This window comes from Microchirus variegatus (assembly GCF_963457635.1).
Source record: "Microchirus variegatus genome assembly, chromosome: 2".
Classification (NCBI taxonomy): Eukaryota; Metazoa; Chordata; class Actinopteri; order Pleuronectiformes; family Soleidae; genus Microchirus; species Microchirus variegatus.
Window position 1 is genome coordinate 36826467 of NC_139803.1, and position 72089 is coordinate 36898555.

The window sequence follows — 72089 nt, forward strand, 5'->3', positions numbered from 1 at the left end:
AATAATAGTAAAAAAGGATTTCAATTACTTATTGTTAAAATGATGGGCCCTCACTATAGTTCCGATCAAACCAGATATCATACAAGCAGATTTCATGCAACCAGTTCACTGTCCTGTGGCGCCACCCAGTGGACACTCGTCCACAGTGCTGCAGGAACAGGCAGCAGAGGGGTGGAGACAGAAAATAAATCCAAGCAAAGAAAATTCAAACGCTCTTCCTGGAAATAGTAGAGAGAACCCGCCACAACTTCACCACATGACATTTCTGAAAATGCGACACTCCTTTCTCCACCAACGGCGAGTCCACCTTTCATTCACCGTGGCCTCTCTTCACCCTCACGGTGGCACGATATCACGGTGGCACGCTGCGCGCACTGTTATCGCACCCACGGACGCGCTCCGTCGCCTTTTTTTTTTTGAGCAGTTATAAACGCGTAACCGAGATCATGAGAGGGCGATTGCGACATCGCCAACTCCAGAGCTACCTTCCCGTAAACTACTCCTTCCTGACCGTAAAAAAAAACATGACATCACCAAGTGAATCCGTGGTGAAAACATGTGCCAGCGATAAGACGCTGCTGCAGAATACAAACTTATATCAGCCATTTTCATGCGAAGTTACACATATATTACACTGCATCGGCCCCCATGTACAGTCAAACAAACAAAAATAATACAATACATCCATAATTATGGCTGTGATGTGCATAATAATGTGTTGCGTTACAGTTGTAATGATGCTCCTAATAATAATTACAGCATGAAGACATTTTAGTTGAGCTTGTTTTCAATGGAGTCCCAGTGGATACACTGTAACAGTTATTAGGTAACAGAGGCGGTACAGCCTCACATGTCAGCGTGTTTGCATGATAAGACTCTGATACCGTGTCAACACCATGCTTACCTTTCCCTACACATTGCCAAGCATGTTGGGGAGGCGCCGTGATCCCTGTCGCTGTTTAAACAGTGTGGTGAATTTGCAGGAGAGTCCATCTCCTCTCGCAGCCACGGATGACGCAGCCCCCTAAAATCTCTCTCCCAAAAAAAGGAAGAAGACACCATTCAACATCCATGAGCGCTGTACACGCACATACATCCACGGCAGGCTGTTCCCCCGCTGGCCACAACATGAGTGATAGACTCATCAGATGATCTTTGCATCTCTGCACAGTCATTGTAAACGATTGCACAGCTCTTTTAGCTGCTCTTCCTCCCCCCTGAAGACCACCTGGTAAAAAAAAAAAAAAAAAAAAAAAAAAAGCAGCAGCTTCTCCTCAGAAGCCTGAAAGGCAGCACTGGTTGCAGTGGACACCTTAATCATCCAAAAACACAACTGAGATCCATTTCACGCAGAGAGGAATGGTCCACCGCTGATCCAAGCGGGCAGTCCTTCAACAAACTGCGCAGTTTTTATTCCATTGAAACGGAGACTCTTTCCCTCCTGTCCCCGTAGAAAGGCTCTTTCCCTTCCTCCTCCTCCCTCCCTCCTCTCGCTTTCTCTCTCCTTCCCTCTCTCTTCCCTCATGCAGGTTTATTTTCGGTGGAAGAGTCTTGGACATTAGCTGCCCCGCCTCCATAGTCACTGGCAAGCACACTGAGCAACTCGCCCAAATTCCATTATTAAGTACTTTTCAGTGGAGAACAACTGGACCCCTGGTTTTTTCTCTGATAACTATTTGGCTCCACAGTCAAGTTCTCAGTCGGAAGTGGTCACTGGGGTGAAGGGGCCACTTGAGGAATCAAGTTATTCTTGTAAACCCCCCCCCCCCCCAAAAAAAAAACAACAACAACAACGTCAACAAAGCTTTTGATGGAATATCAAATCGAAACAAAAAAACTCTCCAAACCAGTTTAATTTCAGTGTTGATTTCAGGTGATCCCCACCTGCACACTGACAGGAATGACAGGGGCGTAGCAACAGTGTAAGTAAACCAGACAAATGCTCGGGGCTCCAAGCTGAGAAAGTGCCGCTGAATGCAGCTCAGTATCGGCTCTGAAGTGTGGATATTTCCCTGTGATTGTGGCCAGGGGCTGTAAATGACAAGGCAAATGTCTGCAAAAAAGACGGTCTCAACATTTATAAACATCCCTTTAACCCAATATGAAGTCCAGAAAATGACCAGATTATAATTTTTCATTCATTTTCCACTTTCAAATCTGAAAACCACTTAATGATCATTTTTGGGGGAAACTTATTTCCAAAACAAACTCCCTCTGTGAAGCCTCTAGATTTACATGTGAGTGGCACCATGAAGGTTTCTCAAACCAGAAACTCATAAACATCACAACAACACCAGTTGTCAATCATCCCCCATTTGCCTCTAAATGGGAGCATCATTTTCTAAATTGACATGTTCTAATGAGGAAGATCTGAGCCTAGAGCTTGAGGCAGTAACTTCTGAGGAAAAGGTTTTCTGATGTTATAAATCTAGTAACAAGTAGGCTCATTTTCCCATAAACCTCTACTCAGCTCTTTCGGCAGCCAGCAGAATTGCCCCCTGGTGGCTCACTGCTTCTTCTGTCCTACTTCCTAGGATTCACAAACCGGAAGGCTGTGTCTATTTATATAGCCTAAAATCAGTGGACACAATAACTTCCCTCTCAACTATTAATGCATGAACAAAGTAACAGGCTCTTGCTTTCAATTTTGAGGTGGCATGGGGGGTTTGTTCTAGTTTGATGTAGGGCCCCCCAGTACCCTTTTGTCTGGGGCCCCTAGACCCCCTGAAAAGCCTTTGCATTCTGGTGAAATGTAAGCAATACTATCCACTGAGACACCAGTGTCAAATCACTTGTAGACTTACGTGGCAGATAACATTTTAAAATCCAGATCCTTCCCACAACAAAGTCCTCTCATCACTGACATCCTATACATGTCTACAACATTCCTTTAAAGAACGTAGGGATTGTCTAAGAGCCTGTTTCTGAGTGGATAAGCAGATGCAAGACGTTGGCTTCAACTAACCTCGTGATATGAAAAGTTTTCTGTGCACCATGAGCTGAAAGATGTCCACTGTTTGAATGCAGGCACTGGCTGGCATTTACAAATTCAGCACTGCAATTTTGTGTGATGGCAGCACCGTTTTCAAGAAGCCACAGAACTCTGGATAGTTTATTCAGATTATGGAAAAGACTAATTTAACTTATCAGACAGGGACACATTATATATTCATCTATAATGTTTTTAATCCATAAAATACAGACTCCATTGTCCAATATCCTTTGTTACAACCAGGCCTGAGAATAAGCCAATTTGAATTTGAATTGGACATGCAGCTCACCCATCCAGAGACCACCAGAGACACTCACACACAGACCTGGGTCTGATAAAGCTCTTAAACCCTGAGGAAGTCTGTGTTTGGTCTTTCAGGGGGACAATCCTTAAGACTGAATACAACCTTGAACTCAGGCACCCCCTCTCTTTGCTTCCCCTCTCTCATTACTGCACCATTCTTCCTCCCGGCTCATTTTCTCTGGGCTCCTTGTCTTGTTTTTCTCTCCCTCTCTTTCAGGAGTTTGGGCTGAGTCCTTTCCAGTGGGGAAAGTCCAGACTGTGTCTCTCACATAACTGACCGACTTCAAAACATCTCGTCTGTGAAGCTTCATTAGAATTCATTTGTTTGAAAAGCTTTACTTCTCCTTCAGTCGCTCCCTGCCTCTGTCCTCTTTCAGCTTGGGGAAATGCACATTAGCATAAAAATATCATTCGCCTCACCTTGATTGACTGCAGTGTTTTCAAGCACATGTGCCTGAATGTCAATTTAAACTGATTTTGTTTTTCACTGCTGTCTGAACAATAGGAAGGGCACAAACCTAAGAGGTGCTATATATCACAGGTGTTATTTAAATTCATCTGGAAATAGAATGCAATCAAAAACTGAAGTGCTAATTCACGATGATGTTATTTGGTCTACGTGTAAGTTGCTATGTCACTCCTATTAGACTGGATGATGGTGCATTACAGTTCATTAGATTACCAAGGAATTCAATGAGCACTTACATAACCAGACCGCCACTTGAGCCAGATGTTACAGAGAAGCAAGTTTCCAGTAAAACCAAACACTTCACTGTAGGAAACTATTCCCAGTGTACAGTATGTTTGAGCAGGATAAAAGGGGGTCAGCATGGAAACACTGATGCAGCGCTGTGGAGAGGAGTGAATAACCGGTCAGCTGACACCACAGAATGGAGACAGACAGGAAAGAGAAGAGAAAAAAAGAACTTACCCGAATCATGTCTGGCCAGCTTCAAAGTGACTCAGAACATTTGCTGCTAGAGCCCAGGTGAAGAAGTAACAGGACATCTTTTTTCTGTTTATTTGTAGCCTCAAGGCCTTCACAAATCATTTAAAAAAGAAATATATATACTGTATATAAAAAACAAAACAAAATAAATAATAAACAGTGTGTGAGAATGCATGTATTAAAGGTCCAGTGTATAAAATTAAATGTAATAAACTACCCAAACATGTTTGTCGACGCTTATAATCACTTAATTCTTACACACTGGACCTTTAAGGTATTTAGTTGTCCAGGCTCATGAGAAGTGCCGTCCCTCTCTTGATCCAGTGGTCCGGCGTCACCACTCCAGATTTTAGCTCGACACCAATCACAAAAGACGCTCGTCCGGCTCTGCCAGAGCGCACTGGGAAGTAGTAACACGGACACGGGTACATGACTGCAAACACACACAAACACCCACATAAGACAGAAGAACAGGGTTTAGAAAAAGGAAATGCAGGGTACTGTTAAAGAGAAAAAGACAGTACGTGGGATGCAGCCAGGAAATTCCCTAAAAAGGCCCAAAACAACTCACCCTTTCCCATCTTCCTGCGGTTCTCTGCAGGTTTAAAGTGGATGGTGGGAATGGGACAGAACATCTGCATGGGCTCAGCTTCCACCAGACTGGAGTTCTTCTTGTCCCAACCAGCACCCTCTAGATACAAACCTCGGACAAATACTCCGTCCTGTGGGGGGTGGAAGGATATTATAATGTGGAATGATAGACAGACAAACAGGTAAGAAGGTGGGGACACTTGTCTGGAGGTAACATTTTGCATTCAAGCCTTGTAAGAAAATGTTTATGACAAACAGCCATGCCAATTAAGTAATGCAACTGAGAGCGGAGAAGAGAGGGAGGGGTGGAAACAAGGGAAAAGGGAAGGCTGCGGGAGTAGAGAGGGTTGAGCGAAAGAGAAAGACAGAGCAAAAGGGCAAAGGGAGGGACACAGGAGTGGCTCAGAGAGGAGAAAAGAGTAGGAAGCAGTAGTTAAGAGAGAAACCAAGACAAGAGAAGTGACACAAAGTGCCAAAAGGAAAGATGGTGGAGAGAAGAGGGGATGGAGAATAGAAAGAGGGAAGCTGAGGTTTGTTTAGACAGAGGAAATGACACAATGAGGTTAAGAATCAAAAGTCACAGACAGAAATTCTGCAGTGGCAGCAACAAGACTGATGAAAACAAGCCCGCTGTCAACATTTCAATTGTAAAATTTCTCGTCAAGAAATTAAAATGTGAGAGCAGATTCGTAGAAATGTTGGAGACATAGGGGCACAAAGTAGTGTCCTGCTTTGAATGAAAAATAACACTGTCACTGTTTAAGTAGAAATGATAAATGCTTTGGAAAGTGGCGATGACAGCTGGAAAGTGAAAGGCTCTGAGAAAGTGGTCCTTCGGCTAGCTTATGGAAACCTTTATGGAAATGTGTGTGTACAGGGAGTCAGTCACCTTGGGCGGGTAAAGGAGGTTGCTGTCATCTACAGTGGATACTATAAACTCCCAGGACAGCGTGTCCACTGATGTCTGCAGAAACAGTTTCACACAGTGTCAAGTGCACAATTGATAAAATATTTTTACAGTAACTAGACCAAATGTGAAATAAAAGAAATCTTTGTTCATTGAAATATATACATATTTAAGTTTGAATAGACTGTATTTGTATAAAAACACAGGGAATAGAAAGTTCAGCAGGTTGTATTTGTAAAACTGGTACAGAGAGACTTGAGTGTTTGTCTGAAGATGACAGAGTCTGCATTAGCAAGTGTTTATTCCACCATAGGTGCTGGAAAGATCACACACTAACACACTAAAATCAAATATGCTCGCGGTTAATTTGAAGTTGTCTGAATGTGGTGAAATGTCTCACGTTATGCTGTCGAGCGTAAGACTGCAGCACCGCCGTCAGGAAACCGTTGGGAAAGGTGAAGCCAGAGAGCCAGAACAAGTTCGGGGGCTGAGCCGTCTCTGCCCAGCGTGCAAACTGATCGACTCGCTGGCAAAGATCCCTGGTCCACGCTGCCAGGGGCTTCAGTGACGGGTATGTCTAGTGGAGAGAGAGAGAGTGTTGGCAAATCTACAGTCATTTCATGCTTCCAGCTGTTGGCAGCTTCACATAATGGGGAAAAGTTCAGTACAGGAAGAACTGGGGTAAATTTAAAACGCGACTAACAAACAATAAATTAAGATACACAATTTAAATACGACTGCTTTTGCTTCCTGAGTTTGAGTTCATGTTGCTTTAAGCACATACATGGTTAAAAGGAATCCACAGAATAATCTACTTTATCATTCAAAGTAAAGAGGAGCAAAATATTTTATTTCCTAATGCAAAAGACATAACTGATTACAATTTTGAGGGCTTCAAGTAATTATTTGCATTATATTTATGAAATACTTTATGAAGAGTGACATTCGGAAGCTGCATGGGACCATGGGAATTGTTGATAACGGCAACAAGTTATTGTGAGCCATTAGTGACAAATGCACACAATGAAATAAAATGAAAGACGACACAGTGTCTAACCCATAGAACTGAATATGTCTTTCTTCACTGATGTTTGATGGGGAGATTGCCTTGGAAGTTATAGTAGAAACGGTAAAGCGAATGACGTCATTGAAAGGTGACCAAAATTTAACAGTCCATGACATTGAATAGAAATATGGCATACCACAGATTTAAAGCACATTGAATTTCATACCGTAACAAAATACTGTCTATAATCCCAGTCTTGGTGGTTTTATTGCAGAAATGTTACATATTATATCTTGAAGTGAGTGCATCTTTGCTCTCTGGGCCTCAGGTCTTTAGTATCCTCACCTGTGCAGCTCTGGCAGGGGTTGATTTATTTCTTCTGTTCAAGTCAAATCTGTCATAGGCATTTCTGTTTCATCTGTGCATTGTTTGATTCCACAATCTGCCTAACTCTCATATGCAGGCACAAGCCTGGAGTGATTTTACTGACAAACACTTGCCACCCAGGAGGGAGATAGTATCACTGGTTACTGAGATATGTACATGCCTTGTAAACATTCACATAATATGCACATCTCTCTACAACCCCTCAACACTCACACAGTCAGCTGAACCACGTGAAGTAACAAGATACAAAATGGCCGGAGACAGAGAGGCAGGCAGGCCAAAATTAAAGCCATGAGTCTGTGAGCTCAGAACTAATGACAGGCTGCCATGCCAAGGAGGGGCGGGGAAGAGAGGGATGCAGGGATGGATGGATAAATAAGGAGGGCAGGGAGCCTGTGAGGGGCTGTTATTGCTGCCTGGACCAGATGTGAAATGAAGAGATAGAAAGGAAGAAGAGAGCAGAATAGAGAGAGCAGCAGATGGGAGGAGATGCACAGGGAGTGAAACTGATGAGACTGAGAAACCAAAGTAGACAAAGGGGAAATGGAACACAGTGAATGAGAAAAAGACAGCGATGGATGAGAGCCACAAATAGAAAAAGAAGGAAGAAAATAGAAGAGTTGTCTTAATCTTAATCTTTACAAGTGGTCAGGAAAAAAAGAGAAGTTCAGCTGGAGGCAGCAGCTCTAATGGCTGTCTAATACTCCTAAAAAGGAAACACCACACACACACAGTAATAAGCTTCTGGCCAGAGCACAATGAGCTCAGGAACAGGCCTCGGAAGGTTTACTTAGTCAGTTATACTACAGTTAGTCCACAGAAACACACTTTGTTTAGTAACTGAGTGATGTTACACTTTACTTGAGCAGTGGCTACTCACAAAACACACACACACACACATGCATCCTTGCTTTCATGAATGGTTCAGGGAGACAATCACAAAATCACCTAAATCAGTCTGGGTTACAATCAAAATAAATATTCGGTGTGAGAGAGTAGAAAAACACCTTTTTTCATGTTACAAGCTTTATCATCATTGGATCATCAGTGGGTATCATATAAGAAGTTTGTGAAACACTACTCTAAATGACTCCTCAGTAGACACACGTGTGCACATGTACACACACAGACACACACATGAGCAGTGGCCAGAATCTTTTCCAGCCCCTTGACCCTCACTGACAGCAGCCTGTGTTCTCTATTCACTCTGTAAAGAGAGGCTCAACGATAATGAAGCCAGAATGGAGTATTTGGACAAAATTACAGCTGGAACTCTGCCAGAGCCCCATCACTGTGTGTGTGTGTTACCTTTTCTGGTCCAGTAGTCCTCATTGGGACCCAAGCCCTGTCCTAATGAGGCAGAACCTCATTTATCAGGTTCTGGTTAAATCCTCATTAAGTAACGTACATTGTGGTTAGGTTCAGGTTAGGGTTATGCATTAAATGTTGATTGTTAATGTAAATGTCAGTATAGTCCTGACAAGAATAGCCGTGCAGACGTGTGGAGGAGAGGAGAACAATAAATGTATGTCTGTGCAGTCAGGCATAATGATGGCTAAATACACCTTTACTAACAGACCAGTGAGTTCATATAGACACAGGCCTGTAGCTGCTGCAGTGCCCGAGGACAGCAGAATGGATTTGTGCTGATCAGAGATCACAATCACACAATTCAATGAACAAAACTGTATGTGAATGTGAACGGTCTGTGTAAAGTAGCAGCACACACCACAGAAACCCTTCATACTTGTTGTGGAGAGAAAGAATTGCAAATGTAGTCAGAATATGTAATATTAAACATGACTGTGTGTCTGTCATGAAACATGATCTCTGAACCTCACAAGGAAATATTTGGACAATACTTGATTATACAGTGAAGTTAAGCTAATAATGGCGACTTTTGTTTTCTCTGTTTACCTTGGAAGTTGTTATGTTTTGCTACCTTTATCGCAGTATTTTTCCTCAAAGAAATTCAATCTTTACTTACCGTGCTCTTTTATATCTTGTGTTATTTCAGTGCACTCAGTGCCATCTCGATGCAATTGACTGTAGAAGCACAGAGTTCTCCCACTTTGTGAAAGTGAGGTGAAAGGCAGGTACAGTCTCACCTCTCAAACTGCATGTGCATCACACATACATGCACATGTACTACGTTTATATATTATAACAAGTGTGATGTTGAGAACCGAAATCCAGAGAGAATAAAGCTATCGAAACACATTTGTGTGACACAAAATGTCAGAGCAGAATTTAAGAAGATTACAGGTTATTGTGGGTGATCGCTGTGTGTGTGTGTGTCACCTTCTCCCACAGTGGTGGTACACGGGCGTCATAGATGCAGTGAAAGGTCTCCTCCAAGCTGGGTGACATCACCACTAAGCCCTTGATTCCCTTCTCCAGCTCAATCAGGGACAAACTAACACAAAAACATATGCAGTTGGTTCATTAACCACTTTTAAAGAAGGTCTTTATTCATCACTACTTCCTAATCTGGAGATACTGAAATCACTGTGCGCTAGTATTGTAGTTCTCTGTAGCATTTTTATTTTATGTAGGAACACAACTGTAAGAAAATATCTTCATACAGTTTGATACATCTCTGTTGTATTTGTTGTATTATCTCTAGGCTAGAAAGAAACAAAGAACACATACGTAATGGTGTCAAGTAGAGAATTGTATCTCTGGATCTCTTGTAGCAGGACTACGTTCAGAGGTGAAGGGTTGTGCTGGAGGAGGGACTCCGTTGCCTTGTAATCAATCATAGCTGGAATCTTGCCACGAACCTCAGCCAATAGTTCTAATACCTACAAGCACAGATGAAACATTGGACATTTTCATACATAGAACAAGATGGCAAATGTCCCACAGAAGGATCTCCACACTAGGTCACATGTAGGTTTCCAACAAATTCCAACCAGTCATGTTGTCACCTTTCAAGATTTGCAACATTTTTAGATTTCGCAACTGGAGATTTACAGGCGTCACCTGCAACCAGGCACCTATTGGATGATACCAGTGTTAGTCACACTGGTGTCTACTTATGTGCCATGTTTAAAAAAAAAAAAATCTAAATAGGAACATAATTGATAAAATTAACATCCATTGACATGAGTTAAAACGCCCTCTGGTGGTCATTCAGTATATTCTTAGTTTAAGGTTGTGCTCGTTTTTATTTTTTTTTATTTAGATTTTACTAAGACTATAATCTAAAGTTTGTATTCAGGGTAGCTATAAGGTCACACGCTCATGCCCTGGGGTGTGTCTTACAGACAATTGGATGTGATTTTATAGTTTAAACCCATATACTACAACAATTTTTGTTTTGTAGTCAAGAAACAACAGAAACATATCTTATCTCATGCCACTTTCTCCCACCTCACCTTCTCCTCTCTGTTTGGTCTAGCTCCTGCAGTACTGGGGCTGGTGACCTGGGGCTGCAGGGAGAGCAGGGTGTCGAACAGTGTCCTGGTTTCAGCAATCTGACTAGCAATGTCAGCGTTAGGGTGCTGACCAAACACCTCAGGGTGCTCTGTGGATGGCAGCATGCTGATAAATTCCTTGTACGAGGACTGTGGTCCATCAAGGGGGATGTAATAGGGGGTTAAGGAGGACAACCTGAAATAGGCATAGAACAAGGTCAATAATACACGACAGGTAAAGGAGCTCATCTGCATGTTCTGGACTGCAACACACACATTTGCATATGAAAATTCAGCAAGTGAAAAATGACACTTTACATAAGCACATAGTTATGCTTCACTCTTCCTGTTGCTTGTCTGTGAATATAAAGCTATAAACAAAAAACAAAGATATCCAGTTTGTTTCATTTTACTGGCAAACAGCTTCAAGGTTTTTAAAACATTGTATTAGAGCTATTGTTCTCCCAAATGTATTCGTTGCTAATGCAGTTACCCATGTCCAGATTTCCCTGCAGATTATTTTCCTCTCATCTCGTGTAAGTCTAATAATTAAAGAACAATAGCAAACAGGAACCCCTATGAATTTAAATACAGACTCAAGATCTCCTATAATGTGGACTAAAAGGGCCAGCAGCAGTAAGTGGTTGTGTTCTCAGTGTGCTGCAGGACAAGGACACACACTGTCCCTCAACACAATTACCACATACCTCACCCTCACTATAAAGTACAATGATATAAAGCTTTTCCCTTTCATGTACAGTAATCAATGATAATTTGAGCTGATGCACTAAATGTTGCATTTAATATTTGATTAGAAACTAAAAGTGTGGTTGTGTGCGTTTCATTACACAAATACTGACGACTATTAGAACTATTGTCAGTGTTCACCAAAAATACCACAATGTAATTGCTATTCATAAACTGCAATAATCTGATTGTCCACTTGGTCGTGCTGGTACTCCGTGACTGTGAGGTCTTTTCAAACAGGGAGTTTTATGTAGAAACACAGTGTATGACGTATAATGTATTGTAACATCACTGAACCACTGAACCCATTGAACCACTGTTCCTTGACCTTAACGACTGCAACAAAAACAGACTCTTTACATTTTCCAGGTAAATTTTAGTAATGTAATGTAATGAGGCACATATACGTGTGTGTTTCACTGTCTCACTTGAAGAATGGCTGAGTGACAGCAGCATCAGAGAAGTAGTCGTTGATGTACGTGGTCAGGACACGTCTGTCCCACTCATCTGTCACATGACCTCCATAGTTGACCCCAGCAATGAGGTACTTGAGTGCATCCCAGGGAATCTCTTCATACTCATCCAGGTACAGACTCAGCAGATTCTCACTAACCTAAATGTAGATGAAGTGGACGGTTTTATGTAAATTCAAGTCAACGTGAAAAATAAACCAAGAGACGACGCCCCCGACCTCAAAGTCAGAATCGTTGAAGCCATAAATAATGTTCCAGCCCAGCTGCAGGAACTTCTTCCTTTCCAGCAGGATGCTGTGAAAAAAGCAGAGGGAGAAGAGAAGCTTCCGGTAGAAGATGGGTCTCGAGCAGCGGTTGAACTGAGCCTCTGTCACCAGCTGGTACAGACGCTTCATGTTAGCTTTCACACCCTGAGGACAGTGAGCAGTGCTAACATTAGGAAGAGCTGGGAGGAGACTATAGGAGGCACATTTCACAGTGAAGTACCTTAGGTGGTTCAGTGGTCATTTTGATGCCCGCCTGCAGGATGGTTATAGGAAATTCAGGGTGTGGTGAAGAGCTGAGCCACAGCCTGAAGTCTGAGTGGGGCTCCTGCACTTGTAGCTGTTCCACCAGCTTGTCCAATTCAGGCATCCATGACAGAGAGAGGTGGCAGTTGGCAAGGAATACCCAGAGACCTTGGGAGAGAAGAGGAGTGCTTTAGACAAGTTGATTTAATGAATTTATTTTTCCAATTTCATAATTGACCAAAGACCCAAAGAGGAAGTACTATGGATTTCAAGATATTTTTGGATGAAAATAGCAAGACCAAGGACAGAGCATTCTGTGTTGTACATAGACTGTATATTAAAATAGACGTAATCTCAGTAATGTAAGTGGACAACAGATTGATAGCTGGTATCACCCAATAGGTGCTTAGCTGCAGGTGATATTTGTGAATTTCCTGTTGAAAAAACTGACATAGCACAGGTCAAATCACAAATCTTGAGGCTTCAAAAACGAGTTTACCATATTTGACGCCCTCTTCAATCATGCTCTTGGCAATGGGGGCCTGTCCCTGACCCAGAGAGAGAGCATTGAAGTGCTTGCTCATACCACAGGCTTCAGCCAGATGCAGCAGAGCTCCTGTGGGGTCCACTCCAGGAGACAGAACAAAGATCAGAGGAGTCCTGCAGCTGGATTCCTCCACAACCTGGGGACAGGACAGAGACAAATGTCAAGAAAGAAAAGGAAGGAAGGATGGATGAGCCGATGTGGAGTAAATTCAAGAGTTTCTGAATGTTCTATTGAGACTTATGAATCAAAGACCTCGTTTAAATTCAAAGAGGGAAAACCTAATATTCAGGACAATACAAACATCAGAAGCAAAATGGACAAGAGCCGACACTCACAGCCTTCATGTCGAGAACAGGTGGCTCGACAAAGCGAGAGCCAAGGTTGTTAACAATGAAGGCGGTGACACAGAACGAGACCCGGTCCTGACGCAGAGAACGCACGACCAACATCTTCTGTAGGTCGTTACAATTATTCTCCCAATCAGCTGATGAAAAAAACATAAAAGAAGGAGAGAGTGAGAGAATGTATTGGTGAAGTCGTCCAAAAAAGGATTTAATGATGGGAACAGTTGAGCAGAGATTGTGGCAACAATTCTAGCGATGGAATAAAAGAAGACACATGTAGTTTTCTCTTCAGTGAACAAATCTTATGTGGATCAGAAGTTTTCAGAAATACCAGAGCAAACACATTTCAACATATTTATTAACAACAGGATACACAACATACTGCCAAGACAGGGCATGACACTGTTTTACTCAAATAAACTGAGAATTTCTGTTTTAATGACTGTTCTGTTTAATTAAGCTTCAAATTCACAGATTTTGGCAGAAAGTCTTCCTACTATGAACAAATTATATTAAAAAAATGTGCAGAAAAACGTCCTCCAACATTTACAGACCTGGCAATGTGTTGCTCTCTGGCTCAGCACTGGTGAACCAAAGGTTCCAATCTCGAGGGTACTGTTCAAAGGAATCCATGATACCATGGAAGTTGGGCAACTTGTTCAGCTCTGTGATGTTGTCCCAGCAGGAATCTGTCAGCCAACTGGTGCAGGGGTTGTCCATCTGCTCCTCCTTATCAAGTACCTAAAAACACCACAAACAGTTATCCGTTTGGTTGTGTGAAGATTCAAATGTGTTGACTATAATTGTCCCTCCTATTTGGAATAGTTTTTGGTTCCACGTCCACTCAAACATGTGATGGCCTTTTGTTATTGTCCCCAGAATTTTCAAATGAATTGGCCAGAGGTCATTCCACTACAAAGCTTCATCGAACAGAAAGACCTCCATCTTTTTCTTCAATCTACCATCTCTTTCCTCAATTCACAAAGGTCCAACGTGTACAATTTAGGTGAAATTAAATTGAAGATAAAATAATTATACTTCATTGTGCTGCATCTATAGTGTTGCATAATCACAGTTTACAACAGTTTACATACAACACAGTATGTACATAATTAAAATTAATTCATAGAAAGCACTACCAGCATTTCTTTTACATGGCTGAACATAATCAGATAAAGGCAAAGACAGGATGTTTGTGTGTGTTTTCTTACGAGTCCTCCCCGTAAGAAGAAACTGTACTCATCCATGTTGAGCTTGCCAGCCACCTCCAGGATTTTGGCACACATCTGGAAGCTGAAGAGAAGCTTATGGACCTCAAACAGACCACGGCATGCATACCTGCAGAGAATGCAATTAATTCGTTTGGCTAGTCAGTTCTGATTTTCACATCATTCATTTATCATTTAAATGGATAATTAAATAATTTAATTGATTAATTAAAACATAAACTAGTTAGGACATCTGACTCCAGAAGATGGTTCCTACAGATGTCCCACCACTTTTGAGTGGATTAGAAAAAGACAAATAGTCTAATAAAGCAACTGCAGACTCATTAAGAAAAAAATACATTTTCTTCCTTAATGTCAAATCTTTGTTATTTATCTTCACTTTAGAAAAGAGAATTGCAATTCATTCACAAAAATGACCCTATGAAAATGTTCTTTTGATGTGTCTGTGTTCACCTGTATACTGCGTATGTGTGGTAGTCATTCAGGTTGGTGATCCTTTCCTCCAGCTTGTGGCTGCGCTTGCTCTTTTCTATGCTGAGGTTAAACAGGTTGATGTAGGCGTCCAGCGAGAACTGGTACATGGGGTCGATGCGGCCCATGTCATTTAGAATGAAGAAGAGGATGGAGGCTCTCTGAGCACATGGACGGTACGCCTGCGAAGAGACTGAACTTAAAGCTATATCGACATGCTCCAAACACAAACTGACACAGGCAGCACAGATAGTTTCTTCATTAGACTATACGTTTCATTTATTACAGGAACAGGTGAAAAGCAGCAGGTCTTCGCCGTCACTAAACCTGACCTCTCTCGCAGAGTCAATCTTGATTTCAGTCTGTTCACTGCTCTCCAGCTGCTCTGAAACCTCGCTGGCTGTCACTTTGGACGTCTGCAGGGTGTTCACCAGCTGCACGTCGTCCAGCAGCGAGCCAGTCGCCTCATTCAGCAGCCTAGTTGAGTGTTACAAAATAGCCTAGTTACAAAAATGTAAGATACATATGTAATGTACTAATAAAGCAGCAGTTCATGGAGAAAATTCTTGCCACTATACGCACTGCCAATAATAATAAAAAAAATATTTGTAAAGACAAAATGCATAATGAAAATATGACAAGTCACAGTGAGTCAAATAACCTGAGGATCTCATCCTCCAGCTCCTGCAGTCGTCTCTTGCCAGAGGCTATGCTAATCACCAAAGAGTCCTTCTGCTCCTCCAGCTCGGGACGCTCCTTACGCACCACAATTCCCAATAGCTGTGCTTCCAGTCCCTGCAAGCACACATTATTGCAAATATAGAACATTGAAGGCAGCATCACATGCTTTGCTACAACTGCTACAGAACAAATCACTTTTATGCCCACACACACCTGCTCCTTCACAGCAAAGTTTACTATGGTTGTCTTAGTAGAGATCTCTGGTGTGTAGTGAGGGTTGGACAGCTTAGTTGTGATGTAGAAACGAAACTCTGGATTGTAATCCACCTCCTTATCACCCAGTTTCAAAAGCAGCCTGCCACCTGGTAAACACACATTTAATTACACATATATTTTTTCAAACAAAGCCAATTTTCAAATCTTATGTTGATGTGTAAAATTGTACGTGTTTATGTGTATCTGACCTATCCGTGTGAGGGACTTGTTGAGAACTGCATTGAGAGATGGGTCCAGGTTTTCCTGCACATTCTGTAGCAGAACAGGATGCCCAAACTGAATGGCATTTTCCAGCACCCGCAGGTAGTCTGACATTTGAAAGTCTATCACTTTCAGACCCTGCACATGTCGACACATACATACAGGAGGAAAGGGAATAATTGTACAATTAATTATATATACACATTTTATGCCATCAAGTAGTCATTTGAACAGCTTTGTACAGCTGGAGAAACACAACCAGAAATAAGACATTAAAACGCAGTATGTAAACACGATGAGAAACTATTGATTGTACAAAGTCTCACTCTTTTCATCTCCATATTCTTGATCCACTTCAGAGCTTGGCCTTGAGGGTCAACCATGAGTGGCCATCTTGAGAGAAAGGAATGAAATTAAACTTGTATTTTCAATAATAATAATAATAATGATAATAAAAACCACCTTTCATACAATTAGCACAAGTAGTCCATACTGGACTACAGTTGTTCTAAGTACAAGAGTTGTAGAGGCATCTGGAAGAATATATAAAAGATAATGTGACATGGAATGCTCTTTAGTTATTTACATTTAAGAAAAATAATTGACATAAACTGACCGGTTGCCGCGGGTGACAATAACCCCATTCTCAGTAGAGAACGCATCAGATGGCAGTCCCTGAATGTTCCAGTCCCTCACTGTTGTAGGCTTGGACAGAAAAACTGAAAAACTAAACCCGGGTGTGCATGGGATCTCCAAGTCTCGAACCTGAACAGAGAGCAAGAGGGAATGAGTAAAAGGACAAAAACATGAGGTTTCTTGAAAATACAAAACAAAAGACAAATTGTTTGATTTTATTATTTTTAATGGGCTACTTCTCTTTAATTTCAAGCTAGAAACAGTAGGGTGAGAACAAGTGCATAGCAACCTTTGTTTTCATGTGCTATGTTTGCGTGTTACCTCCTTCATCCAGATGGCGAGCAGCTCATCTCTATAGTTGGAAAGGAAGGGTCCCATATAGGACAGGAAAGATGCTGCCAGCAAACAGTCTCCTATGAGGTATCCCATGTTCTCTTCAAGTCCCTGAAGCATACACACAAACATTATAGAGGTAATATACTGTATGTCCAAGTGTATCATTTGTATACTTAATGTAAAGTATGTTTTTTGGGTGTGTCGCCTACAGCTGCTCTCTCTTCCCAGCGGACCCTCTCCCCAGCAAGTCCAGTCACCAGTTTGTCAGCTCGGTCAAGTTTCACCTCCATCTCATCTGATTTCTTCCTTAAAGTCTCCTTTGTGGCCAGTTTCTCGGCATGCTGCTTCTTCAACTCATCGAGTTTCTCCGCCACCTGCACTCACACACGCATGCACCACATTATTGGCATGGTCCTGTCTTATGTAAATTGGACTAACAATAACACTACTGCTGCCTTTCTCGCTAAATAGAAGTGATTTCACATGAGCAAAGGTCTAAACATCTCTCAGGCTGGCAGCTGGAGAATCTGAGCTCCATACCTCTCGCAGTTTGTCCTGGGCTTCAGCCAGTGCAGCCTGTTTCTCAGCCAGCTGGGTCATGGCAGAGTTAAGCTGGGCACGCTTCGGCTCCACCACCCTGTAGACACGACCATAAACCTGGAGGAAGAGTCAACAAATCCACTGACTTAGTCTCAAAGCTAAATAAATAACTAACAACTCCAAACATAATTTAAATGCAAGTGTGTGAGTGTGACTGTGACAACCTCTTACCTCCATGGCTCTCACCCACATGCAGAGGGACTTGGCAGCCAGCGACACTTTACCGATAATCTCTGGCTTGAAGTCGTCCTGTCTGCAGTATTGACCAATCCTCTTCAACACACGATCAGATATATTGTCCTTGTCAAAGTTTACTAATGTTTTGATGAAGTTGGGCTCACCTGTCAAAACATTTCAAGGTCAGAAAATTATAAAAACTCACTTTTTTTATTTCTTAAGTGGTTCTCAGTTTTATCAATTCCCACACATCATTACTCTTAAAGGGAAGATGGATCACCTTGTTTTGGACTTTGTTGTGTTTGACAATTCAATAGTTTTTTGATCAGCAGGTGAAAAATGCTACTTTCCTTTACACTGCTGATTGTTCATTTTTGCAGTATATCAGTTTTCCCAGTTTCAAAATTTTCTTTGACAAAATACACCCACTCTTTTCTGCCCCTTTGCTGTCACTCACCCAGCTGTCTCTTGGCCTCTGCCCAGGTGGGTTCCTTGCCCAACAGGGTCATGACTGCTTGCATCACTGTCTCCACCAGCGCTGGGGGGCGGCCATATGACTTGATCTCTGTCATGTCTGCCTTATTCAGAGACTCCAAGGCCTGTGTACAAAAAGAGGATGAATTAGAGATTGTGTGGATGTAAGAAGGCAAGGAATACTGCTCGCTTGGTTTCATTTTAAGACAGACAGAGAGTCAACACTCACAACAGGGTTAAAGTAAAGTGGATCAGTCAAGTATACAGTGAGGTTACAGATTATTACTACAGAGGGATTGGCTGGATTAAAATAGACAGCAGGTCAGAGAGGTACCTTCATAGCCTCCTCCAGGGCAGGCAGAGCCTCGTCCAGGTCCCTCTGTGCATTTTCAGCCATGGCTTTACACTGTATCTCCTCAGCTGCAATTTTGTCACTGCTGGCACCCACCGCCTGGACACACACAAACCAATCAGTTGCTGATGATTAAATGCTTCTCTGATGAACACAGTAGGGTGGAGTGGATAAGTCGTGTGGGTTTAAACCATGTAAATTACCTTCTGCTGCTTGTCGGCCTCATTCTTCTGCTGCACAATGACGGACAGGTACTCATCACACTGTTTTTGGAACTCTGCCACCTGCTTCTTGGCCTCCTCCAGCTCCAGTGACATGGCCTCCACTTTCTCACGCGTGTCACTGATCTTAAAGAGGCCGTTACGCAGCTTGCTCACCTGCTCGCCCAACTCACTGCGTTTCTCTGCCAACAGCCTGGACGGATGCACACACGTACAATCAGACAGCTGACAAGGTGACTGGAACAGAGACATGTGAGGTGGCAGCAACACACAAAAAAACTCCTAGCATCTACACCTTTTCTATATACATGTATACTGTATGTGTTTACACATACTCGGATCTTAAAAAACAAACATGATACATGAGGTGGTGGTATGACAACATGGAAAGAATAACATGGTTGAGGAGAAATTTAAAAGGAAGTTTACTTCTTGTATCCAGACACCAGCTCTAGGTAGTTGGTGGGTGTCACATAATTGTGTCTTCTCAGCTCCAACTTCATCCTACTGGAGATCTGTGCCACCGACTGGTGTGTAGTGACAAAGACACTTGCAACCTTTGTCTGGATCTGTAAAATCATTCAGTACATGTAAACATAGTGTTGCCTAAAGTTATTTACAGGATTTTCAATGATGCAGAGACAAATATACACGGTTAAGTGTCAGAGCAGGGCTTAGTGCAGGTCACAGGAGGTCAACAGTGTTTATGGCCATTAACAAGCAAAACATATTCACACATTCTGATGAATGCCTTCATTCTGTATACAACTATTCTCTCTTTTATCCTTGAGATTCAACAGACCAATATGTAAGAATGTGTAGACATCTAAGGGTGAGACTAAACTGCAACAAACAGAGAACTCTTCCACACTCACATTTAGTTGTGATGGTGATGGTAAGGGGCTAGGGAATGCATTATGTCAGCATGCGTGTGTGTCTGTGTCTCTCTCTCACCTCCTCAATTGTTCCCAGCTCCAGTCCATCCAGGTACCTCTGAGCCACCTCCAGCAGAGCATCTTTGGGCCACTCACAGAACCAGTCTATGGTGGTACAGTTGACAATTGCAGGGTACTGGAGAATGCGGTTCCTGTTGGCAAACGCACAGCAACAATTTGAATTGTATTTATAGCTAATTCTTTGATTCATACAAGTATAACTAATGAGCCCTGTGTACAAGATGAAATTCACTGGCTTGTCATTTGAACAAATCTTCTACAATGATGTGTAACAGACTATGTTATAGTGTGAGTCACTGAGTTTAGAAGCTATGCAGCAGCTACTGGTAAGAGGGCCAGGATGTCTTGTGAACATGTGTAGCAATGGTAACGATCACAGAATCTTGTGTTTGTTTATTTTACAAAATCATTTACTTATGACAAGTCTCAGGTCCTTGCTGCAGACATCTATCACTGTATCAGTGCCATTTTGAGGTTCAGGCACTGTGTGGAAGAGTTCAATTCTGGAGATTATTTTGATACTTCTGCATATTTTTTGGTGTGGAAAATGTTCCGATATAATGAAATCTAAATTTACGGTTTAATGTGTGTGTTGAAAACCAGAACAAGCAGGATGAATGAAGAGAAACTAGGAAGGGAGCATACTGTGAAACAGGATGTATTGGATGAGACAGTGCAATGTATGAAACAGTGTGAGACTCTACCTGAAAGGCTCTCCCACTGGGCTCATACAGAGCACGATGTGCAAGTTGTTCCTGACTCTCTCTATCAGGTAGCTGAACATCGAGTCAGGAGTCTCCACCACCTTATCTTTCCTGGCAGATTCTGACAGAGCGTTGCACACCTAATGGATATAGAATATATGACGTGCAATAAGACTTAAAAATATAGAAATATTTAATTAACAATAACAGTAAAAAAGGGGCAAATACTGTGTTCCAATGACAAACTCTATCTTACATGTATTTCATACTTAGAGTTTAAAAATTCATATCAAATGATAAACAAAGTCAAAACTGTCAAAAATGCTACATGTGCTGCTTTGACCAAAAAACACTATGGTTTTGTAAAGCATTTTTCCTGTAATTCAGCCAAGGACAACACTTCTGTTGGTGTTCTGATGAAACTCCCAAGTGGTTTAAATTAAACCAAACTGTACATAGTCAGTGAGTAAAGCCTCAGTGTATATGATTGTTTTTACTACCTTCAGTACGGAATTCAAAATGGGCACAGTTCAGACCTCAACAAACTCGTCCTGCTTGTAGAGGTTGGGCACTTCTCCAGAGCTCAGGATGTTATTGATGTCCTCTAAGAATGATTCATCTACCAGCTGGGTGTCACTGAAGAGGAAGACAGTGGGCTTGTTGTCCACACCAGTCAAACGGTACAGCTTTTTGATGTCTAAATTAATACAAAGGCAGTGGCAATGTATTACATCTTTCGAGTGAATCATGATTGACACTAAATAGTCAGAAAGTACTGTGAGTACTTGAATTTCCAGGGAGTGAAAATGATAGTCATGTGTTTGGCCTCACCTTCTCTAAATTCCTGTTTGCGGTACTGCTTTGTGACTTCCACCTGGAATACCAGGTAGTCACAGATGTAAGCGGCCATCTTAGACAGGCTCTGTCTACCAGAGCCCCCAACACCCACCAGCAGCATGTTGCCCCTGAGCTGACTGATCACACGCACTACACGGGTGACTGCGGAGAAAACACATTAGTATTACCCATATCATAAATCACGTGACGTTACCACTGGCAATTCTGACAAAGATTGTGATGGCAGCTCCAAACACATAGGTACAAACTAACTGTACATACAGTGTTAATCCATGGATCCTGTTGAAGTGTTCTGCTCTTGATTTGTGTTGCTGTGTGGTAAAATGGCACACTGACAGCAGAGTGTAGAAAGCACAGCCTGGTGCTGAGAGGCCTTCTGTCAGTCAGCTACAGTGTGGCTTTTAGAGACATCTCATGCTGTGTTTTTCAAATGAGTTTCAAAATGGGCCTTAAAAAATAAGCCATCACAGTGCAGCAGATGAGGACCTCTTATTATTACTGTGGTAATGAAGCAAATTGACTGGATAGAATGTGACGAGTGGGCACTGTGGGATGAGCAATCAGGGGAATTTTATACGCAATGTAAACATGTTGATGTGTATTGAGACCCACTGTGTTCGATGGCGTCTCGAAAGAGGACGAGACTCATGGGCACTTCGCCAGGTGTCAGGTTGTAGTCCTCCAGCTTGGTTTCCATAAACTTCTTAAGATCATTCATATCCAGCAGGTCTTCATACACATGGGATTCACTCATGAAGTCACCTAAAACACACACACACACACACACACAGAAAGAGAGAGAGAGAAATAAACACATTAAACTACAAGCCATTGCCAATTCTGTTTCTTTTCACAAAGCAATGTCACTGTGACACTGGACTGGATGCGTGTGTGCACAGTAATAGATGTACCAAATATGGGTGGTTGCTTGTTGGGACACATGCTGTGGAAGGTGAGGTCAAAGAGTGAGCCCAATTTCTCCCCCATCAAAGCTACAAAGGCCTCCATGTCACTGTGATCTACCAGCCGGTCTGAAAAAACCCTGAAAGCAGCAAAACATCACAAACAACAGATATTACCTTGGAGATACACAACAAAAGGATAAACTCTAGATTTCAGGGAAAGGAAAATGGTGCATGATGATGCTGCCATATTACCTGAAGCACTCATGGACCCAAAGTCTGGTGATGTTGGTTTTGGTGTCATGGAAATCTGGATGAGCTCTTAGCAGACCCTGAAACACCTAGCAATGATGGAGGAGGATTTTAAAAAAACAAAACAAAAAAAAACATAGACTTAATAAATAACATTAATTTGCAGATTTATGTAGAATTTAAAATTGTTAGTATCTGGAATGTGGAATGTAATTTGCTTAATATTAAAAAATAACATTCAGTGAACAGGTGATGGGTTATCATAACCAGTGTGAGGCCATAAAGTGTAGAGGATTCCTAGGATAAACTCCTGATGTATTTTCTTAAACACATTTCACTGTCCGTATGAATTCTGGGACACTTGATCATTAATCATACCCATTGAGAGGAAGTGTCTTCTTACATACCTTGGAGATATCTCTGAGGTTGAAGAGGTAGTGTATCTTAGCAGGTGTGGGAAGAAATTGTGCTGTAACCGCATAATACAGTTCTAAGGTTGCCTGAGTCAGAATGTTTCCGATGGGCTTCACCTCCTCTTTAAAACCCTGCAGTTTTTGGTTGACCATGGTGCTGTAGATCCTCCTGATCTGGGACTCCTGCATACAGAAGATATTAGTAAATAACAGAAAGAACATAAATCCGTGGATGACAGAAGCAGGAAATCTACACAATTTATAAACCTTGCATGTTGATTAATTTGTCTCTATTTTTACTGTGATATATTACTCAACAGAAACTTACATTTGGAAATGTCATATTAATTAGGTTGAATCTGCTTTGTAAGCGATCAGAGATTTGTGTCCTCCCTCCACCAGGGGGCCCCATGGAAGCCAACAGGACCATATCCTTTCAAAAGAAACAAACAAACACAACAGGAAAAGGTTGCATTTAGTGGATTATAATATTATTATAATATATTCTGTTAAGAGGGCTATGGGTGCAGAAAACATACGGGCCTCAGAAAGACACACTTTATTCTTCCGCTCATCACTGGAACAGCATGAAAACGAGGTGTGCCACCCAAAATAGTTCCTGATCCATCCCACAAAACCAAGTTTAAAAAAATATCCATTTAACCATGTCATTTAGAATTGGCCTTATAAAAACACACAGAGAAAACAGTGTAGGTCTCTAAAAAATTTTTTAACAAGCTATGACAGAACACTAACTTCCTGATCACAGTAATAGACGAATGCACTTGCTGTCCAGAAGGAGAACTTGAACATAGTACGAAGTATAGGAACTCGCTCATAGTGAACAGATTTTGATCCTGATTGAGGGCGTTTGAAATCCATAAACTTTTGTCAGTCCATTGTTATCTGATAAGATAAATTTGACAGGTCAAGTTAGGGTCCAGTTTATTCCTTTGTTTAGAAGGATCTGATAAAAAGCAGGCAATTCCAGGCATTATTCTGTCCAGCCATGGTTAACTGCAGCAAAGTTCAAATTGTCAGAGGCACGACTCTGCAGTTATATTAGTATTACAGTTGTTGTATACTACATAATATGTTCAGAGAGTATTGCACAGAAGTAGCTACTGTCAAGTTCATTCAGTACTGCAGCGTGAGCGTCCAGAAAAACACGTTAAAACTACTTTACCATACGGCTGTTCCACGCAGACAAGTTCACAAGCAGCACTCTCATATGTAGTAGCCAGAAAATCCACGAAGAGTAGTGAAACATTCATTTTGTAGTTTCTGTTTTTCCAATTACATCTCTTGGTCAATTTCGTCGATCACTTGTCTGACACTCCACCGGCTAGTCACTAGCCTAGCATTAGCTAGCTTGGAGCCGTCTGAGAGAGAGGGGGAAAACGTTGTCGCAACAGGCAGGGAACTTGATAATCCCCAGCAAAACTCCGCAAAACTCATTAAATCACAAACCCAGAAAAAACACGGGCAGAGAACAAGTATTCCTCCACTCAGAAAGACGCACTTCATTCTTCCTCTCATCACCTGTACACCGTGATCTCACCTCATCACATTTTCCATATCACTCCGCCCATCTCAATCACAACACTGTAAAACAAAACAAAGTGTGCCTACGCCACCCAAAATAGTTCCTGATTCATCCAATACAGAATCGCATTTAAATTAAAAAAAAATACAAATAAAATAATAATAATAAATGAATAAATAACATAAATTTAACAATGCCAACATTTTGAAAATCTCATTTTACACTAACATGAATGCCACACCTCACCTTGACAAACTTCCGTGTCTGTTTCTGGTGGTCGTACCAGAAGCCACAGTCAATCCAAAGGCGCAGCAGCTCCAGTGGTGGCTGCGAGCCAAAAAGGTCATGTGCTGGCATGTTGAGGTCATCTAGGAAACAAAGCAGACGCTTCCCACCTGCTGGCATGAACACGCCTTTGGTCCTCTTCTCGATTCGGCTCTCCATGATGGCCTGGATGTTGTTAGAGCTGGTCTGCATTGTGGTGGACACAGTGAGACAGAGACCCTCCTTCAATGAGTATTTACAAATGCACCTTGTCATGCAGAAGCCCTCTGAAACACGGTTAGTGATGTGGTAATAATGTACAGGTTGATATGGGTACCTGTGAAGTTTGGGGATTTGACCTACCATCATCCCAGTATTAATCCTCAACTGGAAGCGAGAAAAAATGGTGCATTTGCGAGCAAACTGGATTCTACAGTGATGGAGGAACAAGAACACAGACCCAACATAGACAGACAATGCCTAAAGCACCTACCTGTGAGGACATGTTGACAGTGAGGGCAATCCACTTGTTATCCAAACCCTGCAAGACACTCTGAGCCACTGAGGTTTTACCAGTACCCACTGGCCCAGTGAGTAGCACTGGGTACTGACCCAAAACCAGAGCCTTGACAAGGAAATTGTAGCGCAGTGTGTCCACTGTAGGAACCATTATCTTATAGAATGGAGCGCTGCAGGAGAGGACAGGTGGAGATGGAGACAAAGACTTATAATGTAGATGTTACCAACTGAAAATTATTTCTTTTAAGCATTTAAATTTAAATTAACAGGTGAAGTCACCAGCTAAATTGAGCAACATTAAACCACCTGGTTTCATACCTGGAATTGTAACGCCAATCTTTTGGCAGCTTATCTTCAAAGGAAGCCCAGGTCTTGTTCTTTGTGTCCACAGAATACTCATAAACAGTGTCCTGAAAAAAAGATAACATCAAAGAATCAGAGAAAATGGCTGACAGTCATTCAATTTCTAGTAATATCAGTACAACTGATAGTAGCCTGATATTTTTAAACTGTCACGTGCAAACTAAAACTCTGCTCGGAAGAGGACCTTGATAGGGAAGGTGCCGTCCATCTCTCGCAGGAATTTGTCCATCTTCTTGCGTCCATCTTCGTCAACAGAAGCACAGACGGACCAGATGAGGCTGAATATGAACCAGAGCTCCACCATTCTACCCAAGTCTACTGTGTCTGAAATGTTCACCTGGTGAAAAACAATGAAAAGGTTTTTCACACTGGAAACGCTGAAGCAGTAATCTATCTGAGGTTTCGTTCACTCCAGTAGGGTGGAGTTGGATAATTCTTGCCTAAATGTTAGTTACAAGTCTAAAGACAGCCACACCACATTTTCTTTGCATACCCCATTGCTGGATGTGGCCAGGGAATCATACAGGCGGCAGAGAGAGGTGACTCCATTCAGCTCAGTGACGGGGATCGGCTCCTTACAGTTATTCTTCTTAAAGTTAAGTGTGCTTTCCATATATTTCTCAAACAGATGCTTTAAATGGTCGACCTCTGCCTGTGGAGACACGGAGCAACAGAAAGTACAATGGAGGGAGGCGGAACAAATAGAATAAAAGGGAATAAAATGGCCAGAATTAGCAAAAATATAATGGGCCCATTTTCCAAAGAGCGCGAGGACACAAATAGGAGCAACATATCCAGTGGCAAACACAAATTGGAATAATTAACAATGTTTTTGTACAATTTAGCAAAAGTGTTATCTTGACAAACTCCTCTAGTTCCAAAGACTAATACAAAACATCTCATTTTTCTAGGTCTGCAGGAAAACAGAGCACAAAGAGGACTATGTGTTGCTATGACAACGTACCTTGCGCCGTTTCTCCAGCCAGGACTGAACAAAAGGCTTCCAGCCCAGGTCAGTGTAATCATTGTAGACCATCCCACAGCGAGACACTGTTGCAGGAGAGGCCATTGCTAGGTTTTCCACTTCAAACAGCAGAGACACCTGTGACAAAAGGATTGACATGGCACGATTATTTTACTTTACTTTTTGTTGTTTAGCAGAGCTTTCTTGCATCTCATCTGATCCAAATGATTGAATCCAACAGTTTGAGCTTCTTCACAGGTTTGCTCTTTTAATTTTATTCTGTCCATGTGCTCAGATTTACTAGACTAAACGCAGAACAGTACAGTGGTGAAACTTATAATATGTACTTTGATGGCGTTTTAATGGACACACACAACAAAAACAGGATTCCACCTTCCACTCCTCACCTGTTCAGGCATTGCGATTCTCTCGCCATTGATGAGTGTGAGCACCTTGTTGTCATCCATAACAGAGTTCATACTCTCTATCCACAATGTGTCAACTGGCCCATCAAACACAATCCACTTCTCATCTGGTTTCTCATCTGAAGGAAAGAGACGAGATGCAATAGAAGAAATGAAGTGAATTATCCATATAGTGGTTATGTTCAGATTATCCATCAGTCATGCTCCAATCACAGCCAAACAAAGTAAGTTAAAAATAACCTCTTCCCTCACTCACTGCTGCCTCACCCTGCAGTCAATGTTGTTTTAGTGTCAGTACCTGCACAGGCTGATCTCATGAGAGAAGACAGCACTCCGTCAGACCACTCGTTGGTAGAGAGGTCATTTTCTCCGTACAGTTTTCCCAGACTCATTGCCTTTGGGTTCAGAGGATAATCCTGTTGTTCCACAGGACCCAGAGCATGACAGAGAAGAAAATGAAATCCATGAAACAAGGTGTATTTTAAGGACAGAACAAAACAGTATTAGAACAAATAGCACTGAGCTACAAATGATATTAACACATGAAAAATGGTTGAAAAAGACCAAACAGCACTGTTAGTAATAAAGCTTAATTTTAATAAAGCAGAAGTAATAGCCAGTAAATTATAGTGTATTATTTTCCATTCATACCCACCTGGACCAGCTGGAAGCCAGGCACTCCCTTGTGGTGCAGAGCAGTGAGGGCACTCTGCAACGTCCTCCACGTAACAGTCTTGGCACTGCCTGTCTTGCCCACCAGCATGGAGGAGTGTCGGGAGTTCTTAGTCTCATAAAGTTGAATGACTTTGGTCACGCTGAAAGGAGTCACCTGCAAACCGCTAAGACGAAGCTCCGCCTCTATGGCCTCCTTCAACTGCATCAAAACGTGAACATAATGTACCAGGGTCATTCAGAAGTCAAATATATACAGTGTGATTTCACAGTTTTAAAGAGTAAAGGTTTTGTCACTCATATCTATCAGTAGCACCAGGGACCCCATCTCATTTGCTTCTCATTAATATGTGACTCATTCTGCAGCAGAATATCGCCTCCAGCAGATGGTCAGGCTCCCATAGAGCCTCTCAACATCATCACTGTTCTGGGACAGACTACAGAAACAGCCTGAATCCACAGAAAAGATTTGTTCAAGTAAACCGTAGAGAAGGGAGGAGTGATGCTGTTTAAATGCAAGCTGTCAAGAAATATCTATGTTTCCTACTCGATCTGGAGGTACACAGATGTTGACTGAGGCATAAAAAGTGAGAATAAGACAGAAAGATGGATGATTGACAATGAGTCAGACAGGAAGATTTGAACCTTACAGCAGGAACAGCTGAATACTCCCACTGCCTTCACACACACACACACACACACAGGAGAAAGACATCTCTACCCGACGTGTCAGAGCAGATGGCTGAGAATTCATTAATAGCAGAGACATCAGTTAGACCAAAAACACCCTCACATCTTCATGATACACACTACTGCCCATCTACTGGACTTTGAGTGGGTATTTGTCTGGACATTGTTGCAAGCCCAAGAGAAAACATGTGCACAGATGTGTGGAAGATATGGTTTTAGATGAACACATGAGTGTTGGTCTCGTCTTCACTCAATATGAAGATCGAGGACTGATTTGTGTGTTTACAAGAGCTGCTAGTTACTGTCAGTTACAGCAGTGGTACATAAATGTTGAATAGTAGAAGAGTTCGTCTCTATATTGATATGAGCAGTTCATGAAAGTATTTTATAACAAACAGAAGCTCCCAGAATAACCTCAGTGGTTCTTGGATTTGCATCTACTTGTTTTTAATAAGGAATAACAATTCAGGCAAATAAGGCAAAGGGAAGGTTAATGACCTACTTACTGTGCCATAATCTATATTGGGTGCTTCCACAGAGGGAAACAAGTCCTGGATGATCCCATTAAACAGTGGCAGGTCAGAAGAGGTCAACTTGGCAATGTTCATGTCCTTCATAGCCATCAACAGGACCTGAGGACAGAGAGACATGGACACAGTGAGTCACTCGTGATACCACTGAGTTTTACTTACTTTTTAGAGAGGAGCTAATTTAAAAATGAAGGTTTGTTTTTAGAAATCATTTTTTTAGTACATGTATCACAGCAGCTGTCTGCTATTCCCATGAAAGTTATTGTTTTAGTCTTAAATTCCATGAGGACGTTCTTGCTGGGTTGCAGTAGAGGGAAATAAACAGAGAAAATCTAGAAATGATTAAAACTGAAGTTGAACCCTTATGTTTGCAAACCAGTGAGGATGCGTATGCGTTAAAAATGCGTATGCATTGGTGTTTAAGACCTCCAATATGTTTTTAGAAAGTCCTCTAACCAGTTGTGTACAAGACAGGTAAATATATAGATAGAGAAAAAGAAAGACCTACTTCTTCATCCGGAACATTGGGGCAGGCCCGGCGCTTCCTTCCTGCATAACGAAGCAGGGAAGTGAGGGCACGCAGGCCAAAATCATAGTGGTCCTGTTTGGACAACTGCTGCATGGCCAGGGAGTACAAGGTGAACACCTTCTTGGCCAGAAGCTATAAAAACAAAGATGCAAAACAACAATAAAGTTCAGAGACACAAAAGAAAGAAGCAAAGTAGACGGGCAGGAGAAGGAAGATGAAAGTAAGCGGAATTGTACAAAATCATCCTCACATTTCAAACACAGATATCATTTTGTTTACAAAACAAAGAAATATCCTGAAGGAAAATGTAAACCAAACATCCAGCTCAATTATAACATGATAACCCTGTGTTAAGCGGTCATACCTTGCAGTTGTTGAAGCCCTCTCCAAAAAGTATGATTTCAGCAATCAAAGTAGAGTCTGGCACTACCATGGAGATGGGTCTGAACATGGACTTCAGGTTGTCTGGGAGTTCAGTACGACCAGCGTAACCTAGGGAATAAAAGGTAAATATTTGATTTCAAAACACTTGAAAATGATGACAGGTTTTCACCCAGATATGGCGACATGCACACAACATGCACCATCTGTATACAGGAGCACTGGCTTACCAGGATTCATGGTGATAAAGATGCCACAAGACCAGACCAGATTAATGTGCTGTCCATCAAAATGAAACTTGGACTGGCTGACTGAGAGGGCGGAGAGGATGGAGAGGATCTGCTGGGCCACCACGGACAACACCTCAATGTTTATACGGTTAAACTCATCAAAGCAGCCCCACGCTCCTGTCTGTTTAAATGAAAACAAGTGTAATAGCTAAATTGCACAGAGAAATACCAGGCAATAACAATATAACATGTTTTGATCTTGAACGACCAGGTTTTTTGAGCAGCAGAATTCCTTACCTGTGCCAGGCCCGAGTACATGCGTCCCATGGATTTATAGTCCAGTCCCTCAGAGCAGTTGACTACAATGACATACATGCCGAGGGCTTTGCCTAAGTCCTTTACTGTCTCTGTCTTTCCAGTACCTGCTGGGCCTTTAGGGGAACCTCCCCGGTGGAGATGGAGTGCTGTGGTCAGAGTCATGAAACACCTGGATGGGAGGTCAAATATTGGCTGTCATTTGCTGGTCTGATAGTCAGTGTCAATATTCAACATAAATGTTAAAAAAAAATCACAAACTGATGTGTAACCTGTCAGTGAGTGGAGTAATGACAAGACGTCCAGAGTTGCCAAGGTACTCATAGCCATACTTAAAATGAGTGTTGGTCTGTCGTATTATGCAATCGTCCACCTCCTGTTGGGAGAACACATTAAAACCACTTCATGTCATTGAGCTGGTCAGCGAAATGAGCAGTGGAGTGAGAAAAGCTGTGAAATTTTAAAATACGTGAGTGTATGTAGAGCAGTAAGCAGGTTGTCTAGCTCTCGCACAGAGGTCTAAAACCTGTGGCCCAGGGGCCACATGATGGATTAGATTTCTAGTCTATCATGATGGATTATCAGAATATAATTTTAATTTCTAATGACTAAACAACTGTTGAACTTTTCTCACTTGACCGGCTCCCTCCTGACCAGACTAGAAGTTCACTGGCCCCCAGGTTATTTTGAGTTTGAGGCTCCTGCTCTAGCATGATGCAAACCACATGTCAAAACTACAGAGTGAAGCTAAAACAGAATAGCTAAAAGATTGTTGCTGAAGTTTAGGAATGGCAAAACAACCCTTCCCCCCCCCCTTTTTCATATTCCCTACTGCCTTTTTTTTTTCTTAGCTTACTCTCTGAACGTACCTTCTCCCAGTAAAGTCTCAACTGGCTCAGCCAATCAAAGGCACTGACATCATTGCAGCCTGCCTTGGCCAGCTTGTCAATGACATCTCGAGCATGAACCTCCACTGTGACCAGCGCTACAATCTTGAGGCGGAGGACTTTGGACAGGTTGCCACGGATGATTTCTGAATAGCCCTGAAGCATGGTGACCTAAGAAACACAGTCCGTTAACTTCTGTACGATCTGTATGGAATTATATTTTTTTTGTTTAATTTAAAAGAAGAAAAAGTCACTCAAACCTGCTTCTTTTTCAGGGACTTTAGGGAGGACTTGTCAGCTCTCTCTTTGCCGGTAATTAGAGACTTTGTGACATCATTCGTCCACTGGATCTGACTGGCAGTGATCAGCATCTAAAACAGCAGGTAATAAAATACATGGATGTTTTCATTTTTATATTTCATTTAAAAACAACCAATTAAAAGTATATTATCTATTAACTTCAAAGGCAGGACAATAATTATTTTAAGGAATAATGCAAGATAATACTGGGTGCAGGAGTTTCTACAATGAGTAAAATCAGCAAAGTAAATCCATTTGCATTGCTTTAAACAAGTGAAAAGTGTGTCATTGTCATAATGCACATGCTTAACAACTGCAGGTAGAATATATATATATATAATTTTTTTTTTGTTTGGTAAGTGTACCTGTCCAGGCCAGTCTTTGACCCATTTGTCTCTCTGATCAATCATCCTCTTCAAAGCTACAAGGCAGTTGTTCAGACAATCCTTCAGTGTGACACGCATGCTCTTCTCAACATCACACAGCCAAACCTACATGAACACAGAAAACAGCAGAAATGATGCGTTCATTTTGACATTCATTATCACCAGTGTCACCGTGCTGTCACTCAGATTTAGCATCATGTTCACAATAATAGTCATTAAATACTGCTGTACCTCCACAGGTTTGTCCAGTGGCACTGGCTGGATGAACTCGACATACTCTCCATCTGCAGAGAACATCCCGAGGGCATTGGATCGAATGCCCACCTATAACAACATATGTTAAACACAGTATATTAGATACAGTGACCGCTGTTTATGCTGGTATGTCCTAATTCATTATTCTATTGGAAGATTTAGCCAACAGTATTAAATTAAATTCTGTCCTCGTATCTATCTCTACCTTTTCAATACGGAGGCTCTTGATGTTGTCAAAACACTTCTTCATGTGCGGCTGCATGGCATTGGGGTTCTGTGACTGCCCCAGGATCTCCAGCACGTCATCATTGGACAGGAAGTAGAATCTTGGGAATATCTGCCTCTTGGTCTCCAGGTACATGTCCAAGGCCTTCTGGATCTCCTCCAGCTTGGTACTCATCTCTGACAGTTTCTCTGGTAATCCTGGAAGACAGAGAGGAGACACTGGCTGTAGGCCTCACCATATTTACAAAATTGTTTTCATCTATATATTGGCTGGAATGAGATGCTTCCTTCAATTTTTATACAGTGTGATTTCATATAAGACACATTTTAAAACACCCGCACAATCTAAAGACATACTGACCAAATGGGTGATCAGCTTAACATACATACATTGATAATGCATTATTTTCTTCTTAATGTCAGGTTTTTATTTGCTATGACGAGACACCGTCATAAAAAAAAGAAAAAGCAACCACTCTCAGCAGCTGAAAAAATATGGGCTCCATGGTTTAGTTTCAAGAGATTTTTAAGTTTGAGCCGATAAAGTTTGGGGAAATGTCTTCTGATTTTTGTCATTTAAGGTGTGCATCCTTAAATCCTTATGTTCCAATTTGAAGAAGGAAAACATTTACCACATTTGTGAGACTGTACATTTAAAGTTCTTCTTACAAATACTGTATGTATGTGTGTATGAGTATGAGTGCACATTGCTGTTTTCACCAAAAGATGGCATCTCACTCATGGGAGCAGGTTTTCCCTCCTTAAAGAGCAAGCCTGATGTGTGCAGATGGCTGTGTAGTGAACTCCTAGCAGCAGGTGCTCCTGAGAAACACACTACCCAGCTACCTGTCTACAGCTGTTTTACACTTACATAGGCCTTGAAGAAAAAAGATTCTTTCTATTTTCATAGCTTGAGGAAACAGAGGAAACCTGACTCCATGTGTGGCTTTGATAACAGTTCTTTGGAGGACATGTGCTGTCATACCGGGGTGGTGCGTTCCCTGTAAGGCATTGTTATCCTTATGAAGTCGGCACATGATGATTTTCCAGTTAGAACTGACATCTTCAAACTCTGTGCACTCCCGAGGAAGCTGCTCCCTGATGTCCTTCCCCTGGAAGATGTTCTGGTGGGATGAAAACCAAGAAAGAATGGGGAGTGACAGAGAAACCACGAATAGAAATTTAAAAGACAAAAGTTATCATATACAAACTCCACGGTATTTAAATGTTCCATGTACCTCCAGATAAATCCACTGCCGTTGCACCGTGAGGATCATCTCAATGACCTCCAGCACCTGAGACAGCCGGCGTTCCCAACAGTCCACCTCCTGCTCAAAGGCTTTGACAAAGCGAGAAGCCTTCATGGTGGACAGAATAATCTGGTTGTCCTCCAGGGCTTGGAAAACCTCATCTGTGCCCCTGTGGTAGACGGCAAGACAGAGTTTAACATGACTTTTATGACGTACGACACACTTCTCCTAAAAGGCTATACAACATTCAAATATTCTGAGCGTGTCTATGGGGACATGCTACACAGGAGTTATTATCAAACAATACTAGATTGAGACACAACTTCTTCAACTTCCAAAATTCAAGTGTGGCTTTCTCACCTCAGTCGGTAGTGGCCTTTATCTTTGTAAGGCTCTATGTCCAAGGCTGTTTCCTCCCATGTCTTGATAATGCTCTCCAAACCCTAAAATATAAAACACATCATTGAGATGTTTTTCATGATGCATTTTCTGGATGCTCAAATCAATCAAGAAACATTTATCTTACATTTAAGTTCTCCTGCCGACTGAAAATGTGCTGTAATTCATTTTTATGGACAGCTTCATTGATCTCAAAAGTCATTTTATACGAGGCACAGCTAGATGCTACCGCAGAGGAATCTTTCTGACATTCCAATCAAGGATCTGACATGTCAGTATCACATGATTTTTTAGGCTGCCCTTCACTTACAGAACGTGCCAAGAATCAAATGCTTCCATGCGCATTCATATTCCAAGGAGACTGCTCTGTTATAGCATTTTTTTTGACACTTTTGACATGTCTTACTTTGGGGTGACATTCTGGTTAGAACAGCAAAATAAGCGACAAAAAAGTCCACTAATGGTCAGTGTTGACGAGATGAAAAGACGAGACCTGTTCAATGGAGAGTTCTCTGCTGGCAGCTCCAGTGATCTCAGAGATTTTTTCAGCATACTTGTCGAAGCCCAGGGATATAATCTTCTCCAGGGTGAAGTCAGCACTGTTTGGGTCAAAAGAGCACTTCAGCTCTTCACAGATCTGCTCCCAGTGTCTGAAAGACAGTTGGCATTGAAAGCATGGTAAGTCTTTCACTTTTCAGGTGAATATTACCCTGTCAATTTCTGTCAAGTTTATCTACCCTGCTCAAAGTCAGAGGTCGCACTTTTTCTGTGTTTTGTCCTCTGGGAATGGAGCTACACACACTGATGACAGACTGTGGGGGAAACCTTTGACATAATTCAGCAGAACTTCAGAAAGTTGGACTAAATACGGTGGAAACTTGACCGTCAAAGTTGCCTTGTACACAAAATTAGCATAGATTTCAATCTTCTATATAACTTTTAGAAAATGAAGTTGTGTGCTCTCCATGTTCACATTGTATACAGATACTGATACAGATACTTCAGTTTCAGTCAGTACCTGTCTCTCATGGCTGGGTTCCTCATGTCAGCAATGAGAGGGATGATGCGCTTAAACTGGTCAATCTTGTCCTTGGAGAAATCTATGATGTCCCACTCCTTATCCTGCAGTCAAAGAACATGTCCTCTCTAATGTCAAAAGCAGACACGACTGAGGGGTTTGTTTAAGATGTGATAGTAGCACCAGGTTTTGTGCTTCCTGAGGCAGAGCCATATTAAACTGACTGCAGTACAACTGACCTTTAGTTCTCTCTTGAGTTTGTGGAGTTTTTTGAACACATCCTGTGCAGTGCTCTCCATGTTCTCTGTCTGCAGTGTAGCAAACTGACCGACTTTCCACGTGTTCCAACAGGAATTCCACTCCTGTGTGATCTCCCAGACCTGCTGCAGGTGGTCTATGTCCTGTGTGATGTATACAGACACAAGAAAACATGTCCTTCAACATGCTCGTTGCATTACTTTGACAAGATTATCGTTTGCAGCAAAAGACATATAGTGACACTCTGGCATCAAACTCAACCTTGAACCTTTGTTGCATGTTATCCCTTCTATCTTAAATAATAATAATAACCACATGTTATATTAACCTCTTGATGAACAGCTGTACAGTTAAGCATGAAAACACAGTATGCAGTATGTTGGGATTATGAGTCTGGTGGAGTGTCAGACCTTCTCCAGCGCCCGAATGATTTTCGAGGGTGGCTGTTCTAGTTTGAAAAATCCCAGCCCATGAATGGTGGTGCCCTCTTCTTGTTTTAACGTCTCCAGGTGGCTGCGATGCACTGCTATTTCCCTTAAAGCCAACTCAGTGCTCAGTGCACCGTCAAATGGACCTGGATATGGAAAATGAAGGGAGGTAAACGCACATGATAAAGTGTAATAAACAAATATTCAGTCATGTATTTATACTGTGTGTCCTAACACAAAGTACAGTAGATTACAGAGAGTGTTATTTGTATGTGAGTGTGACCTGTGCTGCTGAACTCCTCCTGCATGGTCTGGATCTTCTTCTTGAACTCCTCCGAGGAGATGATGAGGCCATTCCTAAACTTCTCTTTGTGCTTCTGAAGGTTGATGTCACTGTCAATCAAGACCTGCTGAAACCACACCCACTCCCCGTTAATGGCCCCGCGCAAATCCTGCACCTGAGGGCAAATGAAAAGCATTATGATGAGAAATTAGGCATTTAAAAAAAAAAAAAAAAATGTAGATAGACAGTACAAAAACAACCTTATCACTTTGTTCGGACAATGAAACACCAGACATCTATATATTTTATTATTTACTTAAGATAAGAAGAGCAACAGTAAGCACATAAATAACATAAAGACAGACATTCACTGTAAGTATACAGTCTGCATCATGCTCACTGTATATGTGTTTATTAATCAGTGATGTCCTTACAGCCTGTTCTACTGGGACCTCATATTTGTCCAGGATAGCAAGCTGTTCATGGATGAGACGAATCTGAGCTTCTCTCTTGGCCAGATCTCCCTGCAGCGTCTCCAATAGCTCTAGGCTCTCACTGAGTTCAGCCAGAGTCTGGGGAGGCTGATTCAACCTAGAGCACACACACACACACACACACACATACACACATACACACACACACACACACACACACACACACACACACACACACACACACACACACACACACACACACACACACACACACACACACACACACACACACACACACACACACACACACACACACACACACACACACACACATAAACAAAATAAATTGTGACAGCACATTTAGCACAATACACATCAAAAGCTCAAAGATTCCCATTTCTTCTTCCCCTTCATCTTCATATTTCTTACAATGACTGAACATCAGAATAGTTCAGAGCAATTATTTTAATGTGTCATCTTTTAAGTCTATTTCTAGATAAGAGTGCAGTGGATATTGGTGCTGTGTGTGTATGTGTGTGTCCACCTGTTGGCATTAGTTTGCATGGAGGTGTGAAGTTCTTTAAGGCGGGTGCTAGCGATGTGGCTGAGCAGCTGTGTGAACTTCGTTTCCCATTCATTGCAATGCTGAACCAAGGATGACTTGAGTGGTGAACAGTCCAGTGTGACAAACCCAATGTTGGAGACTGTCTCTTCCTGTTGAACACTGTTGGCTTTTTCTGTGTACCTAGAAGTGGAACAGGGATAAGGGAGATGAATGAGCATGCTTCTAAGTGTTTCTTTATAGTCGTTTAAAAGTGAATCTTAAGACCAAAAGAAAACAATAGACAGAGATTTAAGAGTTGCCACAGTAAGATGATTCATTAGAAAGACGGCAGATGAAAAGTGACACTGTTAAAACTGTGCTGGGACTACAGATGGTTAACTCTGGCACATTCACAGAAATACTGATTAATGCACAGAGCAAGGTTTTTCAGCAGAAAAGCATCAAAGAGAAACTATAGAAGGATGTTTTGAATTGAATTTCCATTGTACAGTACCTGTGTATATCGGTGTCAAAAGAGGTGACTGGTGGGTTCAGTCTCTGATAGCGTTTGATAAAGGAGTCCTTGTTGATCTCCCAGATTTCCCTGTATCTGTCCCACGTCTTCAGATAGGCCTGCAGGTGACTGGCATTTGCTGCCATACCTGTGGCAACTGCAGCTTGAATCTTCTTTATCTCCTCGTCTTGCTCTGAAGGACCAGGGTGACAATGGAGATATAAATATAGAACCACTTAGAAATCATAAAAAAAATCTTGTTAAATGATGTGAACAAAACTATTTGAAAGAAATACTTATAAAACCTATATTGATGTGTATGGGATTCTTCTGCGATTGTCTGCAGTTGAGAAGTTGAGGCAGTCGTTTAAATTCTGCGACGGTGCTGACGAGCTGAGGCATAATGTTCACCATCTGAGTGAGTGTTCCAAGTGTCGGGGAGAACTCAACCTGAAAAGAAACACACATACACAGGTGCAATGTATGCTGTGAGGAGATGGGAGGACATGCCACTGAATGTGATAAAATATAACACTCATTGTTGCTGGTACCTTGGGCTGGGATTGGGGAGGAGCCTGGCGCAGTGCTATCAGGACTCTGAACAAGGGATTGGGTGACGTCTTGTTGTCTCCGCTGATGGCTCTAGCCAGCATCTTCATGGATTGTTTGATGTTGCTTTTGAGAGCCTCCTCTACCATTTGGTCCACTTTCTCTGTGTAAGCCAGCCAGTGCTCCTGGACCTTGTTAAAAAATAGACATACATATGACATATGGCGTCACAATAGGCAGTACAAAATTGAGCTGAGATGCAAAAGGGTTTAGTAAATCTTACCCTCAATAAGAAAAAGAAAAATGAAGGTTATGTATCCGATTAAATGTTATTCTAAAGTAATATGAAAAGCAGAGCACTTACCACATGTCCATCATTAGAGAAAGTGTTGTAGATACGGGTCATGATATCAACAATACTCTGGTGTGCTGAGAGCATTGTTTGGATTTGGCTCTCCTGCTGAACCTTCACATCATCCTCAAACTCCAGGTTCCTTTGAATAACAACATCCAATAATTCACGCAACACAGAAAAACAATGTGCATCACTTCAGATCAATGGTAATTATGATGGTTAATTATGATGCAACCCCTGTTTTTACCTGTACACAGTCTTTCCATCCAGTCTAAACAGCAAAGTTTCACTGATCTGGCGACAGAGGCTGGAGATGGATAGATTGGATAATTTGAAACCATCAACTATGAGCTGGACCTGGAGAATTAGAAAGAGGGAAAGTAAGAGAAGATGTGGTCTAACTGGCTCTATAGCAATTCAGATTGCTTTTAAAAACTTCTCTAACCTAAAGATCACTGCTGCCAGCATAAATTGAGATGAATGATGCTGAAAAACTACCAAAATGTAACTTGACAAATTATGATAATATTTATTGAATCTTATCCTCTACTAAAATTAAGAACTTAAGAAACCAAGATGCCTAAAATGTCTGGAAAGCAGGTCAATCTTGCGACAAACCTTGTCAACATGCAGGAGACAGTCACGGACAAAGAGGTTTGACGGTCCCTTTGACATCCACAGGAGCTTGGTCAGTCCAGGCTGAATCTTCTTATCCAACAAACGAATTCTCTCCCGAAACAGACCCAGCTCATCAGGAGACAGCATTCCGATGATTCTACACACAGATGCACAGCAAGATTATGATATTCATTTCTTATTCCAACACAATGCATCTGACCCCAGATGTTGACATGACTCAGACCTATTGTAGCTCCGGACCAGCAGCAGTGATTTCTCCCGCAGAGCTCTGAATTCCTCCCGGTCTTGGTAAATGTCAGCCACACACTGTGGGACCTCAAACTTGAGTCGATCCCAGTACTGGATCTCGGAGAACAGGTTCAGCAGGTTACTATGTGAAGAAAAGACGTAAAATAAAGCACACACATGTACAGTATCATTTAAACTGTGTGTTAGTCTTGTCTTGTTTGTCAGTTGAGTTTGTGTGACCCACTTGTCAAAGTTAACGTCCAGCTTGGCAGGATTGTCCCTGCAGCGCACCAGGATTGGCTGCTCCAGTTTCTTGAGGTACTGTCCATCCAGTTTGTGGTTCCACTCACTGAAGTCCTTCCTCAGCCTCTCATCCAACACCTGGACCACCTGGCTGTAACTGAGAAGGACCTGCTTGCGGATGTATGACTCGGGCAGGAAGTGGGCTTTCTGAAGCACCTGCAGTGAAAGAATTAAAAAAAAGGATCATTAAGGAGATCTAGAAGGAGGGTTGCAGTCAATCTGAATATGTTGTGATCTGTTGGATTCACCTCCATGGGTCTGTCAATGCGATGTCGGAGTGCCATCACCCAGTGGGCATGTCCTGCTAACTGGGGCATATGGTCCAGAGAATACCTCGTCCTCTGGTTCAGCTCGTTGTTGACCAATTTCAGTTCAGTGTTAAAGATGTTGTACACTTCCTCTACCTTCTCATCAGTGGTGCTCTTAAAAACTCGTGATTGAGAAGACTGGATGAAAGAAAAGGAGCAGATGTGAAAAATGAAAGTTGGGAGGTTGAGAACAAGTTTGATAATAAATATACTTTGTATTCATTATTATGTTTCTAACTGAGACACATTTTGTGGTAATGCAGAACTTTGGAGACACCTCCTGAGTAGACATAGGCCTAAAAATGTCCAAAAGCCGAACTCCTTCCTCCACAGTTTTGACCGTCTTAAAGACTGAATTGATCAGGTTCTGCATCCTCATTTCCAGTTCCTTTATCAGTGCATTAAACCTGCAAACACAAATCAGCACACAGTTTTGTCATTTGTACTAAAACATCACACACAGTGACCTTGCCCTCTCACTAAAATCAATCCCTCGTCCAAATGTGGTCTCATTTGGTTTCACATAAACTAATGAGTGGCACAACAATGGGCTGCTATTTGTTTTAGCCATGTTTTATGCTTGTATTCCATTTGACCAGGTCTTAGTTTGAATGTGTTTTCCAGAGCAGTAGACGTACTTGATAAACTCACTGCACCATGCAGGGTTCTGGACATCAAGGATGCCACTGTCAACAGATTGCAGGTTCTGTAGGCCACAGCTGAAATTGCTCTCTATGTCCAGGAGGGACCTGGTGAATTCTGGTTCCTGGCAACCACTGAAGCACGGCAGGGGCCTCTGCTGTCCATCCTCCCAGCGGGCAAACTGATGCTGGCTGTCACACACCTGAGGGACATGGAAGGAAGATAATGCGCTCCAATTAGCAAACAAAACATTCTGTGTCAAAAAACTAGAAGCCTGCTGAAGGCTGCATATTCTACCTCAAGCAGTTCTTTAAACCTCTGAATGAAAGCGTCCACCATCGCAAAAAAGCTGGTGTGATCCAGGTCCCAGCCTTTTGAAGAAAACCTAAAAACAAAAGGGGACAAGGAATAGACAGACACAGATATGACACAAAAACCTTCAGTAGCTGAAATGTCATTTCAAATCAAAGCTATTCTTTGCTTGGATTTGCTATCGCTCTGTAAGGGTCTACTTATTTTTTACACTGACCACAACAATGACATGGTTCTCTAGAGTTCTAGACTGGGGAGATTTCTCCTACTTGTTATGTGTCTGTGAGGTGTGCAGGTATATTTCCTTCCAGGATTGGCAGCACTGGATGCAGTCGCTGAGGTTTTGTTTGCTGGATAACACGTATCCTTCAAAGATCCTGTCCACAGAGATGCTTTGGCAGCACAGACGTATGATCTCATTACTCATCTGCAACACAGAAGTAAATGATGAGATACATAAATGTGGGTTTAGAGTTTTGAGCCTGCATTTAAAATATATATATATTTTTTATTTTTTTTTTATTTTACAGCATTCCAGTTAAAATGCTTGAAAAATACGGTTGAAAAATAAAAAGACTAGACATTCTGATCCACAGTAATCTACATTGCACGAGTGGTTTAATATGCAGCGTCAGTTTTAGAATTTAGAAAAATATGAACATTTAGGCAGACAGAGTGAAAAAGCGGAGTCATGCTCTGATGGTTGAAAACAGAAGTAACAGCATCCATTACTTTGTGTACATACGATGTATTTCACATTGTGACAGTAATGTATGGGTGGATGTATCAAAGAGAGCCAGATAAAGCTGGGGTACCTTGCTAAACAGACCAGTGATCTTCTCGCTCGTGTTGTAGTGGCTGGAGTTGACCCAGATGATGCGAATGAGACTGATGATGCGTTGCAGTTTTGGAGCAACTTGGCTGGGCTTGAGCTTGGTCAGCTCTTCACAAGGCTCCTTCAATGTGGACAGGAAGGACAGGTTTGACTGGGCCTGCAAGGAGCAATCCTGAAGACATATTTGGATATATATGAGAAATGTGTGACTTATCATCACCTCAGTTATCTTAACCAAAGACTGAGACTGAATTAAATAGAAATATAGAAATTATTCAAAGATAGTGTGTGCTATTTATTCATTGCTATCAGTATCTGCCCAGAATTTCATAATCGGTGCATCATTATACAGCATCTTAGAGTAAGAGAATATTTCAGACTTTCTGTACCTGTATTTCCATGGACAGTTTACAGAAGCGCGTCACATACAGAGACTTGGAGAGCTGCAGGATGTTTTCGATGTGTTTGACCCCAGGTTTCTGCAGCTGCTGCATTATGTCCGACAGCTTGACACAGCGACTCTTCCAGAAGGCTATCTCCTGCAGTGGACCACAGCTGTCCCACACCTTCATTACTTCTTGACCATGCAGCACTTCCTTTATCTGGTCTGTCCAGTAGATGACGACAGCTAAAACAGTCAGAATCAGAAATAGATGTAGGGATGGATGAAATGAAATGAAGGACAGAGTGAATTGAGACATTCAGACACACAGAGCTGCTCATGCTTACACTCCATTCTTTGTACCAGCTCCTTGTCCTTGCTGGCCTCTTCAGGGTTGTACTGGAGACCTTCCAGTGGGATGTATAGCACTGTAGTTCCAACCTTTCTATACACATCATCTGAACACAAATGAAATTGCAGATTGGCAATGTGGGGTTTAGCGTCTTGCCCAAGGACACATCGGCATGTAGACTAGTGGAGCTGACTGAGTGTGCATGTGACATCATCATGACATGAAGCCTGCGTACCAGGGCTTTCAACAATAAACGTGTCCTATGCTGTAAACTCACTAATTGGTATCAAAGAGCGACATACACAGTATAGACATACATTTGGAAACTTGACTAATGAGTTTGCTCATGATTATTAAGGAAAAAAAGAGGACTTTTCTCTGTAATACTGTAAGTTTGTCTTCTTAAACAAACCAAAAACAAGTTTCCTAGATAACCAGTTGTCCTATATGCAACACAGAAGCTGGTAAACTACATTTATGGCTCAAGGCTGACTAATATGCCAAAATTAATGTCTAATGGTCCATTTAATGGACAGAACATGTGTACTTTAAACTAGACTACACATACAAAATCACCCAGCAAATTGATTGATTTTCTGAGTCAACTTTTCCTCTAAGGTACACCTCACCCACCTGTGAGACTGGCCAGGTAGCTGTGCATGTTGTTGGTGTAGTTGTGCTTGATGCTCTTTTCTCTGTAAGAGCTGAGGGCGACCGGGGGAGCATGCAAACAGGTCATGTCTTGAAGCAGCCTCTGGGTGGGGTCACGTCGCATTGTTCCAAACTGTACGGTCGCATCAAACATCTCTGCTGTTATTATGGCTCCTGGCATGCGGTTAAAATAGGACAGCTGCTCCACCGACTGTCCCTGTGTATAATTATATTTTGGGGTTGTAATGAGGGGGAAAAAAACAGACGCATTTAAAAAGAAAATCAATTTATGCATATCTTCTATATTAGGTAAATAGATGATAAACGAACAAATTCAAAAGTGTGCCGTACCGGTAAAGGCACAGAGTACTCCACCCGCAGCCTGGCATAGGTGTCCTTATAGACCACAACAGTTGTGATGGAAGAGTCCAAAATAAATTGATCCAAAGACCTTTCATTCTCCTCTGTCCATAACTCCTCCGTTACACCAGAAATCGACACACACCGAATAAATAGCTTCCGGTCAATGATAAGGAATAAAATTAAAAAAGTTGGTATTTAGTGGAATGTCTGCACACAACAATAAAATAATACAAAATGTAATCAGTGAGCCAGGTTTACCAGGCGAATGGTCCTCAAGTACTCTTCATCCATGTCTTTCAACACTTCCACCTTTCAGATGTCTTTGTATCTGAAGATCCACTGAAGTTCTGTGACATATTATTGGAACATCAATTTAAACACAGTCAGACTGAACCACAACACTCAAAGCAAAGGAGTTCTTTTCACGTTATTTTGAAATGCATATATTGTGTCCACCTGAAAAAATAATGACTGTGTTGTCTGAATGTCATTCACACTGTCTGGTTGATTACTATTATCGCTGTTATTATCACTATTATTATGTGCTTTAAGACACATGAGAAGGTGGATAGAACAATATCAAAACAAAAAACAATGAAAACAGTGAATACATGTAACATGACAATATTATAAGTGTAAAAACAAAACAATTTGGAGCAATGATTAAACAGTGGTACAATGGAGAGTTAAAACCTTTTTTTTTATATTTACCTTAAATAATTTGGAGTATTTAAGGTTACTTCATAACTCCACTTACCACTTATCAAAAAGAGTTGACAACGTGCAGCGTGTTAGAAACTCACTTCTCAGTCGTCTTCCTGTCCCATGGCTCGAGTCTTCCACGGAGTCCAAACTTGTGTTGAGTGTGCGCGTCTCCATGGAAACGTTTGGTTGCCACGGGTAACCCGCGGACTGGGGAAGAGCCTGACCCGCTGCGGACCACACAGCAGTACTGGAGGTTTACGACAGCCGTGCAACATTGTTGCGGGGGAGCGATCGCGTTTCGCGGGAGCGCGATTAGCGTCAGATGTATCGTCCTATATTTAAGACACGCAAATGAAATCAAGTCACTTCTGAGACAGAAACAATGTTTTAGTCACGAGGTAACAACTGTATTATCCCTTTAACTAATAAAAGAGAATGAGCCGGCGTTAATCTGTCAAATATAATCCCGATGAATGAAAACAAGTCATCATACTTTCAGTTACAACCTGGGGTTGCCATCATTTTTTGGTGAAAAACTGCATTTTACTCGTTTGACTGGCCCTTAAGAGTTAATAAAGTTATTACAGTAAGAGAATAAGGAAGTATAGACATTTGGACAAGGAAACGGCTTGAAATGAGAGACTGGACACTGAGGAAGGTGAAGAGGACTTGCATCTACAGGATGTACAGCAGGTTAGTTTGAGGAGCTGATGCATGAGGAAAATGAGAGACAGAGGAGGACAGATAGCACCTCAGGAAGTGCAGGGGATTAGTAAGGATATATTGGACCAGATTGTCTTGGAGAGCGAGTAAATGCCAAGGAATGGAGAAGAAATGTAGTGGTACAAAATGTGGGGATAAAGTTGATCAGCAGCAGCATCTATGAAGACATGGTCTGGATTCATGACAAGAGCGAGCACCACAGATGTGATGTTTGCTTTGAGGGTGATGATGGATGATGGTGATGAAGGAGTTGCACTGTGTTTTGTGGATCTATGATCATGTGCCACGAGAGGAACTGTATTTTGAGTATGTGCAGTTGTAGTGATGGATGGTTTCAAGGTGAAGGTGTGGATTCTATCAGCTCTGAGCCCCGTCTTGTTTGCAATGGTGATGGACAGGTTTACACATGAGGTCCGTGGACAACGGTGAATACGAAAGAAGTAGAGGTGGCGAATGTGGACGAGTTTAAATACCTGGGGTCGACCATCCAAAGCAATGTACAGTGCACACAAGAGGCTAAGAAGAGAGGGCATACAGGGTGGAGACGAGTGTCAGTGGTGATGTGTGACAGAAGGATAGCAGCAAAGGTGAAAGAGAAGGTCTAGAAGACGGTAGCGAGACCAGCTGATTATGGCTTGGAGACAGCGACGCTGTCTTAAAGACAGGAGGTGGAGTTGGCAATGACAGAGCTGAAGATGCTGCAATTTCTCTGGGAACAGGAGGGATAGTGATGGACTGGACAAAGGACGTTGAGATGTGAAGGAGGACCTGAGGACAGTTTAGTAACAGAATACACAAGGAATACAGCAAGACAGAGGTAGACGATCGGATGTGGAATTGACTGCGAAAGGGAGAAGCTGAAATAATAATGATAATAATTGGCTGTTTACAGTTGACTCAACTGGCCAAAATCCTTCAAATTTAAACTACATGAACGAAAGTTGAGGTAATAACAAGCTTTCAGTCACAAGTACATTTTTCTGGCAAGTGAAAAACTGTAATTTACATGTTTAAAGAGGTCCAGAGTCTGACATTATATTTCAACTGGGAAAAAGGGGAATGAGTGGGTTACAGTCAGTCATAAATGAAAACAAGTCATTTTAAGTTTAGAGGCAATTACATTTTGTCAAGTGAAACCCCCATATTTTATTGGTTGCATTTTACTTTTACAGGCATTTCAACAGGTGAGCAGAATGGATTCAGCTGCAATCGATGAAATTTAACCCGCAGGATTGTTTCTCACTCTCCTAATGTCTCTCATGAATAACAAATATAGTATCATATATATATATATATCACAAACAAAACAGAAAAGTATTAAAAAAAAGTACACACCACAGCTTTTAAATCGTAGCTACACTTACCAGGACTTTGAAGTGTAAGATAAACGTTTAATAAAATTAAATTCTGTTAAATGTTTTGGTTTTCATTACCTTGCTTTGCTTCTCATCTGACATTATCTCAGCTGACCAGTCTGGACTTTACCAGATGGCAGCAGTTGTGGGTCGCCACCCAGTGGCACAAAGGTGTAAATGCCACACAGATGCGGGGGGGGGGGGGGGGGCAAACTTTACCATTTCAATATCAAATAGACACTGGAAATGGACTTGGATACTGTATTATGTGACAGGGTTTTTATTTGTTCACACATAATATAAAAAATACAACATACAAAAATACACACAAAAAATTCAAATGTGAAAAAAATAAATAAATAAATAAATAAATGTGGGGCGTGTCCAGATAATTCTCCAGGGCATACATATATTTAAGTACAGCATTTTGGTGAAAACAGAAAATGTAACTCATTACACGGGTAAAGATTTGTTTGAATCATATTTAAAACAAAAATGATGAAAGCTATTCTTTCATTGTCACATCACAGTACATAATGTTTGCAGTGCTCCATATAACTCTGAGTTTAACTTACCTTTAATGTACAATCCATCACCTGGTGTGGGAGGCGCTGTGCTCACTGTTAAACACTGTAATGGAACTGTTTACCTTTATGATGAGGATGAGCAGCAGCAGCAGCAGCATCGTCGTATGCCCTTCTCCTTACACAAAAAAACAAATAAACAGGTGCAGGAGCATTTACACATGCAGACAAGATCCTCACCCAGGCTGACATGGACCTGATTGATGGAGTCATCGCTGTTTCTGATTCGCCTTTCTACACGGCAGCACAGCCATTTTCCCTGCTCTTGAGTAAGCATTTAACATCGCCTTGAGGCATTCATAGTAAGACAGCAGATCTACCTGCCTTACTTAGTATTTCAATGTTCTCACAGATTGATGGTAAAAACCTGACCAGAGCCAACAGTTGATAAAAACTCAACTACTTATTATGTGTGAAGGTGGACACTTACAGTTGACCCTCTTAAACTCTACTTCCCCCCCCCCCCATCTTCCTACCTTTAAACGCTCTCTCCTCCATAGTGACTGGTAGTCACTACTGATGATTGGCCCATATTCCTTTTAAGGTTTCTGGAGCATTTTTCACTGTATTGCATTGTAACCAATGAATGAACGCATTGTCACAAAAAAATTCAATCACCTGTGGAGCCCACACCATCCAATCATATTGAACGGTCTGAACAAATTATTTGGATCGTGATGCATCAATCAAACTACCATCATGACTGAAAATTAAAAAAACTTTGCAAAACCGGTTGCAGACCACATGTAGTAGTTTCCAATTAAGTAGATAGGAGTTGTTTTTTATACACCTGATCATTTTAATGCACCGGGGAAGTGAATGCAAGTAATAATAACCCATTTACAATAATTAATATTTTTGAATTTTACAAACCGTATTTTCCTTTCTAGTTAGTTTTATTTGAGGCTTGAATTCATAAAAAAAGTGACATTTTGTGACCCCTCCACTTACCCAAAACTATAGATCACCAGTGTACACACACACACACACACACACACACACACACATATACCTGATAAAGAGGCTTTTAAAACCTGAGGAAGTCGGCGTTCTGTCTTTCTGGGGGACAATCCTTACGTCTGAATACAACCTTGAATTCAGGCGCCAGCTCTCTCTTCTTCCCCTTCTTTCATTACTGGACCATTCTTCCTGCCGGCTCATTTTCTCTGGGCTCCTTCTCTTGTTTTTCTCTCCTTCTCTTTCAGGAATTGAGTGCTTTCTACTGGAGTAGTCCAGGCCATGTCTCACACAAAGCTGACCGACTCTAAATGTCTCGTCTGTGAAGCTTCATTAGAATTCATTTGTTTGAATAGCTTCATTTCTCCTCCAGTCACTCGCCGCCTCTGTCCTCTTTTTCAGCTTAGGGAAATGCATATTAGCATAAAAATATCCTTTACCTCACCTTGATTGACGACTGCACTGTATGCATGCACATGTGCCTGTATGAGATTAATGTAATTCTCAGGACCTGTATAAAAAAAAAAAAGAAAAAAAAAAAGAGAAACCAGTTACAGATTTTTTTCCCTGAACAATCGACGACAGTGAATTGCCATTTCTCTGTTCTATCATGTCTGTCATACAGTGAAAAATGATCGCTAGAGAGTGGAGTAGCAGGAATATAGATATGCTGACACAATAGCAGACTGATGACCGGCCTGGATTAATGTCCATAAACACGTCGGATACAAACAGCAGAGTCATGTGAAGAAACCAGATAGAAAATGGACAGAGACAGCGAGGCAGGCAGGACAAAATTAAAGCCTGAGTCTGTGAGCTCAGAAATAATAACAGGCTGCCATGCCAATCAGGGGCGGAGAAGAGACAGATGAAAGGACGGAGGAATAAACAATGACGGGCTGTTGTTGCTGCTTGGACCAGATTACAGACCGAGGATATACAGCATCATTTAGTAAAAATAAGAGAACACGGAGGGATGGACGACAGCCACAAACTAAAATACATTTTTATGGAGACAAAAGGAGGAGAAGTCCAGTTTACAAGTTGTCAGTAAAATGGAGATGGTCAGCTGCTGCAGCAGTCAACTGAAACCCTCCTTATTCAATACGATTGAGAGTCCGTTGCTTTGCTTTGCTTGTGTTATGTGCAAGTGCAAGAATCACCTAATCAAATCACATTATGCACATTAAACAGGCACTATCAAACTGGATTTATACGTTATACGATTTTTTTCTGCAAAACTGCACCCAACAATGGCAGACATCGCATCATCATCACATTAGCAACTCGTGCTACATAGTCGGCCATGATAGACAGTGCTCCGTTAAACACATCCTTGTACAATATTACGATACTCAATTCCACTCTCTAATTAAATGGGTTACTCCCAAGTCCACATCCTACTCATTCAACAACATTCAAGGCGAACAGTCTGACAAAACAAATAAAGGTCACAAAAACAACTTTTTTCGGGGGGCAATAAAAGAACACAGACGCTCATACTGTAAAAAACCCAGCAGTAAAAAAAAAAGAAGCTCACAGTCAACTCCGGGTGCTTTTAGAACAAAATGGAACAGGCCCTGGACGGTTTACTGAAACAGGTATCGTTCAGCCACAGAGGGCCAATACAAGGTACTGTAGGCACACTCTCACACACAAGCTTCCATTCACAGCCCATAATGAGGACAGAGTCAAACAAGATAAACAAATATGACCTGAATACATCCTGCTACACAATCAACTCATGCGCCACAACACAAACACACACTAGACACAGACTTGTAGTCAGAACACCTTGCTTGACCCAAACTGGCAGCTGTCCAGTGATAATGAAGTCAGACTCGAGAGACACATCACTCTGTGTGTACCTGTATTTGTTGTTCTGAGGTTAAGATAGGGCTAAGATTTGAATAAGGAAGGTTTAGCATGAACTAGTTGTGGTTAAGGTGAGGGATAACACTTTATGTTGGTTGTCCAAATGAATGGAAGTCAATGCTGTGTCTACAGAAGAATTCATATGTGTAAAAACCACTCTCTTTTTCGCCTTCTCTGTTCAGGGGTTGCCATATGAACTGTCTCTGTGGTCTTCCTCTTTTCCTCCTGCCCAGCAGCTCCATTTTCAACATCCGTTGTCCAATATAATCATTATCCCTCCTCTAAAAGCACAAAAAAAGATCTAATTGATCTGCACAATCATACAACTCTTAGATCAACATCTTAAATAAATCTCTTAAATAAAGTTTCTTTCATTATTTCCTGACAAACTGATGAAGTGTTTGTGTTAAACACAGTAAAAAAACAACACAACAACAACCATAACGATAATGATCTCAATCAATCTCCTAATGTTAAGCTAAGTGATAAATGAAAATCCCTGGGTTTGCCCCTTTAAAACTGGATCTGCACCAAAGTTTAATGAGTTGTTTGCTGGCCCACATCCCAGCTCTCCACTTTACATTAATTAATGCATAATCCTGCTGACAAATAAATAAACCAACAGGCACACAATAACAAGCTAGTGAGTCAGTGGAGAGGAAGACCTGCAGCTGATGGACTAAGCAGAACAGATGAGCGCTGATCAATGCATTTGTTTTTCAACTGCTTTAAAGCCACTGTCTTTTATTCCTGACTCAGCATATTCCTCCGTCTGGTTTTACTCAAGACTACTCATTCTTCAAACAGCACCTGTCTCAGCGCTATTGATCCAAGCAGCCCTATTGTATTTTAGTCTGTCTCCTCACTTTATGAAGTGAGACAAAAGTAGGTAAAGAAGAGCATCAGAGTGAGAAGTGAGAGCTTTAAGATCACAAGGATGTGGATTTGGAAACCTTCATGTATTTATGTTATCTATGTTTCCTTTTTTAAATGTGTAACCTGAAACAGAATTGATATAGACAATTAAACATAACATGTGGAGCTGTGTACGTGTGGACCTTCTCCCACACAGTGGTGACGCTCACAAACTGGATGACATCAACGCTAATCCTCTTTCTCCAGCTCTGTCAGGGACAAACCAACACAAGTAAACAGTTTACAACGGCAAACCGAGGCCGTCTCTCAATCCCACGCTCAAAGTGAAAATTTGATTAGCACGCCCTCATCTTATCTGGGTTTCCTGGAATCGTACAGTGTTTCATTCATGCTCTTGGAATGAGGAGGTGAGGTTAAAGCAGAATTGGGACATTTGGTCTTTGCAACATGTGTAACAGTCGACAATTCTCACTCACATATTCAACTTTATTCCACATGTAGTGAACGTAAGCCTTACGTTGATTACTGTATCGTACACACGTGGTGACTGACTGACTGAACCTCAATATATTAATATTTGAATATACAGTACACTGTACAGGTTTATCTTGATCTTTTCCCACAGAATCTTTTACTACATTTTCCTAAACACAAAATTTAAGCTTCAAGGAAAAAAACTATACAACCACACATGAACAGAGGAATCATTTGCATGTGCAATGCAACAATGCCACCAATAAGATTCTGAACCATCCAAATCATCTTCTCTTTTGTAAATAATAATAAGAAAAAAGCCTTCTATATGTGCTCTACCACCAGCCTCAAATCTTTTCAGAGGAGCTGGTTAAAAACTAGGTTAGTGAACACGAGCGCCTGTGTGGATTCGTGTAAGTGATTCAATGATTCAAAAAAAAGCAAGGACTTAGTGTTCCTGTCAGTGTTCATCAGGGTGCCACTGTGTCTGTATTTCCCGCGCTAATGTAATCTGACTGTCCACGTGGTGGTGCTAGCACTCTGCAACCTTGAGGGGCTCCAGCTGGGAGTCGGGGTGGCCTCTGTCAGCTGAGTGCAGCCGCAGTGCGCTTTCTCAGAAAACAGTGGGGAAATGTGCATTTTGACACAAAAACATGTGCATTGAATCAAACTCAAGCAGTGTGGATTTTAAATACGGCATTATTTCTAGTGGGGTTTTGTACTGCAGCATAGATTGATCTAATGTGGGACTGACTAAATTACTGGATAAAGATACATCATGCCTCAACTGTAAATATGATAAAGCTATACATCTGAGTGTTTTTTCTTTGCCTCACTTGAGAAGCGGTGGTGACGAAGCAGTCATGAATGGATTTGTGGTTAGAAGACATCTCCCCGTAGTTGACCGCAGCAATGATGAACTTGAATGGATCCCAGGGAACCTCCTCACACTCATCCAAGAACCAGCTCAGCAGATTCTCACTCACCTATTGGAATTGACGAAGAAGGTTATTTTAATAGACTGCAAGTGAAACGGTTCGTCCACAGCAGGACGAGATGAAGACAGACATTTTAACAAAGGCCATAAGTACTGTTCAGTCTCATGCACTTACCAGGCTGTCATTATCCATCAGTCTAATTGGCCTTTAGTCTGACATGGTATAAAAACGGTCTTTCTGCTTGTCCTTGGTTTAGTGCAGATCACACACACATAGAAACATCATCCATGCATTAATTCCACTCTCGTGACCACCACAACGAGCACAACCGCATCACGACAGTATCTCTCACGCCACCTGATCCGTCACTGTCCAGGTTTCTAACCTTACTGTCAAATGCAGCGCAGCCTTTAAGGGCAGAGTTGTTAAAGCTGCAGACAGTTGTCCAGCACATCTGTAGAAACAGGTCCTGTGAAAAGAAAGCATGGAAAAAAGGTCATGTTCATTCAGCTTGGCTTTAGCATACTGAGGACAGTAGGGGGCAGTGTTACCCCAAAGAGAGAACACGTGTATGTTTGGTATTCTGTTAATGTCACTCTATAAATGTACATGTTTCAGAGTATATTTCCCGTATATTACCTCATATGTGCTTTAATTGACTTTGTTTGCTGTGACGGGGGGGACTTTATCATCAAATTGTTATAGCTTTGACTTTATCTAAGATTAATGAGAGACCTAATGAATCAATCAGGTGTGTAATGCACAGTGTAGGGGTCTAGGAAGTGTTTGCCAGGAAGTGTTTTATAAATCTAGCAATGTAATTAAGGAGTGGAAAAATGGGTACATGCGTTGTATGCTATAGGTTTAAGTGGAATTATTATTAATTTAGATTTACGACAATTGTATGTGGAAAGGCCAATCCGATGATTGTACAGTTAATTATGTGCTAGTCCTACCAGCCCAAAGCGTTGTTACTGTTGTGTATGGAAGGCACAGAGGAGGGACACGGAAGGTTGAAAATGAATCAAAGAAGAGACAATAAAAATCGACTTCCCCAGACAAACAAATGACTTGATGTATAACAGTGACATTTCCCTAGTTACAGAGAGGCGTGTCTGAGAGGCAACAAACCATAAAAAACGACAGTGAGGTCTCCACTGGTATAAGAAACAGCTGCAAATCACAGTGATGAGCGCAAACAAGCTGGTAAACAGAGGGTCGATACAGGGAGTGAAAGATTCATCTGAATAAACCAAATCAATCAAATATTGTTTTCTGCACTTTGCCAACAACAAATGGCACTTGAGTGCAAAAGAAACACTTGTGGGAGAAAGGAAAAAACAAGACTGCAAAGATGAAGAACAAATAAGAAATAACAGTGGATAGAGTGGTTGGTTTTGTACTTTGTTTTTGACGTTCTTGGTGATGGAGGTCCAATCAGAAGAAGGCGTCTAAGTGCATCCCAATCCTAGGGGCCCACAGTGTGTTCCCCTCGAGAAGGAGCAAAGATCAGAGGAGTCCTGCAGGTATAGTCTTCAGAAACCTGAGGAGAGGACAGTGAGAGGAATCAGCAAGGAAGGAGGAAGAAAGTCAGAATAGATGAGCCAACATGGAGTAACTCACTTGACACCTAATAAAAATAGTTTCTGAGAGTGTTTCAAGTGCGGTAACACTACTAGTGTTGCTACCACCCAAGACTTACCCCACATCTAAGGCGAGCCTGCAGAGCTTTGTAAAAGGATGACTCCAGGTCCATATTTGTTTTGATTTTTCACTACCTCAGTCACATTTCAGAGAACCAGGGTTAATTCTCTAACCTAAAGTATTTTAGCAAACCTGGGAAAATGTCTTCACCTCAAGTTCACTGCTGTCTCACTTTACTAGCGTTCATATAAGCACATCACTCTGTCGCTGCTGACACAAATAAGGAAAAAATACTGAGAAACACAGAGTCGTGGGGAGCTGATAGGCTTAACCATTGTGTGAACTAATTTGACATTGGTTTGAATATAACGGATATTCATTTAGGTTGAAATGTTCCACACGGCAGCTTTATATGAACGAGATGTATGAAACATTTAATCAATGCTCACCCACCCTGCTGTCAATCTCAAGAGTTGAGAATTACAGCAGCACTGTGGCATTGCCTCAGTCTCAGTGGCCATTTTAGCCATTAGAGTCAATCAAATATGAGCTTATGGTGGACTGTGTGTGGGTGGTGGGGCTCAGTCACAAAGCCAGACACACAGCCAGAGAGAAAAGAGAGCGACAGCCACATGGAGAAGGAGAACAACAGGGTTTGATGGAGTAACAGCTGACACCCGCAGCTTGTCGAGCGATAGAGAAGCGGGCATGCTTCACAAAGTGAGTGCTGAGGCTGTTAACAATGAAGGAGGTGAGGCAGGGGAGATGCGGCTCTGACACTGAGAATGTCATCAACAGCTACTGCAGTTCATTAAAGCGAGTCTTTATCTTTATGATTATTGAGAGAGAGAGAGAGAGAGAGAGAGAGAGAGAGGTGCAATGGCGGGAGAGTGCATAAGAAGGAAAATCAGGGGTGAGGGGATAAAACAAGGTGATTTAAAGCAGCAGAGGATCAGTGAGGAAATGATAGAGAAGAAACAAAATAAGTAAGAGAGGTGGGTTCATTAAAGGTGTGAAACTTTAGTTAAACTCACCAAGTTTGTGTGAACTTCTCATGAATCACGGCCCCACATCATGAAGTGAGCCTTGATAAACACGGGACTCTACTCCAAGCTGAGGGGAGGAGAAATCTTGGCAGCAGCAAAATCCTCCTGTGATCACATTAATATTGAGCTCAACTTTGTCAAATGTAATTCCCAATGATGGAATAAAGCGACTGAAGTGAGTGACAGACATCCAAAAAAAAACCCACACACACACACTCGCTTGCTCTCTGCTCTTTTCAGTGAGTCAGCCATGAATAGATTCTTAGTTGTCAGAAGAAGCAGGGGAGAAGACGTGTATTCATCATCGCCCGGGAGTCATATAAACACACAGAAAGTGTACAGTTGTTCTCAGCTGTCAGTGTCACACTTAAGCAAAATCTTGAAATGTTTCAGTACACAGCAGGAAGAGCACCATGAAAACACCAACATACGCAGGCAGCCTCTTTCAACCAATCACACACACACACCAGCCCTCAACACTTGACTTCACTTTAACTTTATTGTCACTAGTGGGAAGAATATTCTCAGTGCAGTAGTAAATCAATAAAAAGCTCCAGGAGCACATACAACCCTAGTGGCAAAGCAAAGGTTTCCCCTCAGAGCTGCTGAGTGAAAGAAGTGGATGGAAGTTGGGCAGCTTTCTCGGCTCAACAATATTGACCTTGTTAATTGATGTGACCGACGTTCTCTGAAAAGAACAGTGTGAAGGAATGGGTTTCGTTTGAGGGGGAAAAAAACTACATGGGGTTGTTTTGCTTGTTTTTATTAAATGAAGTAGGATGTGAATGTGTTCTGTATCGACTCATCCACACCGACTTGGGTGGTTCTCTGCCACAAATGTTGCTGGTTTAATCCCCTGCTCCTCCAGCCGGTGTAGGGGCAAGGCACTCTAACCTCTTCTAGATAATGTTGGCTGGAATTACTTTTTATTTCAGTTCTTGTTGCATTCCTATCATTTGAAACCAGTCTGGTCATTCTCCCTTGAACTCTAGCACTTTCACCCAGAGAACTGCTGCTCACTGGATATTTTCTCCTTTTCCGACCATTCTCAGTAAAACCCTAGAGATGTTTGTGTGTGAAAATCCCAGCAGATCAGCAGTTCCTGAAATGCTCAGACCAGCCTGTCTGGCAATTACAACCAGCCCATGTCGGAAGTCACTTAAATCCCTCTTTCGTCCCCATTCTGAAGCAGGTCATCTTGACCATGTCTACCTGCCTACAGGCACTGAGTGGCTGCTATGTGACTGGCAGCAGAACAGGTGTGTATACACTCCGATGAGCATTAATTAACATACACATCATTAAAATGTGTTTGCAAACAGTAAAAAGGGATTGAAAGCAGACATGTCTGTATTTCTAGGTGGAAAATCTCATTATTATCAATAATGAAATATGTAAGTGAGAAGCTTAAGAAATGTCTAAATACAGATAACGTCGAACATATTAGACAGGTACAACATTTTACTTCTATATATGATCATGGCCTGTGTACACGAAGTGCAGTTTTGTTAGTGCTGTCCAGAGTTTAATAGTGTGAATGCAGGTCCATAGTAAAAACGACTAGGAACAAAGTCCAAGCTGTTCTAAAAGTTTGATCCCAGTAGAGAGCTTAGAAGGGGTTGACTGAGGGGAAAAGAAAGAAGGGAAGGAAGAGAGGAACAGTAAAGGAACAAAGGGGAAGTAGTTTATAGTTTGGAGGATCTAGGTATAAAAAATGTATAAGGTAAAATAAGGTTCCTTTAGTCCATCCGTCAGCATTGCTGCAGTGGAAATTGGTCTCCACTCAAGTCTACTCTCCACTTTAACGGTGCTCTTCTACAATACCCAGTTGTGTTTAACAGCCATCCTCTACTGAATCTTTGGTCTGTATTCTTGGGTTGTTTCTATGTTAAACAGTCCATAAAAAAGAAAGCGATGTTCCACTCGGTAACAAAGCATCCTGCGTTGCCTTTAGATTCACATTTGTGTCTTGCAAATTTACGACCACATGTTTACTAATCCTCCCTCTGCTTTCCTCTTCCTCTGACTTCATCTTTAAACAGTTCTTACTCTGACCCCAGCACTCCTACTCATCTTTAATCAGTCCCCAGTTCCCCATATTTCCTTTTCTCTCATCACTCTTCTTTCCTTCTACATCCCTCACTCTATGTTCCTCCTATTATTTGTCTTCTTTCTCGACTTCCTCAAAAAAACAATCATAATCCATATTACATTAAATCAGCCCAGAACAGGAGCTTGACAAATCTCTGTGGCCTTCACATTAGTCATCTTGATTAGATACCAATACATACCAATTATGCATAATTGTGGTAAGTCTAATTAATGATTACCTAATCTATAGAATACAAAAACTAATGTCACAATGCAATAATGCTGGCACTACACTGCCAAGCACATATTCGGCTGTCTTTGGCGGTGCAGTAGTTTTGATGCAGATTAGGATTAGTTTGCTGTAAAATTTCTGTATTTGTAAATGTGGATGGACTTTCTCAAGCGCAAACTTTGGAATGTACAAAGCCGAGCAAATGTCCAAAATTTGAAGTCTACAAATATAGTGAGACAACCCACCAAGTAAGGATTTTAGTTTGAAAAATAAACACAAAACATTAAAAAAAAACATATTGATTGCATACATGTTGGGTCATGTTTTAAAGGACCTTTTGTTGTATTTTCTGAAAGCTGTGTCGCTCGTCACTACTATTCTTGCGGATGCGTGTCCAAAGAAACAGAGAGGGTCACTGATTATTGGCAGAAGTCAGAGTGAATGAGTGACCAGACTATTAGACAAATATGTCATTCTCAAACACTGCAGCTGCAATCATAGGTTGCAATCTCTAAGTGCCATGACACAATTGTCCTTAAATGTCACGCTGTGGCCACATTGTGAACTGGCAGCATAAAGTGGGGGCGAAGAAGCAGAGCAAAAGACCGAGACACAGAGAAAAAGAAACAAGGAGAGAATGAAAGGTCAGAAAGACCAAAGAGGGAAAAAACTGTCTGAATAGCACACACTGGGAAGAAATTGGCTGGTGCAAAGAAAAGCAAGAGAGGAGAGGTCATGTGGAGCTAAAGGACATTTTGAAAAGACGAAGGAGGAAAAGAATGATTGAGACTTAAAGATCAGTACTTATAATTCCCCTTTGCCCAACTACCTCACTCTTTCTGTTTGATACTATAGAAAGCCATTCAGCTGTATTTCTCTGCAGACTTAAAGGAACATAAATAAAGATGAAAAAGATGAAATTGAAAATTTGATCAGCCAAAACACTAAAATCACAAGTTATGTTGATTTGTATGAGACAAAAGGGAATTCCACTGCAGTTAATTACACCTGGTGTGGAATTTTATATGTGACGTTTTAATGAATAATAATCCTTATGTAGAGACTTATTTTAGTAGCACTTTGACTTGGACTCACTAACATGTGCTTCCAATGTAAATGTATGGACAGACTAGTGGAGAGGACACACAAAGCCACACAAGCACAAAAACAGACATAAAAGGGAGTTCACAAAGAGTTCAGAGAGCAAAGAGAACAGAAGTCACAGTTGTTTCATGTAAACAGGAAGGGTATATTTGCGGCTGTAAACTATCTCTGTGGTTTTGCATAGCTGTCCACTACTCATGTCTTATCTGATATTGCGACAACATCAGCCCCAATTTCAAAAGCCTTCCACGGAGATGAACATCATGCACTCCACTGTGATGCTGTGGTTGAAGGAAGTTCGAGACAATCTGGTCTCCATTACTGTACAAAAGCATGAACGTGGGCTCGTGTTCTCATGTTAAGCCAACATGTTTTCAATGCACAGATGACCTCCGTCAACCTGTCACAGTTTGAGGCCAAATTGATTTAAAGAGACGTACTGGAAAGTTTGGTCAAAGAACATAAGGCGTCAGAGGCACAGGCAACATGACTGCCTCCAGAGTCAAATGGGTTATAAGGTAGAGCAGAGCTGCAGCACTTTCTGTCTCTGTTCAAAGGAAAACCCTCAGCTGCTCTAACTTATGCTGCTCACGTGTCTGATTTAAAAAAATAAATCAAATGATTCATTCATTATTATGTTCTAACCTGATGCTAAAGCCTCTTTGCACACCTTAAAATTACCATGCGAGGCAATAAATGTAGGGCACTGAAGGCCACATTATACTTCTCCGACTGCGTAATGCGTTATCCGTCGTTATCCGACGGACACGCGCTGCAATTTCCCGCCCGATCAGTAGGGGTCGCTGCGCAAGGTTGTTCTGCTTCAGGCTACAGTGAGCAATGGCGTCCGAGAAAGAAAGAGAGAGAAAGACTGTTGTTGTTGAAACAGTGGCCGTTTCTCACTTTTCTGTGTGACGGAACGCAGTTTTAAGATAATTTGAGGCGAGAAATTGGCCATTTAGAGTCTAAACATGTGCTGTGTGTGTTAAGATATGACGTATTTATAGTTTGGCAGCGGCGTTATCGGCGGGGATCAGCTCCGCGTCTGTGGACGCTCGGTGCTCACTGTGAGCCGGCACAAAGCAGCTTCGCTCAGCCTGTCCTGAGGACCAATCGCCGGCTCTACGTCGACGCAGAGGACTCTGCGTTACCTACGCAGAGCACTTTACGCAGAAGTATAAATTGGGCTTAACAGTGAACCAGTGATTAAAGCGAGTACTCTGGCTAATCAATGCATTGTCAAATGCTTTATCAATGCATTTTTGATCAACCTCAGCAGAGCCAAACAGCTGCAAATAGGCTGGGCTGTAACTGTGAATTCAAAGAACACAAACACTCCCTCAGTCAGGTCTGATAGTATTGCTTGACAGAGCCCATATTTTTCCACAGTGGAAAGACAAACAACATCATTTCATTACTGTTGAAATGTGTTGATCGATGCCTCCGTTCACTGCTGTCGCTGGATACAAATGATCTGTGCATAATCCAGGTGACTCCTGTCTGAGACTGTGAGGTTACACCTGTGTTTGCTTCACTGATATCTGTTTAACATCAATGAAGTCATACTGTGCATCAAAAATGCAAGAGGGACAGTTTTACCCCCCAGAGTACAACTGTGACAGCAGCTCTCTGTTTGCTTAATTTCAAAGTGTGTTTGCCACAGTGTACACACTGGACTACAGCTAATCTCAGTCAATAAATCCTTCATAACAACTCTGTGTAAATGTACTGACCTTTTGACTCTGTGGTAAATGTGTCTGTCTGCAGATCTTGGTTGGTCCAATCCCTCACGACTTTAAGGTTGGACAGGGAAACTGTATGTGATTATTTCCTCCTCCTCCTGTACCTGAACACAGAACAGGTCAGTAAAATGTGTGTGCGTGTCATCTATAATCTCACTGGTGCGGCTCATGATTAACATCAACATTTTGTCCTTGTCCAACTTTACTTTGATATTGGGATGAAACTCTCAAGGACACATGACACACTAAAAAAAAAAAAAGTGGAAATATCTGTTACTTTCTTTTATAACTATCAGCTTGATTCATTTCCTACTCTGGGTTGAACTCATAAGGACATCAATGTTTTCTTGTTTTGTGACCTTCTCTGTGATTTGCCCAAATGCCTCCACAGCTTTGTGTTTTATGTGTTTTTATGTGTTTCATTTTTTTCCTCCTGCAGGGCTCTGGTCACAGTACTGACATCATCAAGATGAATATTAAGCTCGGCGAGTCAGAGGGGAGACATTTCACCTGCACGCGAGCAAACTTCATATTCTCGAGCACTCGAGAAAATTATTTTCCACAAATCACATCTTCTTTTGTAAGCAGCATCTAATTTTAAAAAAGGAAACCATAACGGGATGTTATTAGGAATGTGTGACTTCAACGCTTGACTTCTTCACAATCAATTTTCAACTGCTCTTTGAAAAAAACGAAAAATAAATAAATACACGGAACACGAAATAAAAAAGAGGAGGCTGCATCATTTGTTTGATTTTGACATTCTGATTCAAACTTGAATGAGTGCTATAAAGTTGTTGTTTTATTCTTACTAGGACAAGGAAGTCCAAACTCTTAAATGTAAGACTCAAGAAAAATACTTGTGTATGAGAGGTGTAAACTGGGAAAAGTGACAAATTTAAGGCAGATTTAAGTGGCAATACGAGAAAAGATTGTCTATTAAAAAAAAAAAAGAAACCATAATTGGTCTTATTTTCTCCTCTGTGGTGTGACCGTACACAATCTATAGTTGTTAGTTTGTGCTCCACTTATTTTCAGGGGACTTAAGGTCTCCCATTTTCTCTGTGTTTCTTTGCCACACTCCCAATCTCCTCTCTGTCAAATTTAAATGGCTCTGTCGCCCTGCATCCCTCTTTTCAATTTCCTTCATCCCTCCACCCTTCATCTCTCTCCCAGCTGGCTCTTGGTCTCTGCCCAGGTGGGCTCCTTGCCCTGGAGGATCATGACAGTCTGCATCACTGTCTCCACCAGTGCTGGGGGACAGCAATGGACCTCATCTTGTCTTGTCCTTTTCATTCAGACAGCTCAATAGAAAATAAGTGAATAGATGATGAGACAGTGCAGTATGGAGAATAACAAATTCATAACAGGCTTTTTAAATCTCTGAATAAGTTACAACCTCCACTGTCTGGAGTGCTGTAAGGACATTATTTTGCCAATCCTAATTGTACTTGTGAGACATACCTTTGTGAATACTAAAGAGATTCTCCTTAAAGATTTGACAAAGATTTAAAGATTTGACCTAGAGCTTGCAAACGCTTAAAGAAAAAACCTGGTCTGAAGCCAGCGATGCAGTATTTCACTGTTAATTTAAGGACACATAACCAAGATAGTAAAAGGAAGCCACACACACACACACACACACACACACACACACACACACACACACACACACCACCATCACAACTCAGCGCCTAACACTGACATTTACACTAACCTAAACCCAATTCTAACCCTAGCCTGAAAACCAGGTCTTTTAAAGATGTGAGGACGAGCCAAAATGTCCTCACTCCGTATGGTTTATACCATTGGTCCCCACAAAGCCACAAATACAAGACCACACACACACACATACACAGTCTGGTGTCATGCTTTCACTTTGTGCATGAACATATCAGTTTACTCTGCACAGAAATATTCACGATGAAAGCCATCCACAAAGGACTGAGTGCATCTGGCTTTGAGCAGAAACGGAGAATGACATTCTGATTGGTTCATTGCATGTTATGCCCAAAACACATAATACAAACACAAACACTAACCCTTCAGCCATTCTCCTAATGCAGTGATCTTTACCAACTCGTTCTTAAAGCTCCATGCACTTTCATTGAAAACAGAATCCTAAAAGTCCACAGTGAGACTTACCTTTCACACAAAGTATGTTTACAATAATCACCACTTTTATTTAAAGATATAATGTGTAACATTTCAGCACTCAAATATTTAAAGACGATGACAATAATGTTACATATTTTTTTTGAGTAGTGTACTTACATTAGCCTAAATGTTTTCAACACTCTTTAAATGCATAGAAATCCATATTTATTTTGAAGATAACAGACCATATCATTAACTTAATGATATCGTCCACTTTGTTGAGCAGGTGCTTTGTTTTACATACTGTTTGCCTGTGAAAATTAGCATAAATATATAAAACACCTCTTAAACGTTCTTAACGTTCCTCTATACTCAATAAAATGCCAGAACACGGTGGAGGGAGGACGTGAGAGCAGCTGTGCTCGGGACATTGTTCCACCTACAAGAGGACAAAATCTGAGTTGTCATGTTATGGGGGAAGAAATCGATTGCAGGGGGCGGCAACACACCAAACCTATTAACATATTTGTGCGACCATCAATCGTCAGTGAATACAAGTTGACCTTAAGCTTGAGTGCATGATGTATGTGGAGTTTTCTCTGTCAAACTTGTTGTTGTCACTAATGTAAATGGACCAGAATGTGGTATGAACTTTATACATTTGTATCTTTTGAAAAGTGCTATATAAATAACCCTTTTATAATTATTATGTATCCATCATGTAGTTCAACCCCACAGATGTTCAAACATGTTGTGGTGTTAAAGGAGGAGAAAACCCGAGGATCACTAGCATACATTATCTGGGAACTATAGGTACCAATGTGTATGTATCCATATCATCCTGTGGGGTTCCATCTGTATTTGGCTGCACATTTTCCTGAGATGAACAAGGTTTTACACATAACTTTTTTTTATAAGCAGCAGATGATGGGCTCTCCATAGTAACGTATGAAATGTGTTTGAATTAAAAGTTATTCTGTGCAGTCTACAGTTTTAATAACCCATCACTTTATCTTGCTATTGTATGTATAGCCAATAGTAAAATTGTATTAAAAAAACATCACCACCTGCTTGTTTTTGTAAGCTGTGTTTGAGATGTCAATTCAAGTCAAATAGTAACATAATAAAATAGTAAAATCTAGATAGAAGTATCCAGGTTGACTATTATTAATCCTGAACTGAAGGAGAAGATGTGGGTCTTTAAAAGTGCTTTAAAATGTTCAATGGTGGGAGCAGATTTAATTTCCACAGGTCTGGATTTTAGCACATCTCAAAGCAGCCTGTGATGTGTTTGAGTTGAAATGCCAAGATTTAATATCGAAGCTAATTTGGCAAAGTAAAACACAAACCTTACCCTCTGCTGCTGGTCAGCTGCTATCTTTTTCCGCTTCATGGCTTCTACCTCCTCCAGTGTGTCCCTGTCGGTACATTCTTTCATCAGCTTTCATTTCATCATTAACCTACAAATGATGAAAACGATTCAGTTAGACCTACTGTATTTAACAGTCAAAAGTACATCACAATCAAAAAATGGCTTGAAGGATTGAAAAGCACTAGTGCGCTTGATCCAGATTATCCTCATTTGACGTCTTCTGATATTTGCAGGGTGCTTCCAGTGTAACTTTAAAAAAAGAAAACATCATAGTTTAAGAGCATCTAAAGGACACAACAGGTTTTGATAGCTTAAATAAACAATTATTATTATTCTTTCCAGCAGCATGGACATGACCTCCTTGTGCATTTGTGACATAAAAGTGTGATGTTAGGATACTTGCAGAGAAACTAATTGGAAAGCAGGGTCAAGGGAACACTGAGGCAAATCTGATGATCATTTTGGGGGACAATGATAAATCATAATAAAAACTGGTTGTAAAATCCACACAGCCTTTATCATGTGCAAATGTACCTTTAGCAAAGTGCATATTAAATGATGGGAACAAAAAAGAAGAAGAAAAAACTGTTGCACTTTGGCATAACCAAATGGTCAAAACTAAATCAAGCATTGTGGAAAAGGCCACAAAACCCTAATGTGAAATGAGGTCTGGTCGAGAGCCTAGCAAATGCAATTAAAGTCAGGTCATGTTTAATGGGCATGAAAATGGAAGGCTTGTGGTGTGGTAAACTGCACACAGCTCCCTGTTCCTCTTTAGCCATGTTCAGGTTCCTGCCTTCCGCCCTCCCTCCCTCGTTTCCATTCGTAAGCTGCTGGACTCATCATCTGGCCATAGCCTCAAAACCTCAGGACATCAGAAGCAGTCAATGAGGCAGTTCTACCAGGCAGTGGCAAACACAAATCTATGGATTTCATTAGAATCGGACTACTTTAAAAACATACAGAAAGGGTATACAGGCACTTGCATCCAATTTTAGTTAACACTGGGTGCTGGGCATATTACCAACCAGGTGAAGTTTCAAGGCCTTGTGCACGCAAACTCCATGCATGAAAGGCACTTGTTCCAACTGGGTTTTCAAACCCTGGTCTTCTTGCTGCAAAGCAAGAGTCACCCCAAAAAATATAATAAAATAAAACTATTAATAAACTAAAACAAATCTTAAAAGAAATAATAAAAACATACTGAAAAATAATGCCTCAATATTAAGTGTGTAACCCAGAAAAAAAGGGTAAAATTAAAAAAAAAAACTATTGTTATTTATATTATGAGTCATTAATGTACACACACACTACACTAATATACATACATTTCAAATGTCATGGAGACGTGCTACATCCAAATAAGGAAAGGGAAGTGACAAAACACAGCAGATCTACAAACTGGTGCCACTTGATAGTGAGACTGTTGGCCAGCTCAGATTCACAGGCACTCTACCAGCAACCGAGGTAATGTGAAGTCTGACTGAGGCTGACTGGGCGAGTCAGTGAGTTTAGCTGGTTAATTGGTGCGGCAGCAGGGCTTCCTGAGCTTCACCAGTGATATGGGTCCTGCAGTAGTGAGTGGTCAGAGGGTCAGGGCGCCTTGTCACCCCCAGAATGGTGATTAGCTCTGGGTAATGGTGCCTGCCAGCCCAATTAGTGGCATTATGTGTGGCCACTACCTCTGAGCCACTAATTACAACTAGACCATGAGAGAGTGTGTGTGTGCGTGCATGAGCAAATCAAAACACAAAGGGAAAGAGCTACATGTGAAAAACAATGTATGTGTGTGTGTGTGGCAGCAGTAAGAGACAGAATTAAGAATAAGTGTGCTTGTGTCCCGTGTGTGTGTGCGTCAGACAGCTGACTCTCTGCCACAGCTGACTCTCTGCCACAGCTTCCACCCTGTCATATCCAATTAGAGCGAGCCTCAGGTCTTTGTTACAGCGTCACCTACCTTACTAGACCTCATTTGCTCGACACAAAGCGTCAATCAGCCATTAATGCTCTGATTCATGGGGAGACATGACCCACCGTCCTCGATGTAATACTCGAGAGCTGCCAAGAGTGTCAATTTAATTTCAATTTAATCTGTTTCTCTCATCGAGGTGGCACCAACGAGCAAAATGCACATAAGTGCAAAATTGCAGAGTAAGGAACAGTGCTCTGAATACAAAAATGCTGCAAATAGCCAAACACCTACGAAACATGAAGCAGACGCTAAAAGGGAACATGGAGCAGAATGATGGACCAATGTTTCAGCTGAAAAAACTGTTGCAGTCAAAACATATCCATTTCCCATTAAATTTCAATGTGTTCATCTAAATAAAATATAGTATTATGTGAATATCCCTATGGCCTGACAGAAGGAGCAGAAGAGCTGCCTTGCTTTACTCACGCAGTGTGCTTCAAAAATATTGTGCCTGTTGTGGATCAGAAATGGAACATATTTACCAGACCGCGGTGACCACTAAAACGAGACTGCACTCCAAAAAGAAAAACCAGTGCTGTGTTTTGTTTATACTAAGGGTGTCCTTATGCTCTGAACTATGCCGAAGCGGGGTTGTTTACGTGTAATAAAAGGTTTTTCACGGTATTATAAAAGTGCCCTGCAACACATCACAAAAACACAATACCTGCATAGCCACAAAATCACACGGGGAGAAGCTGGAGTGCAATTAAGTGCTGAGGCTCTTCAGTCCAATGTGAATCACACTGTGCTCTTTCTGATAAACCTCTGTGTCACCGGCTTGGAAGTTGGTGTGTGTGCAGAGAGAGTGAGAGAAAGAGAGAGAGTACCTAGCCAAACACATTAGCAGATGAAATTTTCTGCTCTGATTATGGTTGTACAAGCAGGGCCATTCATCTGTGTTAATGTACTTATCGAGGACTACGGGTCAGAACAGTGTGAAACAAGAGAGAACAGAGTTGTCAAAGAGAAGGAAAGATAAGGGAGGAGAAAAGAAGGGGAGCCAGGGAAGTGTTGTGTACCAGCTGATAAAGGACAAAGTGTGCTGCAAGAAACAATGTCAGAATCCACCTGAAGGGCTCTCCTGCTGGCCTCATCAACAGCTGTTTCAGGCAGCTGAACAAGGAAGGGCAAGCTCGCCGTCTTTCCTGGCAAGCGGCATAACTAAAGATGAACAGATAACAGTTTTATGAATTAAAATTGATGTACATTTCTGGGCAGTGAACATTTTTTTTGGGACCAGCGACGAGTAGTTTGCCACATCAAGAGGAGTCACACCTGTCTCTGGCTGTTAACTTTTATTGCTTTGCATGGGTTACTGCTTTTAATTTGAGGATTTGTGGGGAAGCAGTAAAATCAAAGTGACGTGAAATAAGTGACAGCAGGCTGTAAGTCAGCCGCTACAGTCTTGTATGACAAGTGTGTCTTTAAAAGAAGCATCTCCTCTGATAAAAAACCTTACTCTCTGACCTGTTTCTGACCTTTTTTTTTATTTCCACAAGAATAAAATGGCTGCTGCAATGGATCAACCTCATGGCTCTGACTTTACAACAGGACAAATTAACAATTTCCATTGTCAAATGAAAAGGACGTGTCGCCGATATAATTCAGTACAAATGTTTTACAGTCGTATAAATGTGTGATTTATATGGTAGATATAAATCTGGGAATGTCAGAGAATCAAAAACACTGGAGAACACTTTTGACCAGCATGTGTAAGTCAAATATTAGAAACTCCTTGGGTATCAAAGACAAGAAAATCACTTTCTAAAATGTAGTTGAGTGGAGAAGATGAGAGGCTAATAGATCAAATTGGTAATTACAGTCATTAAATCAGGATCCAAAGTCCTTATCATGGTTTTTTTTTCTCTTCCCTTTAAATCAAATCATTCCAAAAGACATTAACTAAAAAATATGTCCAGTATCTACCGAGCAGATATTCAAGGACATTTTTTACTACAGAAGAAAACTGTACTTGTGAGCTTTGGACAACACAGTCCGCACCTTTAACCATTTTGGAAAAGCTGAGTAAGATTCTTATCTTACTTGTTCTACACAATTATTTTGAAACGAGGCAGTAAAGTGGCAGCAAAGGTCAAGACATAAGTGAACAAGGCGTCTGTGTTGGGCCTGTGTGGCCATTAGAGTGAAATTCTCCACAAGAAAAAATGAGAAGTTTATTTTTTAATATATTATGTCAATCATACATGTATTATGAAACTACAATATGTTTAAAAAAGATAGCTTTTGGTCAATTCCAGTCACTGGAAGGGAAATAGGCTTGTATCCGAATGGTTGGCGGTTTGAATCTGGGGCTTAAGTGCCCCCTGTGCAAAACACCCAACCCCCATTGCCCCCTGGGTGCCAATGTGTGCTTCCCACTGCTCCTATGCCCAGATGTAATCACTTATGGTGTTAGTAGTTTGTGTAATAAAATGCATTATCACTGATCAGTATTGTCTGTGCATTTAAGAAGTTCTTCCAAAACCCAAACTTTTGCTTTGAGCCAGCCCTGTGTGGATGGGAGCTGCAGCAGACATTCAACCTTTACTGCAGAAATAAAAGTTGAAGGAAAACACAAAGTTTAATTCAAAGAGATTAATAAACAAGAATTACTTCTGCCTTCACATTTAAAATGTCAATTTGCTGATAATGGCATCTTAAACAAAGATGCAGATCGGGGGGAGCTACTTTTAGTAGGGGGAACAAACACGAGATGACAGCAAATAAGTGTGACGAATGGCGTCTGTGTAAAGTGTCCCATTTAGTGGAGATCAGCAACATAAGGGCGGCAGTCTGAGACGATTAATATTTAATGTCCAGACAGTCACAGCAATATAACTCACTGCAATTATGTGCAAAATGAACTTCTCATACAAAAACGCGACGCAAAAACAGTCTCCATCCTTCTGCTTTATTGGGATTTTGATAATTCGACTCATTTTTTGAGAAAACTGCTGCAGTTAATTACACAGGGAAGAAGCAGCAGCATGAAGAATGAGCGAGCTGAGCTATGGTCTGTAACAGCAGAAGACTGATGGAGGCTATATGAGCCCACAGTTTAGTCTCATCTTATTTTGTTTATTTTTGTCCGTTTTCCCAGTACTTTTCATTTCTTAGCAGTGGAGGTGCTTTCCCCAGCACAATGCACCACATATTGTCACATTATTTCTAAAATATTAGTGAAAGTGCAATAATAATGTAGAATTAGTGTGTGAGAGAGAACGAAATTCACCGGCTCTGAATTCCTGCTTGCCATACTGTGCGGTGACTCTCTCTCTGGAACACCTGGTAGTCAGACACATTATCATATAACACGGAGGCAAAGATAAAGATTAAAATTTAAAGGTTAAAGGCGCACACGAAAAGTAATATCTTTAAATAATGAATAATGATTAAAAAGAAAAAGAAATTTGGAGCAAAGCAACTGGATATAAGTTTAAAATATCTTAAAATATTGAATATATCTTAAACAATTAAATACCGCAGTAACTATGAATACTTACAGGGGGAAAAAAATATGCTGGCACTGATTCACAGCACATATGTTCAATATAATAAAAAAGTAATTTAAAAACGCTGCTTGCACGACTGTCAAAGGGCTCTTGATAACATTACGGCAAAGCAAAGACATACTCCGTCATCGCACAACAGAGTTTATTGCTTATTGCACAAGTAAACTCAATGCGGGAGAAACAGCATAATCACAGATGTAGTATATTAGACGACCATACTAAGCTGCGGTTGTGCAAATACGATTTTTGAGTGCATGTGTGGAGCGGTGATTGTATGAGGGTGTGTCTCTGTAGAAGTACACTGAGTACTGAGTCTCGACCTATGGGTGGGTAAAAAAAAAAGAAGCAGGTTGTGGCTTTAAGGATGCAGAACCCTTGGGAAATGTTAAAAGATTATGACTTTGCATGTGATAAAATCTGATGGAGTGCATTCATACGGCTTCGATTAACTGCCAAAAATCCTCACTTTTTTTCTTCATCAGTGGAGCATCTGATTAGCACCTTCACCAACAACCCTTTAACTCTTTGTTCCCAAATACAGTTCAGACTCCTCATTTTATAGACGGGTGTTTTTAAAAGTGAACAGAAATCCATTGCATGACACCACAACACACAATAATGTAACGACAACACACGTGGACTGTATTGCAGGAGCCATTAGTGGAGTGCTGATCCATGTTGTTTCTATAGTAATGTACTGCTATTGATTTGCATTGCTGTGTGGTAAGTGGCACGTTGAGAGCAGCATGTAAGAAAAGACAGCCTGATGCTGGGAGGCCTTCTGTCTGTCAGATACAGTGTGGCTTTTAGCTACATGTCATGCTGGGTTTTTCAAAAGGACTTTCAAACTGGGCCTGAATCATAAAACTGACAAACAGTGAACCCAGCATCAGAGCCATCAGAGTGCAGCAGATGAGGACCACTTACATTGACTGTGGTAATGTACTGGATTGACGGGACACAATGTGATGAGTAGAAGTGACCTGTGAGTTGATCCATCAATTCCATCTACTGTGTGTGTATGAGTGTGTGTGTCGATGTGTGTTGTACTGGCATCTTGGTAGAGACGACCAAGCCTCAGTCTGGTTTTTCCTTGAATTTCTTTACACCTTTTATACCATTTCTGTTCTCATACATGAGGCACACTCAGGAAATCACCGCAGCTATACAAACACAACCATATCTCCTGCTGAATTCATCAATATGTCAGTGACAATATTGCAATCGATTGACTCTTCAAATTATTATTAAAAAACAGTGCCTCTAATCCATCATCTTATCGGCGAGGCCATCTTTACACCAGGGCATCGCTGTGAGTTCCGTAATAAATGTGCCACATATAGTACGTGCGGGCAGCTCCTGCCAAGTCAAAAACTAAAGCTGAGCTTCTCCTGCAGCAACGCAACAAAGGCCCTCATGTCACAGAGAGTGACAGAACCTGAAATCAATAACACAAAGATCACTCAGTGTAAACAAAACAACAATGCCTGCATGTTTTTACGGATGTTCCAGTATTGTTGCCAGTCGTGACAGCTTGAAGGTTGAGCTTGAGAATGTTGAAGCTTATGAAGTACTGAGTATCTAGGTAATAACAGTGGAGCGACGGCCGAGTACCAATGTAACAAAGCAGTGATGACTATTGAGAACTAATGTGATCATACAACAACTATTCTGTATTGAATTGCACTTGAAAACATGAGGTAATAAAAATAAGGGCAATATAAACCTAGGGAAATATGAAAATAGAAATAACATACTCTGTAAAAGTAGCCTATTACTGCTGAGTATGCAGCGTGGTGACAAGTATGGCGGTTGCAAGACAACTTTGTAAGATACAGGTTGAACATGACATCACAAGGTACTGAATATTTTAAAAATAATTCATAATTGTGTAAAATCATGAAACAAGATACGAGTAAACTGCACACAGCACGGTCGCTGTGATGTCTGTGCAGGATTCAATTATGGATTTATATCTTGTGTTTAACTTTGCACACCAGTAAAAACTTTTCCACCCACACAGAGAAACAGACGTGACAGTGCGATTTCATTTTGGCACTTGGCTCAAATACAGGATTTTTCAGTCGGGAAAGTTCTTTGCTGCTACTCTGTCTCTGGTTCAGGGTTCAGAAAAAGGTGGGTATAGTTTTTGCTTTAGGATCTTTCCCCGTGCATCTTTAAGTTTAGTTGCACCATATTAGAACAAAAAAACGATACCATCAATGATACATCACCGAACTAAACATGTTTAAGAGACACAAATACACGGCTCACTTCAAGCAACAAATCAAAAAGCAATATCAGGAGAATAACTACAAATCATAATGATACTGCTCATAATCACAGTGATGATAATGATGCAGAATGATTACTCGTTCTTCATATATATATATATATATATAAAAACACAATTACCATCCAAGTGATAGAACATGTTTGACACAAGCACACAAAAACACCTGTACCGCCCTTTAACTTTTTGACTGCTTTCAGAGAAGCAGGAAAAAGGCATTGCTAAATGAGTCTGTCTAATGGTTCAGGATATTATTAAACCACAATAACACACTCGAGGAGCGAAAGAAAACATTTATATTCCCGCCTGAAAAACAATCTGACATTTTCAAAAAATTGATAATCATCTTTCTTGTTGATAACAGCACGCTATTCTCAGGCACATTACTGTCTCTGCAAGAACAACATTCAGAGATGAATTTTAATGCCAGGGAAACATTAGGATGAAGCAGTTTACACGGAAGACTGTGTTCACTTCAAATGAGCACTTCAAGTGTTGACGTGAGGCCCTCATCTCCCCAGTTACCAAATCTAAACTAGTCCACCTGTACAATGGAGGAGGAGGAGGAGGTTGAAGTCAGATTAAAATACATTGAATGTGACACTGTAATTAGTTTGCACTGATTACCGTTTTTTGTTTTTTTTCAAATGACAAAGAGTATCCTGAAATCTAATTTGAGACTACAAAAGTATTATAAAGAGCAGATGGATGCTATTATATACAGCTCTCTTTGCCTCTATCATGTCATTGATTTGGTCTGGTCAATGCAAGCTTAAAGAAATAATTGCAATGGATTACAATCGAGTAGCTGGATTAGATTTAGCCCAAAGGATTATCTGGTTTCAATGCTTCCAATACGTATCATGCTCATATTAAGAATGAACTATGTGCAGAAAGCACATGTAATCTATACTTGTAGATTGGATAATTCCTTTGAGATTACATGCAATGGTGAGCGGTAGTACTGACAATCAAATTTCTACCTGATAAATATCACACCTCTGAGGCGACAGTGGAAGGAGCACAAATTTGTTAATAGGGACGGCTGCCGAATGA

The 72089-nt window shown here is 41.3% G+C and overlaps 1 protein-coding gene across 1 annotated transcript; it reads right to left on the minus strand.

The window, feature by feature from the left end:
- Positions 1-4522: 4522 nt before the first annotated feature.
- dnah2 (dynein, axonemal, heavy chain 2) lies at positions 4523-43732 on the minus strand (the record flags this gene model as incomplete). The annotated part of the gene is made up of 87 exons (XM_083907041.1): positions 4523-4677; positions 4816-4966; positions 5725-5799; positions 6143-6319; positions 9437-9551; positions 9788-9939; positions 10516-10750; positions 11730-11914; positions 11993-12184; positions 12261-12451; positions 12783-12966; positions 13166-13314; positions 13729-13915; positions 14386-14512; positions 14857-15056; positions 15207-15351; positions 15536-15669; positions 15769-15917; positions 16020-16170; positions 16359-16425; positions 16649-16797; positions 16990-17112; positions 17214-17378; positions 17545-17661; positions 17776-17945; positions 18239-18380; positions 18590-18706; positions 18811-19021; positions 19258-19397; positions 19783-19915; positions 20489-20628; positions 21025-21185; positions 21320-21487; positions 21959-22108; positions 22258-22388; positions 22504-22589; positions 22908-23096; positions 23242-23346; positions 24706-24930; positions 25217-25412; positions 25561-25652; positions 25790-25942; positions 26099-26257; positions 26570-26707; positions 26977-27113; positions 27293-27410; positions 27650-27868; positions 28863-28988; positions 29395-29547; positions 29780-29907; positions 30027-30207; positions 30324-30513; positions 30614-30722; positions 31174-31399; positions 31489-31599; positions 31894-32019; positions 32146-32238; positions 32375-32592; positions 33380-33518; positions 33633-33813; positions 34005-34087; positions 34537-34693; positions 35062-35165; positions 35301-35462; positions 35730-35893; positions 36031-36205; positions 36465-36621; positions 37009-37209; positions 37523-37715; positions 37828-37972; positions 38074-38262; positions 38436-38565; positions 38674-38783; positions 39045-39201; positions 39289-39435; positions 39538-39752; positions 39845-40042; positions 40182-40311; positions 40543-40748; positions 40844-40931; positions 41128-41285; positions 41674-41865; positions 42083-42321; positions 42423-42533; positions 43061-43295; positions 43430-43594; positions 43700-43732. 87 exons carry the CDS (start codon positions 43730-43732, stop codon positions 4523-4525), a joined length of 13380 nt encoding a protein of 4459 aa, XP_083763167.1.
- Between the last annotated feature and the right edge of the window lie 28357 nt (positions 43733-72089).